Source organism: Schistocerca cancellata, chromosome 6 (genome assembly GCF_023864275.1).
Source record: "Schistocerca cancellata isolate TAMUIC-IGC-003103 chromosome 6, iqSchCanc2.1, whole genome shotgun sequence".
NCBI classification, from domain to species: Eukaryota; Metazoa; Arthropoda; class Insecta; order Orthoptera; family Acrididae; genus Schistocerca; species Schistocerca cancellata.
The window spans coordinates 348,840,995-348,913,083 of NC_064631.1; the positions used below are offsets into that span (position 1 = coordinate 348,840,995).

The following is a 72,089-nucleotide window of genomic DNA, read 5'->3' on the forward strand; positions in this document are numbered from 1 at the left end:
GATGTCTAAGTTGGCATATCTTTTCAATATTTTTGTGCAGTTACATAAATTATGCATAAAAATGAAAGACACAAATTAAAATATTCTGACTAGTGTGACAACATTCAAGAAATTAATCAAAAGTCAAATTTGTGGATACAGACACCTGAAAGTTGATCATGCAATATGCTCCAAACTGTATTGGCCCTTACTGATGATAGTCAGGTGCTGATGGACTTAATTACAGAACTTTTAACAATCTTGCACAAGGATTTCAAAAAATATTTCAGAGAAAGAATTGAAGATTCTGTCTGGATTCATAATCCACTCATGAACATTCAGAATAATTTAATTTTAGGCTTGCAAGAGGGACTGGCAGATTTAAAACCAGACAGAAAATTGAAATCTAAATTTTTCAAATTGCCTTAGGTTCAATTGTGTCTGTCAATAATTAGTGAATTCAATAATTAGCGAATTCCAGGCTGTCTCAGAGATGACAGTTAATGTGTTGTTGGAGACTAGTGTTTAACGTACCGTCGACAACAAGGTCATTAGAGACAGAGCACAAGCTCAGATAAGGGAACAATGGGGAAGGAAATCGGCCATGCCCTTGCAAAGGAACCATCCCAGCATTTGCCTGAAGTGATCTAGGAAAATCACGGAAAACCTAAATCAGGATGGCCGGACGCGGGATTGAATAGACGTCCTCCCGAATGCGAGTCCAGTGGGCTAACCACTGCGCCACCTCGTTTGGTTTTAATATGTTGTTAGTGAATGTGAACTGGGCTTCTCAACATTGACTGAAATTAAAACAAAGAGAGAGAGAGACTCAGATCCATCAGTGAAGGAATGAAGTTTGCTTTATGAATGATTCTGAATCAGCCATCTGTGTGCAGCTGAACAGGCTCAAATACATTCTGAATGTATGAGTAGAGTTATTTACTTTAAAATTAATATTAAAAATGTCTATTACCTATTGTGAATTAAAGTTAATAAGTTGTTAATAAATTCACAAGACCATTCCTGTTTTATAATAATAATTGCTTACATAATGATGTAACAATTCATAATTATATTAAGATTCACACGGTTTTGAGGGAGTATACATTTTGGTGTACAGGTTGAGTCTAAGCTCATCTGGATGTACTGTGAGTAACAAAAAGTTGCGTAATACTGGGTTAAATAGTACTTCTTGACCTTACCCTTGGGTACGGACAGAGCCTGAAAAATCACAGAAGGCCAAGTGCCTTGGAAGATGCAACTGCATTAAATATCCTAGATGACACTAACAGCACAAGAGGTGCCATAGCTGCTATGCCACAGTCCAGCCTAGGACAGAAATCATGTGAGACTTTAAGAAGTTAAAATACAAACTTCAAAGAAGGACACCATTCTGTACCCCATAATACCACAAGAATTATAGGATTTATTGGCTGCGGATTTCTGTGTTCCACTGCATCAATGGTGGTGGGTGGGAGAACAGTGTACATCTTTACCATTTTGGAATACTGGTCTAAATCAGTAAAATTATACCCATTGAAGAGAGCTATGACCAGTAGTGTTATTTGTAAGCTGAGGGATAATTATTTCAAACATATGAAAACACCTAAGAACTTATTTCCTGATGATGGAACCCAGTTTACAGCTAAACAGGTTAAAGAGTTTCTAGCTTGGGAAAAAGCAAATCACATCTTGATTTATAAATACCGTCTACAGGTGGAAGGACTATGCGTGAATTGAATAGGCAATGCCAGACATATTGTCAGTGGTAGAGTAAGCCCGTCATAGGCCCAGGGCAGCAAAACTACATGAGGCCCCAAGTCTGGTTAGATATTAATGTATTTTTACATGAAACAGTTTGTAAAAAGTGAGTAATATACATGTAAAGACTGACAAAAAAATATCAAGCATATTTAATTTGTGTCCTTTGCACACTCTTAATTTTATTACAAATTATCATTTAATACAGCAGCCACCATACAGAGCACAAAGAAATAATAAAGAATAGAATAAGAAAATTATCTTTTATCTTACATGTCCAGAAACAATATCAGTTAGTTTCACAACCTTAGTACAAGATAGTACTTATTAATTGTAATATGTTTGTGAGCCTTCACTTTACTAAAATTCTCAATAACATCACTGACATCAGTTTCATTTGAAACTTCTCTTTCAGTTGATAAAATGGGCAGATTGGTTAGTAGTTCGTGATTCATCACAGAGTGAAGACAATTTTTTATTAGTTTGAATTTAAAAAAAACTTCTCTCACATGATGTGACTGAGACACAAATGGTCTAGAAGTATTGGATTATGAGTGATGCACAGGGTAATGATTTGCTGAAGTCAATTTAGTTATAAATTGAAGGATTTCCTGGTCTGTCCATCTACTAGCGACATCCACACTCGTATTTGCTGCACGTAGATGCCTATGATATCTTTTATTTCTTGCAGTACCTGTTCCTTACCAAATCCATTATAAATTTCTACCAGATTCTCCAGCACTACAGCCAGAGCAGTGTCAGAAAATTCAAGCATACATTTTGTTTGAACAATCGGGAAAACTTTGGTGATTCTCCTAATGGCCTTGTATCGTTGCAACAATTTTTGTATAAATCAGTCTATCCATCAAACACCTATTGACAAACTTTTTCTTAAATAGATAATCCAGTGATGTAAGCTAGTTCACCTGGCATTGTTTATTTACCCTCCTCCTTCCTTGTTAATATCCATATCATCACATTTGTAGTGCCAAAAGTAATAGCAAAGCCTATAATTGTAGTTCATTTTGTCACTAAAAACTCATTCAGTGATTTTAATTTGGTGAATCCTTTATCCAAAGTCATTTTTGAAGACTAGATATTCTTGGACTAATTTACCTCCTCATGTGCCAAAAGGTGATGTACCTCAGAAAGGTGAAATCACATATAGCTGGAAGAAGCAGTTTGCTGCAAATATAGTGTCAAGGTTCACCTTGTGTGTGCCTTCCACAGTGCTCACAATTGTTTCCACATTTTCTTTTATGAATTTAACTGGATCATCATGAGCACCCCAGTGAGTATCAAACATTTAACAATATTTTGAAGAGGATTGTTTCTACTCACCATATAGCAGAGATGCGGAGTCGCAAATCGGAACCATCATTTAAATTTCCTTTTGTTTTTCTCTAAGTACTTTCCATCTATATGTAGACAGCACGAATAATGACTATAACTCCTGTACAGGTCCAAAATAGGTGATGCTAGAGGGAATACATCAAAATGCATTAACTTCACAAACATTTAAGGAATGATTAGCACATGGACTGAACAGAGCTTTTGGATTGATTGCTCGAATTTTTGTTGTATTCTTCCATATACACCTGACATGTGGTAGTGTCATAAACTTGAACACTACACAACACAATACATAGCCCATCTTTTTCCAGCTTCTGTTCAATGTCTTTTGACACATCCTCTGCAGTCTTTCCCAACATAAAAAAACCTAAAGATACTCCAACTTCCACAATGCTGTCTTCTGTATGGACATATCTAATTATTTGACTCATTTTGTTAATTCTGCTTTCATCAGGAATGCTGTAAAAAATTATTCCTTAAATTTAGCCATTTTCTTATCAAACAGCTTGACAATGGAATGTGAGATTTTGTTGGGCTAAAAATGGTGTAATATCTAAAAGGTAATGTAAAATGTTTCTCCAATTTTCACCACTGGCAGAAGCCAGAAATAAATTTATTTTTGTTAGTGTCACCCTTAGAGGCAAATAACCAGCAGCAAAATGGTACAGTTTCTTTGTTGATGTTGAGTGTAGTGACAATTATCTTAAACATTCAGTCTCATTCAAATATGAGTAAAACCACAACAAAATTAAACAATGATGTGTTCCTTTACAATGTTCACTTGGTCTTTCTATAAGTTGAAAACGTCCCTTCTTGTTTTTATATACTTCACTATCATTTTCAGTAATCTTGATTCTGATATGTTCTGTAACAGTTATTGGCCAACTTGCAGTATTATTGGATGAAGAGAAATTGAAGTTCAGTGCATCAGAAATATGTTCATTCTCAGTAACTTTCTCATCATTAACACACACACACACACACACACACACACACACACACACACACACACACACACACACACACATATATATATATATATATATATATATATATATATATATATATATATATATATATATATATATATATATATATATATAAACAAAGATGATGTGACTTACCAAATGAAAGTGCTGGCAGGTCGACAGACACACAAACGAACACAAACATACACACAAAATTCAGGCTTTCGCAACAAACTGTTGCCTCATCAGGAAAGAGGGAAGGAGAGGGAAAGACGAAAGGATGTGGGTTTTAAGGGAGAGGGTAAGGAGTCATTCCAGTCCCGGGAGCGGAAAGACTTACCTTATGGGGAAAAAAGGACGGGTATACACTCGCACACACACACACATATCCATCCACACATATACAGACACAAGCAGACATCATGTCTGCTTGTGTCTGTATATGTGTGGATGGATATGTGTGTGTGTGTGTGCGAGTGTGTACCCGTCCTTTTTTCCCCATAAGGTAAGTCTTTCCGCTCCCGGGACTGGAATGACTCCTTACCCTCTCCCTTAAAACCCACATCCTTTCATCTTTCCCTCTCCTTCCCTCTTTCCTGATGAGGCAACAGTTTGTTGCGAAAGCCTGAATTTTGTGTGTATGTTTGTGTTCGTTTGTGTGTCTGTCGACCTGCCAGCACTTTCACTTGGTAAGTCACATCATCTTTGTTTTTAGGTATATTTTTCCTTCATGGATTGCATACTGGTGTCACTTATGTCAAAATCTTCATTAAAGTTACATGTACTAGGCTTTTCGTTTGTGCTTGTCATCTCAACATCTATAATTATCTGTGTAGATGTGAGATTCAACAGTTGATTACACTTTCCTTCACCATCTTTATTTTCTCCAAGAGCTGAAAAGTATTTGGATAAAAATCCAGCAAGCAATTTTGCCCCTTCAGTCTTTGCTTTTCTTTTCTGAGAGCCAGATGGGTGTAGCTCATGTTAGCGAGTAGATAGGTACCATCATGACCATAAATTCACGATCATTTTCAACTCAGTGTTGTATATAGTGTTTATATTGCAGCTGACAATAAAGCCAATTTTTCAGTGGATAAAAAAAAATATTTCATTTTATTATTTGATAAACAATTACTTGTCCATTAAACATCAAGATTCCATTATTTGTGACATCTTTCAATATTACAACAAAGTGTTATTTGCTGTAAAACAGTGTAAAGAAAGAATATAATGTGTGCAAAAGATTTAAGTGTACATGTGTTTTTGATCCTGATAGTATGCACTAGAAAATTTTGAGATAATAATAATCTAATTAGAAATGTAGGTACTTGCTTTTTGGTCTCTTTTTTGAAACACAATAATACAATCACTCTTTAAATTCACTTAACATGCCACAACAAAAATCAAAGAAGAAATTACTTTAATTTTTTAGTATTTCTAATTGAGTTTTATGAAGAATGAATTGAAATGATCACAAGCTCAAGATAATTTAGATTTTAGAGTGCATACACAAGCAGACTGAGTGTTCCCTGTTACAGTGAGTATTCCCCAAGAGTTTGAAATGGAAGACAAACGGAAGCGCACAGTGGCTACCATCTTCAGTGGTCTCCTAACAAGTTATACATTATAACATAATTTCATAACAGGCACATTGTTCCTCTTATGAAAGAAATCATCAGATAATTTCTCTGGTGTTCAGATCTATTATGTATTTTATGTTCCACACAGAAGCCACCACAGAGCAAGCAGGATGCGCTGTTTCAGTGTGCTACTATAACTAGATAAAGATTTATGTGATGTTGGGTGTGTTCAGCAGAAAAAAGTTACAAAACATTTTTCTATGGTTAGTTCTGATGTGTAAAGTCTATATGGCTCTAGAATTGTATTGATGTCTACATTGCTTAAATCAGATTACTAGTTCATCTAACTGGATTTTCATATTCATAAAATAAACTATAAAATTAATATAATATTTCACACACACACACACACACACACACACACACACACACACACACACACACACACACACACGGCATTTGCATACGTCTGCATGTGTCTGTATATGTGCAGAGTTACCCATGTGCACGAGTTGCTTCCTGTTGACCTGCCAGCAAGAGAGACCTTTGCTTTAGAATTTCTTGCTAACATGGAAGTGGACAATTCTTGGCTGTGGAAGATTTTGTGGACAAACTAAGCCCTCTTCCATCTGACAGAATATGTCAGTACACAGAATTGTCGAATATGGACAATGGAAAATCAACACGCAAATCAGTCGATACCACTTCATCCTGAACATGTCATTGTATGGTGTGGGTTTACAGCATCATTTATCACAGGGCCATATTTCTTCAGAGACAGGTGCTTCCAGTCCTGTTATCTGTACCGTCACTGGTAAGCGCTATGAGTGTCTTTTACACTACCACGTCATTCCAGCTCTCCAAAAGTGTGGATGAGATCATTTTTATGCAAGATGGCGCACCTCCACACATTGCAAATCCAGTACCACTTCATCCTGAACGTGTTATTGTATGGTGCGGGTTTACAGTATCATTTATCATAGGGCCATATTTCTTCAAAGAGACGAGTGCTTCCACTCCTTTCATCTATACCATCACTGGTAAGCACTATGAGTGTCTTTTACACAACCACGTCATTCCAGCTCTCCAACAGTGTGGATGGGATCAATTTTATGCAAGATGGCGCAGCTCCACTCATTGTGAATCCAGTTAAGCAGCTGCTGAAGAGCCATTTCGGAAATGCTAGAATTGTCAGCCGCCATTTCCCTATAGCCTGGCCGTCCCGGTCACCTGATCTTAATCCGCGTAACTTCTGGCTGTGGGGCTATCTGAAAGATATTGTGTTCAGTGTTTTGATTGCAAACTTAGCTGCATTGAAGGCACACATTGTGCAACACATTCTGAATGTGACCACTGAAACACGTCGACCAATTGTGGAACATGCTGTTTCTCTATTGCAATATGTTGCAGAAAATGGTGGACAGCATATAGAACATGTTTTGTGCCAGTCACACAGAAATTAATAATCTGAATGGATTTTGATTGATGCTTTTTATGCAGTTTTTGGCCTCACGACAATTAAAAACTGATTTTTGTCATCTGATGTGATGTGACCTTGCTGTGGCGGATAGGCTTACGTAACTAACTGCATCACGCATGTACACCCATGCACACTGAATACTACAGTTTGTTTAACATCAGATGTACACTTTAAGCATTGTTGTATTATTCATTTGTAGTTGACCACTGTTAAATTATGATGCTTACAGCACCATCTATTGCTATATTTTGTAATTATTTATTTTTCTTCTGACATATGTTTTCCCCCTTCTCTGATAATATTCCGTTGCAATTTGATGTCACTCTGAACAGTGGTGTTAGTTCTACAGCAGTTTGAAAGTCTAACTTTAATTATATAGTCCTGGAAGAATTACTTAAATGCGTCTATTAGTAGACTACAAATGACCCACCAGAAGCATCATATTTTGTTTAATATCTATTCTGATATCATCCTGTTGAGTACTTTATGTAACACATGCTGACTGATAAGTTCAAAATCCATAGTCTTTACCAATAACTTGAAAGGTAACGATATCTGAATTTTAAATTGTAACTGTATCCACGCCCAAATTGGGCACAACCTGCACAACTATTTTGAAAAGGGAGTCCACGTGATGTAAAGATACAAAGTTGGAATTTTGGATACTAATTATGGATATGTAACACAGGGAAAGAGAAAAAGTTTTTACTGAGTACATAAAGCACAACATTCAGATATTCTTATAATACATTAGTTATAGAAGTGTGTAGTTTAAGAATCATTTACTGAATTATAGGGGGCACTGGATGTAAAAGTACAAGGGCATTTTACGAAACAAACGAGAGTTTGTGTGACATTAGTCAATGGACTTTTTGATTGAGCAAACGTGATCAGTTCAGATTACAATTCACCAAAAATGAAGGTGTTTATTAGTTGACATGGTAGTATGATTCTGTATTTGGTTGGGTGTGTTTTTTATGTTTGAGGTACTCCTGGAACATTGTTCCACAATGCAAAGTATCTATTTGATGTGCTTACATCATCACCAATGTTTCCTCAGAGTCTGCAATGCAATGCAACAACGAGCAATGTTTCCTCAGAGTCTGCAATGCAATGCAACAACGAGCAACACATCCTTGATGTACATCCCAATTAATGAGCCAGTCTGAATAGAGTGTCTGTACAAAGTCCAATGAAATACTGTAAATGAGTTATTCTGTAGGTAATAAATCCGGTCACCAACCACTAAGCCAGCCTTCCAACCACTTCTGTTCAAATTATATGAAGTTTTATGTCCGATATATATCAAGGTAATATACAGATTGGGTACAGCTCTGCTGGAGGAAAAACAAGATTAGAAACTGCTGTGGCATTTTGAATTTTTGTAGGGAAGCAGCAGAGTAGTGTTAATGTGCTGCTGACTATAGAAAAGCACCAAGAAAGGCAAATCACTAGTACTACACCAGGTTTCAAATGTGTGCATGAATCCAGTATTTATCTAAGGTAACTGTCTGTATGAATCACAGTATTCTCCTAGATAAACTGAAGTATTATGGAACTGATTGTATAGCCAACCAGTGGGATAATGTCATATATAACAAGAAGAATGCAGAAAACTGTACTTAGTAATTCACCCAATGTAGTTCAGGAACATTATTCTGACTCGGGAGAAATTATGGGGTCCACCAATTCTCAATTTTAGTCCACTGTTTCTTCTCATACATGTAAATAATCTTGTCTAATATACAACAAGCAGAATTATTTCTTCTTGCAGATGATACTAGTATTGAAATCAAACCAAGCATAAATACAGAAACAGAAAAACAGTGAACACTGTACTCAAGAGCGTCATTAACTGGTTTTCTGCAAATGATCTCACACTCAATTTTAAAGAGAGAGATATTCAATTCTGCACATCTAGGCACACTACTCTAATGATAAGCACAACAAATGTTGAGGAAATAATAAATTGGGTGGAAATTTCAAAATTTTTGGGTGTCCAAACTGATTAGAATTTGAGCTGAAAAAAGCACATTTTGGAACTGTTAAAACAGTTCAGCCGCATTTGCTCTGAGAATCATCATGAATCTTGGGGAGACAGAAATCAGGAAGTTGATATATATAGCATATTTTCTTTCCGTAATGTCATATGAAATAGTGGTCTTGGGTAACTTATATTTAAGAACAAAAACATACTGTAAGAACAATATGTGCTCAGCCACAATCATCTTGTAGATATCTGTTTAAGGATGGTGCTGGGTGCCCCATGATAGGGAGAAGCTAGATGATTTTATGGAACATCTGAATTCATGCTACCCAAACATAAAATTCATGATGGAACTGGAGAAGGAGGGACAATTTCCATTCCTGGACATACTAGTCAAGAGAAAGGCATATGGCACATTTGGGCTCAGTGTGTACCGCATACCAACTCCCACTGACCTATACCTGCAAGCCAATAGCTGCCACTGCCGGCACAGCAGAATGGAGTGCACAAAACTCTAGTCCACAGGACATATGATCTGTCAATCCTGACAGTTTTGGCGACAGAAATAGAACACTTACAATTGGTGTTCAGCAAAAATGGGATTTCCTCTAGAGAGATCCAGAAGGCACTTTGACCTGTCAGTCAGCCACAGGATCCAGAAGTTGAACCAGAAAAGGCAAAGAAGACAGCCTATCTGCCATACGCTGGACTGATTTCTGTCAAGATCAGCAGAATTCTCATGAAAGATTACATCAAGTTGGTATTTTGCCCATCCACTAAATTTGGGACAATGCTGGGGAATGTAAAGGATGACCTGGGGCTACGCAAGCCCGGCATTTACAACATCCCATGCCAATGTGGAATGTCATACATCAGCCAGACCACCAGGACTGTGGACATCAGGTGTAAAGAACACAAGAGGCACACCACACTCAGACAGGCAACAAAATCAGCCATAGCCGAACACTGTCTAGAACTTGGTCACTCAATAAATTACAATGACACCACCATTATCACACAGAACCCAAGATACTGGGGCAGTGTCATGAAAGAATCCATTGAGATAACGGTCATTGAGAATCTCATCAACTGTAACTGGATACCAGCTCAGCATTGCTTGGGACCTCACTCTTAGGCTTCTGAAAACTCAACATAGGACACTTCAAGATTTTGCAAGAAACAGAAGTGCAGACCAAGAAACCAGCCATGAGACAGAGCACCAGACATTAAAAATTGGATTTGACACACCTCAGATGAAGACCACAACCCCAAAAGACGGTCAAGCTGGGCGTAGCTGGCATTTGGAACAGCAGTGCGAGAGAGGACCATTGGAGCCACTCCTGATGGGCGTGGACCACAGATGGAACATCCCATGTGATGCAAACTGGTTACAGAATGCCCAGCAAGAAACAGAAGTAGAGACCAAGGAAACAGCCATGTGACAGAGCAACAGAAAATTACACATCGGCTTTGACACACCTCAGATAACGACCATGATCCTAGGGATACTGAACACTATCCACCTACGAATCACTCTCAGGTGGCTCCTGAAAGAAGACAGCGAGTTAAGCCGTCAAAATATCAGGTGTGAAGGACACAAACATCAAGCAGAGATTCCAATTATTCAACATGTCACCAGATCACTGGGAAAGCCTGAAGAAATACATCTGTTTAAGGAGTTAGGCACTCTGACAACTGCTTCACAGTATATTCTTTCCCTTTGCAAATAATTTACTCCAGTGTAAAAGGAATAATGACAAACAAAATTACAATACCAGAAGGAAAAATGACATTCAACACACCACATTAAGATTGCCTTAAGTACATAAAGGGGTGCACAATGCTGCAACCAACATTTTTGATAACTTACCTGGTGATGTAAAATGTCCAACGGACAGCAAAGTAAAATTTGAAAAAAAAAAAAAAAAAAAAAAACTTAAGTTTCTCCTTGACAACACCTTCTATTCCATAGAATAATTTCAATTGCTGTTGCTATGAGAGAATTGAAGTTCCCATGACCTCATGCAACCCCAGACAATTTCTACTACTGTAATGTGTAAAAGGTGGTAGGTAAGAATTCCTACCTCACATTTGTATAATTAAAGAAACTCTTATAAATGTTCAGAATGTCACCACATTTACAGAATAAATTGTGCTCTTGCAGTTTGACATACCTTTATATGTTCTTTGCACACCAGAATCACTGGCAGCAGTAATGTGATATGTAATAACAACATTAAGAAAAACGTTAAGATATGAAATTAGAGTTTTCTTGCACACATTTACATTCTTAAATGGGAAATACGGAAGCGTCCGATCCCGCCCGTCTGCTTTGACCCATGGCGTCACAAATATGGTGGAAACAAAAACAAACACACACACTTTCCACAAGAAGCCTAATGACACTAACAGGACAAGTGTGGGATATGGGGTGTTTTGGGTGGGGGGGGGGGGCAAACTAAATATAAACAAATTTAGACGCCTTGCGTAGCTACAACGTGTAAGTGAAGACAGCCATGCATGAATACCCACCCACCTCCCCAGGGGTCGTAACCCCTGCAACCCATAGAAGATAAAGATGCTTCAGTAGCTGATAAGTGTTTTTTGTCTTTTTAAAAAAAAAAAAATCTCACGGGGTAGAACGAACAGATCAGAAAGATAAATATAATAAACTAAAACATAAATTGGAGGAAACAGATAATTAAAATAAGTAATAAGCATTTTTAAATTAAAAAAAAAAAAAAATCTCACGAGATAGAACGAACAGATCAGAAAAGTAAACAAAATAAGATAAAACAGAACTGGAGACAGCCACACTCAAACCAAACTCCGCGCCGTCATGACATCACACACGACAACACCCTTACGTCACGGGTCAAAGCCGACGTGTGGGATCGGATGCTTCTGTCGACCCCTTAAATGCGAAAGATGCCTAGTCACTACAAAAATTAATAATCTAATCAACAAAATCTGCTTGGGACTGATATCAACTCAATTGTGAGTGAGGAATTTATGCAACATCACATAAGAAAATTACAATTGAACTGAAAAGTAAAGGGAGAAGAATCCAAAAATATTTCTCAGTGGTTTTGATATTGGTACATAGAATTTTACCTGCAAAGAGAAATTTGGAATAGATTTAGTGGCTGACCTTGCTCCTGTAAATCTTTGATGTGAACCTATGCCTGAAATCCAGATATAGTCACATGCCTGTTGGTTGGTTTGTGCGATTAAAGGGACCAGACCACATGCCTGTGCAACAGATGTGGGAGAGTGAAGATAAGGGTAAGCTGTTGTTAGTTTCTGTAACTGACCACAGTCAAAAAAGTGTAGAACCACTGATACAGGTCAGCCATAGTACCACAACCACATTACGTATACTAGGCCTATAACTATTATTTTGTTTCCCTGGTACATCTTCAGCATTAGTTCCTAGTTATGTTGCATGGATAAAGGCAATAAATTTGTCTTGTCCAAGCTTCAGTTATATACTCTGGAGGTAACATATTCAATAAGCTCCATCTAATATAAAGCAAAAAATTGGTAATTCCTACCAACTCAAAATAAACTTAAAAACATACATCATTAGCTACTCTTTTTATAAATTATCAGAATAGCTAGATATGGGCACTGGAAGGTTCTGTTAGCCACATGACGATTAGCACTGTTTGTTACAAGTAGTACTGTATTATGCATAATCTCAGTATCCCTAGATGTAAAAACTAGCTTCTTTGAAAACCGCTGTTGCAATCCAGTAAATACTAAATTGCCTACGGCAGCTATACAATAAATTGAAGGAGCAGCAGCTTCCTTACTACTTAATTAAATTTACATGGCATTAAGCACTATGGTGACAGTTTATTGTTACTTTGATATAAAAATCAAGACTGTCTTACGTTAATGTCACCCTTGACTCATTTCACACCACTGATGTTTCTCTTTCTTGATTGAATTCATGAAACACAATGAATAAATAGGTGAATTAAAATTTTCAGGATGTTACTGTTTAGTGTAATAGAAAAGTTTCATGATACCTTCACCATCATGTTAACGTGTAATATGCTGCAAACAACAAATTTGAACAATGACGAAAACATTATCAAAAGACAGTCAAACGAAAGTACTTAATATGTAAGATATCAGTTATCATATGGACACATCAATAAAACAAGAATTCATTGTGAAGAAAGCATGAATTTCATTTAAGTAATTTGCATTTTCATTGCAGCTCTGTACAACTTATAATACAGACTTTCCTTGACAGCACAGTTTCAAACGTATTGACATTGGTGCACATTTATACAATATTGCACTTTCCAACTGTCTTTCATGGGTCCTTATAAAACAATCAGGAACTGGGAGGGAAGGGGTGCCAAAATTAATTTCAATTGTAACCAGGCTATGCTACATCAAAATATAATTCCAAACTCGTTTCCCAAAGATTACCAGAGAAAGCTTTGTAAAAGGTCTACTTCATTGCCATACATTACATTTTCTTATTTGATGCAGGTCCTGTATGTATAAATAAAAAGCATAAGTAAAAGCATACAACAGTCATTAGATAACTGAATTTTGCTTTATTCACATTAAATAAGCTACACAGACTCTTGACAGGTAATGTCACTGATCACATTCATCTAAAGCTGCTAATATACACATTAATCTAGTTGTATACAGTTACTCTGAAACCTTCCAGTTCCCTGGACGGTGATCAGTTATAGTCCAGTCCTGTCGTACCCCTCGAAGAGATCCATGGATATGACCTGGAGGTTTACCGATGAACTCCCAACCTTCTTCAATTGACAGCTTCTTGGCGACAGCGAAGCCACCCAGTGCCACACAACCAAGAAATCCAGCAAAAATACTTCTCCTCCACGCCCCGAACACTCCACCAGCAGCACAGCCACCCAGGAAATAGTTAAGTTTTCCGTCCTTACCGCGAGCATTCGTAGCGATACATGTTGTGGCAGAAAATGAGGCTGCCATTCCCATAATGGGAAGGGTAATATATCCGTATCTCATTAATGTAGGAAAATAACCTTTTGGCCGAGAATACATAATAACGTCAAATGACGACAGTCCAAGGCCGATAAGGGCTCCAATTTTTGTGGTATACCACATTTTTTTCAAACAGTCTTGCCCCTCTGGGGAATCATAATATTTGTAGCCCATGCTTCGTCTACGAGTTCGTTTTTGATCCCTTCGACTACCGCTCAAGTTTAGTACGTTGCACGCACTACACTCTCTAGTCTCTGATCTCGCCTTCTGCGCCCCCCACTTCACTGCAGTGAGCAGACTTTTATTGTAAATACTATGCCTCGATCAAAGTTAATGCGACTATTTATACTGAAAGAATATATTTTAATACTTTTGTTTTAAGGAATTACGTTACTTCCCCCTTAAATGTAATATAGGGTCGCTATATGCAATAAATTAATAAAATTTCAGATTTCAATCCGTAGCCGAAAATGTAACACGATATGTTACTCGTTCGTCAGAGATTATAGTGGTGTGTAAACAAATGGCTTATGGCGTGGGTCGGGTATCTTATCGAAAACAAACACTACTAGAACAGTATTTTGTGCAGTGGCTGAATTTGCAGCAGGAAAAAGCATCGATTATGGGATGTCTTTTCCACAAGGGAAGGCGACAGGATACTAAAGATTCAAAAGTAAAGGAATATTCGTGGTATGACACTGTCAATAATTTGACAGTTTTGTTAACTTTTCTCCTTTCATGCCATTTTTCTATATCTATCCATTTTTTTTATCATCCATATTTCATTCTTAGGGACAAACGAGATAAAGTCAACCTGAAAGATTTTACTGTGGAAAATTTGGACAACGAAGAAATTTGGAAGCTGCCGGGAACAATTAATGGCCAACAGTTTGTTATTCAGAAATGCAAAACATCAACTGTATATTTATTAGATCATATAAATACCATAACTATCGACGATTGTGTGAATTGTAAATTTGTAATAGGTGCTGTAAAGGGCAGGTGAGTTAGGTGTCAGGTCTGTAGCCACCATTTGTCAAATGATAAAACGCGATTTACTGCAGAATATACATAAAATAGTGCATATCATTAAAAAAACCAATACATACAATAGTGCATGCCATTAAAAACCGTTTTTTGGGAATTTTACTTTAGATTATGTAAATCATACACAACAGACCCATAGAGAAGAGTCTGATAGTAGCAAGAAATAAAGTGTGTTCCATTTATTTAACTACAATGCAGTAAAATGGCTAAAATATTACATTATATTAAACTGTTAACATGTATTGTGCTACTGTCCGGATGAGTTATAGTTGTCTTCCATGGAGTAGAAGAAATCACTCCACAGAAAATGTGTCAAATGGCAAAAGAAAACAATTTTTATAGCTAGTAAATGGCTTGCTTCTAGTATGTGCATATTTAATAATTAACGAAATACACCTTAGAGTACACACACTGTTCGAGCTAGGAGAACTATTAGTTTTTTCTTTGGAAGGGTGAGAGGAATAACGCGCGAAAGCTTAAAAGGAAATGTATACTACATACATCTTCAAAGCATGCAGATCCTTCCCTTTACTGTGGCCTAAGTGACCAGCTCTTCCCTCCTATTTTTCCCCAACCTGTCCTTATTTCCTGTCTGAGACAGAAATTAATAATTCCTTAGGCTACTTTATGTGCATATTTTTATCTGAGAAATTTCATTTATTCACTGTTACACTGCTGCATATTACTTAGTAGACATTTAACAACTTCCTTATCATCTGACACTGACATCAACTCACAGGGCTTAATGCCATTCAGGACGTATTATATTCACAGGCACTTTGCTTATATTACACCTAATGATGCCAGTCATATCATATTTACCATTTACAGCTATGTACAGTACCATGTGCATCAATGGCCTTGTCTGCAGTGGTAACTCCGGTTCCCGTCAGATTACCAAAGTTAAGCGCAGTCAGGTTGGGCTAGCACTTGGATGGGTGACCATCCAGTCTGCCAAGTGCTGTTTGGCAAGCAGGATGCACTCTGTCCTTGTGAGGCAAACTGAGGAGCTACCTGATGGAGAAGTAGTGGCTCCGGTCTCAGAAACTGACATATAGCCGGGAGAGCGGTGTGCTGACCATGTGCCCCTCCATGTCCACATCCGGTGATGCCTGTGGGCTGAGAATGATACGGTGGCCAGTCAGTACCACTGGGTCCGCTAGGGCTTGTGGGCGGAGTTTATGTTTACAGTAGCATGAAATGGTATTATACCAAACCTGCTGAAGTATCTATCCAGTGAGGCCTGATGCTCATTTTAATTTATAAAACAACAAATCTCAAAACTTGATTCACTATTATAAACCTTTTTATTTTTGATAATGCTTTCAAATTAGTTTCTGCACAAGAATTGGATAGAGAAAACCTTAATGCTATTTTTGCTATTTTCTTGGGGGGGGGGGGGGGGATTGAATGTGCCATCTTTCTAATCACATCATAAATCAACACACATCAAAGAAGCAATTCAGACAATAGTGTTTATCCCAGGATGGTCATTTGGCCTTAAACTGTGGAGTTTTTGTCAATAACATACTGCTTCCTGATTCACAGTTACCATTGCATAAAGCACAATGTTCCATCTTCCTTGGATATGTATAACTTCCAGGTCGTGAGCAGAGATTTCCTGCTGTAATTTTGGCATCTGAATAGTCAGTAGTTACAGCTACTAGCATTATATGAGAATTACTGTAGTTTGTATAATGGGTCATTTTTAACTTAGAATTCCTTCCATTTACTTGAGATATATTGGTAGGTTTTTAGATATTTTAATAGCTGTCCCCTCAGTAAGTGAGAACTAGTGCTTTTTTTTTTCATTAGTATTTGTATCATCTGTAGAGAAGATAAAAATTTCCATGCCATTAATGTATGTTTGAAGTAACAGAGAACCCAAATAGTGTACAGTGTGTGATTGTTTCAATTTCAGGTTACGTTTTACTGTGTGACACTTGAGTTGTACAAGGCTTTGCTGTTCTCCTTGTTCCAGCATTTTTCTGAGAAACTGCAAGGACTGTTCTTGTGTTGTGGCTTGTGGACAGTTTCGATCCCGTGACTGCAGGAAAATAGATGTATTTTTATGTTGCCCAACACAACCCGTTATAGAAGCATCAACTAGTATGCACTTTGGCTGTTATCAGTTGTATTATGATGACCTCGAAGGTAATGTAGTTTTTATAGTTATTCCAATAATTTCCTTATGGAGAATGTAATAATTATCTTTTGTTTATGTTTTCCTTTTTATTGTATCTACCATATTACATCCAGTTTTCTGATGTTAATTCATATCAATGAGTATGGAAATTGCAGATCAGTTTCATCAAGCAGGGTTAAGTGCATTTAATAATGAGTGGAGTGTCATTCACGACTACACACCTGTAGAAGGAGAAAATAATTGGTGCCTTCTTCCTGATACAATAACGATCCATGATTATATCTCCATTCCAAAAGCAGAAGAACTGAAAAAGTAAGCATGAGAGGCTTTTGTTGTGACTATAAAGTATTTGTCAGCAATTATGACTGAATAGTTTTCAAACTAATGCTCATGAACTGTATCAATTTGTCTTGTAGGTTAAATCTGTCTTTGCTTGAAGATAAAAGTGTTGTGCCGTACACTTGGGGACCACACAAGACAATGGATGGTGAATCATGTCTTGTAATATTTTTCACAGATGGGCAACAAGTTCAGCGTGCAAAAGCTTTCATCAACACCCTGAAGAGAGAAAATGTAAGACATAAATGAAAATATGACATCCATATTATGTTGATGATTTAGATTAAACCTTTTCGTTTTGGCAAGTAGAATTTACACAGTAATTTAGACATTTTCTGTTGTTATTAATATGTTTATCACATTTTTATTAGCTTTAAATTAAGTTACATTTTGATGCTAATGTGGTAAGCAACTAATGTGGAAGTGTGGGACAAAATAACTGAAAACTGTTTTAATAAAACAAAGCTAGTGGTTCCAAAGACATTGGACCAACCTTGGGAGAAAACAAGATTCAAATTTCTATCTGGCCATCCTTTTTTAGATGTTCTGCAATTTCATTGTCTCTACGAAGATGAATAGCAGCATGGCTGTATTGAAAAGAGCACAGCCATTTCCCTTCCCCACCATTTTCTTGTCTGTGATTATGCTCTGCCTCATGAAGTTGTTGGACATTAGATCCTAATCTTCCTTTACATTTATCTTCTGTTGACGCCTTTCTTGATTTTGTGCTGTATCTTTCATTTGTAGAGTATCAGAAGCAAGTGGCACGAAAATTAAGTTGTATCGGACTTCTGAAGGTGCCTAATATGCTGATGTATCTATAACAAGGATTGTGTATTAATTTGTGTTCAAACTCCAGCACCTTAATTTATGCCTACATGCAAAAATTATAGACATTTTATCAGCTAAGAGAAATTCTAAATAAAAGCCAGTCATAATCCAGAGTTACCACAAGCATCTTGAAAGAACTGTGTTCTTAGAACCTGGTCCCTAATCCATAACAATCAACACAGGTTCATCACAAATTAGACAGAGTTACGGGGGCACTCCGAAACTCATCTTTTTACTTGTTAGTGCATATTGTATTGTCATGAATATAGACATGTCAAGTTCTTCAATTGTTGGATATTGTTCTGTAATTATGGATCAAGTTTTTCAGTTTTATTGGTGATTATGTAGGTCACAAATGAATGATGGAGAATGAGACCTCTGACCAACTATCCACTTGGATAAATGTCCACTACCAAATTGTGACCAGGAGCAGAGTTGACCATCCAATGGGGAACACATCTGCTGTACATACTCAGTTTCACGAATACCTGCTTTACAACCCATACTATCTGGACCCCCCCCCCCCCCCCCCTCCACACTCCAGCACCAGATTTTCTGAACTACATAGGTGTTTATCTTTGCAAGACGTCCTTTGTCCACATGATTCTCCACGGCTCAATCTCCTGTAATCCCCCACCTCTCGGCTCCACCATGCCCCAGAAACCTAACTTTCCCATCCACCATCCACACACACTCTTTGTCTGAGTCTCCCTTTTCTCTGCTGTTCTGTCACCCCTTCACAGTGAACTCCCTCATGCCATTGTTATTGTAAGCTGCACAAAGTCAGTCTCTCTCTCTCTCTCTCTCTCTCTCTCTCTCTCTCTCTCTCTCACACACACACACACACACACACACACACACACACACACACACACACACACAGTGTTAAAGTTGATGTTATACCTATTCTATTTATTAATGAATATTACAAGGTGTGGGTCGACCAAAACGTTCGGCCCAACCCGCCGGCTTTGACCAGTGATGTAAGGCTGTTGTGGTGTGTGACATCATGACGGCGCGGAGTTTGGTTTGTGAGTGTGGCATGTTTGTAGGTGTTGTTGTGTTGCGGTTCACGGTGCCCTCTGGTGATGTGTTTAGGGGTTTCGTGTTGTGTGGTGTAATGGGTTCAGTTTGGTCTTACTGATTATAGTGGCTGGTTCGCGTTTTGGCTGTGTTTCAAGCGAAATTGGTATCAGTGAGTTAATGATTTAGTGGTGTTGTGTGAAAGTTATTGTAGTGCTGTTCGCTGTAGGTTGTATGTTAATGCGAGTAAATGAATTTGTTGTTGGTCTTTTTAGGTACGGATATGACCGATAAAATAAATAGTGTGCGACTCCATGCTATGATGGGTGCGACTCAGTTGGAGCTGATAAAATTTCTACAGCTTTTTGGGTTGATTGCAGAGGTGGTCAAGTGTGCTGTCTGTCGTAAGGAAATGACATTCGTAAAAGTTCCAGCATCTCGGACCAGGGACGGTTATATGTGGTGGTGCTGTAGGGACAACCTATGGCACTCCGTACATCACGGTTCCTGGTTCAAGAAGTCTAGGTTTGAGCATGCACAAGATTGTGTTGTTGATGTATTACTTTTGCTATAGATCCTCTCGAAGTTTTTGCGCACATAATACTGGTGTGAGTGAGAGGAGGGTGCTTGACTGGTTTTCATTTTGTTGTGAAGTATGTTCTGAGTTTATTAAGTACAGGGGTAAGTTGGGTGGGCCTGGGGTTTTGGTGGAGGTGGACAAGTCGCAGTTTGGGAAAATGAAGTATGGCAGGGGTAAGTCTGCAGTTGGTCTCTGGGTGTGGGGGGGGGGGGGGGGGGCTGTTGTACCGGGGGGTGGGTGGGTGTTCAGAATGTGTTTTCAGGGTTGTGCAGGGGCAGTCTAAGATGGAATTAACCGGGTTCCACTGTAGTTTCAGACGCTTTTTCTTCTTATAGGGGTTTGGGTGAGAGGGGGTACAATCATTTAGTTGTTAACCATTAGAGTTTAAAAATTATGAGACGGGGGCTTCTACGAATACTATAGAGGGGATGTGGGGGGCCGTTAAGTCAGTTCTTGGGAGGGGGAAGAGGTGCTCTTCCAACCTTCAGTCTCATTTAGATGAGTACTGTTGGCAGAAGAGTGTCCCTGAGGGCTATTGTGTTTTTCGGGTTTTGTTAAGGGCTATTAGTAGGATGTACAGGCCGAAGGTGGTTGGTTTGGGTGGGTGGGTGGCTGCGGCTCAGGGTGGGGAAGGAGGGTTTTAGTTGTTGGTACTGTTTGTGAGGGGGGTGGGAGTGGTTGGTTTGTGATTTAGTTATGGAGGATCTATTTTGTTGAGCTGAGTTGTAGTGTGTGATTGAGATTTTTTTTATTTTGCACTTGGTTTTTGTTTATGGATATTTTATTTCAGGGTGGAGGGAGGTTGTGTTGAGTGTGGGTGGGTTGGGTCTTTCTTTTTGTTGTGTTTTTTTCGTTGTGGTTGTGTGTGTGTGTGTGTGTGTGTGTGTGTGTGTGTGTGTGAGAGAGAGAGAGAGAGAGAGAGAGAGGAGAGAGAGAGAGAGATTGTGGTGGTCGACCTAGGTTGCGTTGCCGAAACTTTGTTGTGGTAAGTTTTTATTTTTCTTGTTCTTAGTGCATTTGTTGTGTGTTAGGGTTGAGGGAAGTGTTCCATTACAATGTGTGGTTGTGGCTGTGGGTGTTCTGGTATCGGGAGTTGCTGTTGAGCTATATAGGTCAAGGGAAGTGTTAAATTCTAATTTTTGGTTGTGGCTGCTCAGGTATCGGAAGTTTGTGGGAGTGGGAGCTGCTGTTGAGCTACATAGGTCAAGGGAAGTGTCCGATTCTAGAGGATATTGTGTTTAGTGGAATTTTGGGAGTTTTGTGTTGTCACCCATTATGGGTGTGTGTGTCTAAATGTGTTTATATTTACTTTGTCCCCACCCCAAACCCCCAATTTCCCACACTTGTCTCGTTAGTGTCATTAGTTTTTTTGTGGAACGTTTGTGTATTGGTTTTTCAATGTATTTTCATGTTTGTTATCATGTTTACGTAATGACGTCATAGGCACCATATTGGAGTCGTGGTGGATGGTCGTTTCCACCATATATGTGATGTCATGGGTCAAAGCAGATGGGTGGAATTGGACGCTTCTGTATTTCCCAAGGTGCAATGGTTTACATTAATTTTTATCTTCACTTCCCCTTGCCCCCCCCCCCCCCCCCCATACTATCTAAGCCAGTCAACTGTTGTATAACTTTTTTAATCATCACCACCAGTATGATCTTCATTTGTATGCCCACTAGCTATTCTTCCTTCCTGATACTCCTCCCATAGCATACCATCATCTATGCGATCCATAGCATTGAATATGCAGCACTTTTTGAATTATCGTAGAGAAGACACATTAAGTTGCAGACAGGCGCAATTAAAACACTTATTTAAAGCTTTCAGCCACAGCCTCCATCAGTAAAAGAGAGACATACACACCATTCGTACACACAAGCAAACACATGTCATACACACATGACCACAAACTCCAGCATGTCAGGCTGAAATGCCAAGATGCTGGAGTTGGTGGTCATGTGCGCATGTGCAAACAACTTTCACCCTAGCATCAGGTCATTTCTCATCCGTCTTTTCCTTGGCAGCTAAAGATAAGTCCAGCAGGCATGAACACTTTTAACACCCTTCACATCTGTAGTAACTTTTGATGGCATTCCAAAATAAACAGGGCTCTGATCAGCATGGCCCATGTGGCTAAGCAAATAATTGTCCCATTTCCTTAGATTGATCATGTCGTTGTTGTTGTAGTCTTCAGTCCTGAGACTGGTTTGATGCAGCTCTCCATGCTACTCTATCCTGTGCAAGCTTCTTCATCTCCCAGTACTTACTGCAACCTACATCCTTCTGAATCTGCTTAGTGTATTCATCTCTTGGTCTCCCTCTACGATTTACCCTCCACACTGCTCTTCAGTGCTAAATTTGTGATCCCCTGATGCCTCAGAACATGTCCTACCAACTGATCCCTTCTTCTAGTCAAGTTGTGCCACAAACTCCTCTTCTCCCTAATTCTATTCAATACCTCCTCATTAGTTATGTGATCTACCCATCTAATCTTCAGCATTCTTCTGTAGCACCACATTTCGAAAGCTTCTATTCTCTTCTTGTCCAAACTATTTATTGTCCATGTTTCACTTCCATACACGGCTACACTCCATACAAATTCTTTCAGAAACGACTTCCTGACACTTAAATCAATACTCGATGTTCACAAATTTCTCTTCTTCAGAAACGCTTTCCTTGCCATTGCCAGTCTACATTTTATATCCTCTCTACTTCAACCATCATCAGTTATTTTGCTCCCCAAATAGCAAAACTCCTTTAGTACTTTAAGTGTTTCACTTCCTAATCTAATTCCCTCAGCATCACCCAACTTAATTCGACTACACTCCGTTACCCTTGTTTTGCTTTTGTTGATGTTCATCTTATATGCTCCCTTCAAGACACTATCCATTCCGTTCAACTGCTCTTCCAAGTCCTTTGCTGTCTCCGACAGAATTACAATGTCATCAGCGAACCTCAAAGTTTTTATTTCTTCTCCATGGATTTTAATTCCTACTCCGAATTTCTCTTTTGTTTCCTTCACTGCTTGCTCAATATACAGATTGAATAACATCAGGGAGAGGCTACCACCCTGTCTCACTCCCTTCCCAACCACTGCTTCCCTTTCATTTCCCTCGACTCATAACTGCCATCTGGTTTCTGTACAAATTGTAAATAGCCTTTCGCTCCCTGTATTTTACCCCTGCCACCTTCGGAATTCAAAAGAGAGTATTCCAGTCAACATTGTCAAAAGCTTTCTCCAAGTCTACAAATGCTAGAAACATAGGTTTGCCTTTCCTTAATCTTTCTTCTAAGATAAGTTGTAGGGTCAGTATTGCCTCACATGTTCCAACATTTCTACGGAATCCAAACTGATCTTCCCCGAGGTCGGCTTCTACCAGTTTTTCCATTCGTCTGTAAAGAATTTGCGTTAGTATTTTGCAGCTGTGATTTATTAAACTGATAGTTCAGTAATTTTCGCATCTATCAACACCTGCTTTCTTTGGGATTGGAATTATTATATTCTTCTTGAAGTCTGAAGGTATTTCGCTTGTCTCATACATCTTGCTCACCAGATGGTAGAGTTTTGTCAGGACTGACTCTCCCAAGGCCGTCAGTAGTTCTAATGGAATGTTGTCTACTCCGGGGGCCTTGTTTCGACTCAGGTCTTTCAGTGCTCTGTCAAGCTTTTCACGCAGTATCCTATCTCCCATTTCATCTTCATCTACATCCTCTTCCATTTGCATGATATTGTCCTCAAGTACATCGCCCTTGTATAGACCCTCTATATACTCCTTCCACCTTTCTGCTTTCCCTTCTTTGCTTAAAACTGGGTTTCCATCGAAGCTCTTGATATTCATACAAGTGGCTCTCTTTTCTCCAAAGGTCTCTTTAATTTTCCTGTAAGCAGTATCTATCTTGCCCCTAGTGAGATAAGCCTCTACATCCTTACATTTGTCCTCTAGCCATCCCTGCTTAGCCATTTTGCACTTCCTGTCGATCTCATTTTTGAGAAGTTTGTATTTCTTTTTGCCTGTTTCATTTACTGCATTTTTATATTTTCTCCTTTCATGAATTAAATTCAATATTTCTTCTGTTACCCAAGGATTTCTACTAGCCCTCGTCTTTTTACCTACTTGATCCTCTGCTGCCTTCACTGCTTCATCCCGCAGAGCTGCCCATTCTTCTTCTACTGTATTACTTTCCCCCATTCCTGTCAGTTGTTCCCTTATGCTCTCCCTGAAACTCTGCACAACCTCAGGTTTAGTCAGTTTATTCAGGTCCCATCTCCTTAAATTCCCATCTTTTTGTAGTTTCTTCAGTTTTAATCTACAGTTCATAACCAATAGATTGTGGTCAGAGTCCACATCTGCTCCTGGAAATGTCTTACAATTTAAAACCTGGTTCCTAATTCTCTCTCTTACCATTATATAATCTATCTGATACCTACTAGTATCTCCAGGATTCTTCCATGTATACAACCTTCTTTTATGATTCTTGAACCAAGTGTTAGCTATGATTAAGTTATGCTCTGTGCAAAATTCTACCAGACGGCTTCCTCTTTCATTTCTCTCCCCCAATCCATATTCACCCACTATGTTTCCTTCTCTCCCGTTTCCTACTCTCGAATTCCAGTCACCCATGACTATTAAATTTTCGTCTCTCTTCACTACCTGAATAATTTCTTTTACCTCCTCATACATTTCATCAATTTCTTTGTCATCTGCAGAGCTAGTTGGCATATAAACTTGTACTACTGTAGTAGGCATGGGCTTCATGTCTATCTTAGCCACAGTAATGCATTCACTATGCTGTTTGTAGTAGCTTACCCGCACTCCTATTTTTTTATTCATTATTAAACCTACTCCTGCATTACCTCTATTTGATTTTGTATTTATAATCCTGTATTCACCTGACCAAAAGTCTTGTTCCTCCTGCCACCGAACTTCACTAATTCCCACCATATCTAATTTTAACCTATCCATTTCCCTTTTTAAATTTTCTAACCTACCAGCCCGATTAAGGGATCTGACATTCCACGCTCCGATCCGTAGAACGCCAGTTTTCTTCCTCCTGATAATGACGTCCTCTTGAGTAGTCCCCACCCAGAGTTCCGAATGGGGGACTATTTTACCTCCGGAATATTTTACCCAAGAGGTCGCCATCATCATTTAACGATACAGTAAAGCTGCATGCCCTCAGGAAAAATTACGGCTGTAGTTTCCCCTTGCTTTCAGCTGTTCGCAGTACCAGCACAGCAGGGCCATTTTGGTTAGTGTTACAAGGCCAGATCAGTCAATCATCCAGACTGTTGCCCCCTGCAACTACTGAAAAGGCTGCTGCCCCTCTTCAGGAACCACACGTTTGTCTGGCCTCTCAACAGATACCCCTCCGTTGTGGTTGCACCTACAGTACGGCCATCTGTATCGTTGAGGCACGCAAGCCTCCCCACCAACGGCACGGTCCATGGTTCATGGGGGGGGGGAGATTGGTCACACGACACTGATATATAAATCGTTTTCCGTCAGCCATAGCGGAAAGTTGCAGAGCTAGCACTGTTTTGCATCACAATGTAAGCCCCATCCTCTTCGACGTCCTTGTGCATCAGGCAGAACTTCGTTTGAATTCCATGACACATGCAGTTGGGAAATCCTCTTTACATCCTGTGCCTTCATTTGAAGAATTTGTCAAGTAATCCATGAGCCTTCACTGTGTTTCTGTAGTACATGCTGAACAACCTGCTTCTTCAGTTCAGGAAACCCTGCCCCTCTTCAGTCCCCTGAAAGTTTGGCATGTGGAACTGCTTTCTTCAGTTTATTCTTTATCTGATACCACCTATAGTCATTCATTTTTGTGACACCAAGTTTTCTTCGTGTTTCACAGTTATTTGTGGACTTTGCTTCATGAGTCACTATTCAATCAGTATTGTATGCATTTACGCAATTGTGAACTGTGATCTTGTAAATTTCTATTTCACAGCAGAATCGTGGCTGCTATTTTCACCCATTATTGAGTCCTGCAGTTTACAGTTCTGACAATCTAAGCAAACTGAGTGATAATGGTATGTTCTTCTCTCAGCTCCCTACAGCTGTATTGGTGGTAATCTTACCTGTTCGGGCTAACACTGCCACCAGCGTAGAAAAACAATGGTGCTGTAGAGCAGTAGTAGCTTTAATGTTTTGTTTCAAGTGTTCTTTGTGAACAAATTTTTGTTAGCATTAATTTATCTCCTAAAGAAATGTATATTATCATAGAATATCTGTCCAATTTTAAAGGCAATTAATGCCTGGTGTTGCTGTTCCTCCTCCAGCCCTTCTAAAATCTTCTAATTAAATGTGTAAGTTACCTCTTTTGCCAGTTTAATCTGTAAAAGTAAGACAATCCATATATTAATCTAGTACAAAGCATAAAAGCATTGACTGCAGTAAAAGTTCAGTCTGTGAATGTAAGACAAACCTTCATTTTTTAGTGACAGATTTGGGAAAAAAACTCATCTTATAGCCATGTAAATACAGTATGCACCATAACTCAAAAAAGAATTTATCCAGAAGCTAACAGAGTTTTCAGTCTTGTTTATGTGCGTGTTGACAGTCTTAACACATCTACTATTCAGTGAATTGTTACCTTTCCTCCAAAATTGTTTGTGTTCTGCTAGAACTTCCATACCTCAGTTACCATAGTGGTGATTTGTGTTTTAAGTCAGGAAAGAGTAGTGAAAGGATGCCCAAGTTCAGCGTCATATTCTTCAATCCAACATGGAGCTCATTACAATAATATCAAAATGCTCTTACTTTGAAAGGCTAACAGATTCAGCCATAAAATTCACCCATTAACCATTCAGAGTTTCTCTGGTGAATGACAAGCAACAAAAAATGCAGTTTGATGTCTGATCTGCCATTCTATTATTTTGTACATAGCACAAAATATGAATACACCTACTTAATATGTAAGTTGTGAAATGCAAATTTTTTTGCTAGTGGTACCTTTTATTTGTTGATCACTCAGTTGTGACCATCTCACCAGCTCACAGTAGCAGTCAGTGAGCAACTTTACACAGTTTCATATTTAGTGAGCTTGTCAACCACTCTGGGGAAACTAATGGAGTAACTGATATTTTATGAGTGTCTTACAGCAAATTCATGTAGGGCTGGTGGCCTGTGGTGTGTTCTTAAATGTTGTAATAAAACGAATTTGGGAGTGGCACTTTTGTAAAAATAATGAATCATTAGTACAACTGAGGAGTGCTGTGGAAAGTGAAAGTTGAGATGTTACAGTGACTGGTACTTGCCAGCATATTCTGAACTTTGATATCTGATTATGCAATAGAACAGTAGTTAACCCAGAAGCATATCCTTGATCATCTTATGCAGTAGACAGTGTCAATGTACTTTGACTCTGTCATCTGTAACTGGTGTATATTTCCATTATAAACAATCTAGTTGGGTGATAGACACCCATTAAAAAGTCTTGCCAAATGAAGTGGGACAGTGATAAGTCACCAGACTTGCATTTAGGAGGACAGTGGTTCAAATCTCAATCTGTCCATCGTGAGTTAGGTTTTCTGTGGTTTCCGTAAGTCTTAAGGCAAATGCCAAAATGGTTCCCTTGAAAAAGACTGTGTGCTCCATCTCCAATGACCTTGTAGCTGACATGACATTAAACCCTAATCTTCCATCTTTCCTTATTAAATGTATTTTGGCTTAACAACTTGTCAACTTTCCATCACTCAGTTTGTATTTTTCATCAACACTTTAGTGTTATTTATCCATCACTGAAGGTGTCAAAATAGCAGACGAGTGATGGAAGTTGTTATGGTCTGGGGTATGTTTGAGCAACAGGAACTGGGACTTCTAATACCTGTAGGGAAATTTGTGGAAGATTTAGAATACTGCTAAAATGTAGAGCAGAATGCAGCTGACAATGTTGCAAATTTACCCAAACAGAGGGATATTTTTCATGATAAGTACAAATTGTGCTATGCTACATATTTCATACAGGAATTGTTCAAAAATTCTTTATCAGTTAGAATGGTTTCTGAATTCTTCATGTCTTAATCCTACTAAATGCATCTTGTCATAATCCACACATGTGCCATTCTTGGCATGTTGTACTTTGCGCCATGAATACATTCCTCGCAGTTGTTAGTCTAGGATTTTTTCAGTCATTGTACAAGTTTCTACCCTCACCTACCACCTTTGATCAACTCTAGCTGTCACTCATTACGCTTCCACCTAGCTAACAGACCATATTGCTTGCAACTAGCCTGTCATGCCCACTCTGGTTATGGTGATGTGAGATGGTTTACCACATCAGGAGCCATCACTGATGACACAGTTATTGTAGGTTTTTGTTCTGTGGCTGAGAAGGGAGGGCGGGGGGTGCAATTGCCTTTGTTTGATGTTTGTCTTTGAAGTGACAAATTCACTGTTGCGCCTCTTGTTGCAAGTACAAGTGGGACCTCCTCACCTAATTAGTAAGTCATGCAAAAGCAGTCACCTTAACTGCATGAGCTTTACAACCTAAGGATGGGAAGCTGTGTTACATTGAATTACGTCATTGCTTTGGTATAGGGTGAACATTTGATCACTTAATTTCTTCTCTAGAAAGAATGGGCTTGTTTGCTCCACGTTCAATAATTTTTCTGAACAATTAATACAGTTTTCAAGACATGTATGCAGTACCAAGCTAATGAAAATCTGTACAATATTTACCACAAGTTCCTTGACCATACATTTCAAAATTGTGTTGTCAAACCTGTGGCACTTGTAACATCTCTTTGGGTGGAGGAAGTGCAGATGTAATTTCATATGTAAAAACTTGTAACAATAAAGTACAGGAGAAATGAAAGCTGTAGTTTGCGTTTCACCTCCCCCCCCCCCCCCCCCCCCCCCCCGCCACACACACACACACACACATACACCCAACCGCACTTCTGTGACTTCTTTATACTTCCATCCTTATTGGAGCTTGGAATTCTGTACTGCTCATGTGTACTGTAGCTTTGTATGCTACAGAATTTTTGTTATTATTTTTATTATTATTATTGTTGGCTATTGTCCAAGAGTTTTATTTCTGAGAAGATTATTTTCGCTTCCAGGACGATATCAGTGTGTATGGACATGATTGTATGTGGAATGGCACCTGGCAGTTAGTAAATGTGGGCTCCATAGAAAGTTATTGATCTTTGATAGTAAGGCTCTTTCTGGCTCAGTGACTTGATTTAGTGTAAAGCATCTATATTAATTTCGTCTGATCCATTACTCTTATACTCTACAATAAGATAGCTATTAAACAGTTTTGTGATATTTCAATTATTTTCCATTCCATGCACTCTCTATTTCAGTGGTGGCAAAGGTACTGGGGAAGAGTGTGGTAAGTAGCAATCTATCCTCTTCATGACATTGTCAATTTATGTCAAAATATACCTGTGAGTTGACATTCACTCATGTCCTGTTACTGAAAGAATACCAACTTCTGCTCCAGTCCAGTTAAAAGCTGAGCTGAGATTACATGACTGTTGTAATTTTTTCTCTCTTACTCTATCTTCTTTCTACACTTGTGTGACATTCTTTTGCTGGTGATACTAGGTAACTACAGATTCTACAAATTTAATCAAACTCTAAGACCTGATTGTACAGTATGTTGCCTGACAGTATAATCAGTTTCACAAGACATTGTCCACTAATTCCCTTTCACAGCAGTAGCACACTGAGAGAGTGCCCGATTGTTAACAAAGAACTGTTTTGTCAATTTTGTCCTGTTCATAATTTGAGTGATATACAAAATTACATGCTGTAATTGTAAATTATGTCAGTGAATATTTTTTCAACTGCTGTACCATGTATTTGAAAAAACCATGATTTTTTGTCGTGGTCATAGCTTCAGAGAGTGCAAATCAAATCCACTTTCTTACCTTGCTTCACCCCATACCTTGACAAGTTTCAATTAATCATACAGCAGCCACTGCGGACAAAGAACTTCTTATCTCTAATATTGCATTATTGTTCTCTTTGTAAATGTGCTAAAATTCTGTGACTTCCTATTTGCAGAAGTCGTTTAAGCATCAGGTGCCATATTTAGAAAGAATGGATTTCAGATCCACGTCTGGCATCCTAATTTGGGTTTTCTGTGGTTTCCCTAAAAGAGTTCAGACAGATACAGAAGTGGTAGACTCTATTCCTCATTCCTGTTCTGATTCAGAAAGAAACTAGTCACTGAACACCAAATACTGAACCTTCTGTTTCTAGGTTAGATGATGATGATGTGGTATCCATTGACATCAGACTTCCTCAGCATGTTGACCCTCAAGGAAGATCTTAAGAAATGGCTGCCAATCCAGTCCTAAGAGTGCATGGGATGTGCTGGTAGGTGCAGTGGCCATCCTCTTCAGTCTTTCTCTTAAACACAATGAATGACAACTGCTTTGAAAGAAAGAAAATCATCAAGTGCCAAATGTCAGCTCTTGAGTCACTGTTCTGCACTCTAATAAATTTTGAAATAACCAAATATTAAAATATAATTGCATGGAAATGCTCCCGTATCATAACTGATATTGACTGAATAATGTATGAGCCTGACAGTTGAGTCTCTCCAACACTTTCAGTAACTGCACTTTCATCTGTTTACATTGTTTATTGTTATCACTTCTTCTTCCAGCAGTTTCCAGGCGCACAGCTGAGAAATTATTTCTCCATATAATTTCAGCCGAATAATTGAAAAACCTAATTATAGCTCTGCTGCATGCTCAAAGCTGATAGATCATTCAGCTTGCTGGAAAAGCTGAAATACACATACAACTTCTCTTTCTTGGAAGTGAGACACTTGTCCATAATATAGTCAGTCAGTCATACTTGCAGATGATACGTGTTCCTACAACTTGTGAAATTCCTGCCTATACAGAAAAAAATAATGTTGTATATTCTAAAGACTGTACGTAGTGTAGATCAAGGAACTTAATATCTCATAAAATACACAGTTGTGTTTGATAGAGACTAGAGTTACACATTACTTATAGTCCAATCACAACTACTTGATAGTTGACACTTCACATGTTGGAGCCGTTTTTCTCCAGCTAGAGTGCTCAATGTCAGACCCGAACTGTACACCATTGCCAAACTGCCAAGCCAGTTTGTTAGTTCACTTCCAGTTTGTAGTCTGGCATTCTTTCCTGTTGTATTTGGATCCTGAATCATGGGTCTGGCACTTTATTTTGTATTTCATCATTCGTCATACCCCCCCCCCCCCCCCCCCCCACATACACACACAATGATGCTAATGAAATACATGCATTTCATACAGGGCACTAAGCAAACACTACTGGGTGCTTCTGCACAAGTTATGATTCAGTGTCGTCTATGCAGTTGTCATAATCACATAGATCGGCTTACAGTAGATAAGCTTGCACGACATTGCGTGAAGTCAAATTTTTGAAGATGGCAATTCATTGTTGTAACTGGGTCACCACAGTCATAACTAGAACTGCTTCACACAGTGTTGTGCTTTAGTGCAATTATTAGTGTATAAACTTCACTTGTAGAAGGTCGTAGGTTCGGAGACCATCAAGGTAGTGAAGTTATTTTCTTCCTAAATCCAATCAAAAAGGATTTGATTATTATTTTCATTCAATTAATTTGTTTAAAAGTATCATTCTTTTTCATTTGGAATCTGGCTGTATCGGCTACAATCTACAACCAAGTGCCATGAGGATTGCTCAGTGGTTGGTAACGCAGCAGCCTTTGTAGCAAGTGTGAGAATAGTTTTAGGTAACCAATGATAGCTAAAAATTACAGTTTGCTTCTAATGTTGAAACTGAATCTTTTCTGTCTACAGTTTCCTAGTAGAGGTTAGCTTAAATTCTGGTGAACAAAGTGATCATGATTTTAGTTCTGCTGCAGATTATTGACCTCTGTTTTCTCAGATACATTACACATCATACGGTTGTGGTTAGCTTAGGACATGAGTTTAAACTCGAGGCTACAAAACCCGTTGTCTGGCGCTCTTTAGTCACTGGTCTCTTAAAATCAGCTGTCAACAGAACAACTTGCATTTCCAACATACCTCATAATGGTCACTTCGAACATTGCTCCACATTACACATTGTGAAGTGACCCCCCATGTTTGTATGTCGACTATAAATGAGCAAGTGAAGGCTGTGTTTAGAAAGTCAGCCAGTACTCAGCATGATAACCAGTCCACACGAGGGTCATCTGGTACCTGCACAGTAATAGCCCTCTGACTGATGATACCCAACACTTACCTTCCTGCACATGCTGAGAAGTATGTGCTTGTATGTGTGATGGGGGTGCGGGGGGGGGGGGGGGGGGGGGTTGAGGCAACAGGACTCCGGACACTGTCAATCCAGCCAAGTGAGCATTTCTCTGGCTGGGTGCCGTCTTGTGGAAAGGGCAGGGGGGCACTGCATCAGGGGTGGGAAACACAACTTAATAATGTCAGACCATGACTTCTACTTCTTCAAGAAGCAAATCCCCCTCAAAAGTGACGGTGATTGCTCTGGTGTCAACCTGATTGTCTGACAGGGCTTGATGTATACAGTCTTTGAAATGGACCCCTCATTTCTCCAAGTTTTCATGTTATTCTTCGTTAATCTTCAGTGTTACATTGTAGTGAAACGTCGAACCCCTTACCATGTTCAGGTTCATATTGGACCATATAGTAACAAGTACATCACCATGTTTTTTTACAACAGAGTAATGCTTGGCACTGGGTACGATCAGTTTAGTAGATAGAAAGGATCCTCCATCTGCTCAAGTGGAAGTAAGTTTCTGCAATTTGCTTGATTTTGCTTTCGTCCTATGACATGACCAAAAAGTGACTCCCCCCTCCCCCATACCATAAACATTCATACACATTTTATTTCCTGCTATTTTGATGGCTGTTTTACTTGACAAACATTGTTTGATTTGAGAATGGGCGTAGCTCGAAACCAGTCAGCAGCTAAGTAAACTTCCATTTTAGTTGCATCTCTGGCTGTCTCTTTTTGCATCATACACTTTTATCTCTCTTTATATTATTTCTCATGTCTGGCATCAGTATTGCTTTCAGTGCCTCAATTTTACCCCTCCTACATACTAACACAATTTGCTCAAGTTTCTGGCTGATGTCACTAACTCCTTATGGCATACCTGTTGAATGAGGGACTGATGACCTTGCTGTTTGATCCCTTAAACAACCCACCATAACTAACCTGTGTAACCCTCATCCCAAACATGCACTTTGCTTGACCTAGACCTACTACTACTACTACTACTACTACTACCACCACCACTGAAGCTATATTAATTTTCTCTGTGCTTATGTTGAATGAGTCCCGTTGTATTGTAATAAGTATTAATATCATCTTTGTTATAAGTGTTATCACTTATTTTTGTGATATTGTTGCAGCCTGATTGTTTGTTACTTCTGAGCAAGGAGGTTCAATTGAGTACAGCCGAAGCCGAGAAAGTTTTTAGGTCAACTTCTTACAACAGCATCATTCAGAGAGGCCCTGTTGTTGGTCTCCATTATTGTGGACCTGAATGCATTTCTTCATGTCAACAAGTAAGTTTCCCCACACCCACTTCAGTAGTGATTTTATATAATTGTTTTGTATTAACTGTTTACTCACTCTACTGTAATTTCTGCTTGTCATAAACATTACAATGTAATTTGAGTACTGTTTTCTATCATAGACTTTTTTGCGTTCCTTAAACCATCTTGCTGTTATGTGGCAAGGGCTGTTAGGTGTGATAACTCTAAGCTGCTTGGTACTCTAAGCTTCTTGGTAATTACTTGGCTATAATAGGGCCACATTTCAATTACTTGGTTATAACAGAACTTCAGTAAAATTGTACTGTTGTGCATGAATGATAACTTTTATTAACATAATGAATAGAAAAATTATCAAGTTTGAAAAACCTTCTCATTGCATTAATGTTTAATAACCGATCACAACAAGACCATGTTAAGGCTGGATCTGTCACTGAAGCTGGTACACAGGCAACTAGATAACACAGTGTTAATGTGTATACTCAAAAAATGCTGCAGGAAAGTTGCTTGAAGTGTAAACACTACATATTTGTTTCTGCATGGATTCATCAACTGGTCTTATAGTGACCCTGTCGTGATAAGAAGCATCATATGTTAAAAACAGTATAGGAGAATTTATGGTAATAACATGTATACCATAAACCAGAGTGAAAAGAGCCTGTCTGTCATGACACTATTTTTGTCAACTTTCAGTTAACCTATACTGACCTACTAGTAAACACACTGGACTCACATTTGGCTGGATGACAGTTCAAATCTGCATCTGATCATCCAGATGTAGGTTTTCCTTGGTTTGCCTAAATCATTCCAGGCAAGTGCCAAGATGATTCCTTTGAAAAGGGCTTAGCCAACTTCCTTCCCTGTCATTTCATAATCGACTTTTGTTGACAGGGTTTTAAACTCTAATCCTCTTCCTCTTCTACTAATGAAGATGTAGAATGGCAGTGATTTTGAAAAACATCTGTAGTAACAGCTAGAATCTCATTCAGTCCTTCATGAAAGACTACATGCTTTAACAGTGAAGTATTGTGGGAACAACGATAAAGATGAAAGGACTCTGTTTTCATGAAGTTCATATACTACTACTCATATGAACCTGTCAGTGATAGTATGTTCGGTTGGTGCATAATTTCATAGCATTTTTCTGTAAGTTTAATAAACACAACGTCTACACAACACAGACTTTAGGCATCAATTATTATTATTATTATTTCTTTCCTTTCTCAGACGTTACGTCTGGTTAAAAATGGAAAGTGACGTGGACCTTGATCAGGCATGACTTCCTTTTAACTGTTTGGTGTATGTTACATTGCATTTAGGAACTTTTGGGTAATTGAACATGTATCAATAATTACAGATTTCTGTAGTTGTATATATATGTTTGGATGTAGCTGTATTGCATTGATGTACTTGTGGATATTGTGTGGTATGACTCCTGTAGTTGATAGTATAATTGGTACAATGTCAACTTTATCCTGATGCCCCATGTCCTTGACTTCCTCAGCCAGTTGGATGTATTTTTCAATTTTTTCTCCTGTTTTCTTCTGTATATTTGTTGTATGGGTATGGATATTTTGATTAGTTGTGTTAATTTCTTTTTTTATTGGTGAGTATGATGTCAGGTTTGTTATGTGGTGTTGTTTTATCTGTTGTAATGGTTCTGTTCCAGTATAATTTGTATTCATCATTCTCCAGTACATTTTGTGGTGCATACTTATATGTGGGAACATATTGTTTTATTAGTTTGTGTTGTATGGCAAGTTGTTGATGTATTATTTTTGCTACATTGTCGTGTCTTCTGGGGTATTCTGTATTTGCTAGTATTGTACATCCGCTTGTGATGTGATCTACTGTTTCTATTTGTTGTTTGCAAAGTCTGCATTTATCTGTTGTGGTATTGGGATCTTTAATAATATGCTTGCTGTAATATCTGGTGTTTATTGTTTGATCCGGTATTGCAATCATGAATCCTTCCGTCTCACTGTATATATATATTGCCTTTTCTTAGCCATGTGTTGGATGCGTCTTGATCAATGTGTGGCTGTGTTAGATGAGACGGGTGCTTGCCATGTAGCGTTTTCTTTTTCCAATTTACTTTCTTCGTATCTGTTGATGTTATGTGATCTAAATGGTTGTAGAAGTGGTTATGAAATTGCAGTGGTGTAGCCGATGTATTCATATGAGTGATTGCTTTGTGTATTTTGCTAGTTTCTGCTCGTTCTATAAAGAATTTTCTTAAATTATCTATGTGTCCATAATGTAGGTTTTTTATGTTGATAAATCCCCTTCCTCCTTCCTTTCTGCTTAATGTGAATCTTTCTGTTGCTGAATGTATGTGATGTATTCTATATTTGTGGCATTGTGATCGTGTATGTGTATTGAGTGCTTCTAGGTCTGTGTTACTCCATTTCACTACTCCAAATGAGTAGGTCAATATTGGTATAGCATAAGTATTTATAGCTTTTGTCTTGTTTCTTGCTGTCAATTCTGTTTTCAGTATTTTTGTTAGTCTTTGTCTGTATTTTTCTTTTAGTTCTTCTTTAATATTTGTATTATCTATTCCTATTTTTTGTCTATACCCTAGATATTTATAGGCATCTGTTTTTTCCATCGCTTCTATGCAGTCGCAGTGGCTATCCAATATGTAATCTTCTTGTTTAGTGTGTTTTCCCTTGACTATGCTATTTTTCTTACATTTGTCTGTTCCAGAAGCCATATTTATATCATTGCTGAAAACTTCTGTTATCTTTAGTAATTGGTTGAGTTGTTGATTTGTTGCTGCCAGTAGTTTTAGATCATCCATGTATAGCAAATGTGTGATTTTGTGTTGGTATGTTCCAGTAATATTGTATCCATAATTTGTATTATTTAGCATGTTGGATAGTGGGTTCAGAGCAAGGCAGAACCAAAAAGGACTTAATGAGTCTCCTTGGTATATTCCACACTTAATCTGTATTGGCTGTGATGTGACATTATTTGAATTTCCTTGGATATTAAGTGTGGTTTTCCAATTTTTCATTACTATGTTTGGGAACTGTATCAATTTAGGATCTACTTTGTATATTTCCAATATTTGTAGTAACCATGAGTGGGGTACACTATCAAAAGCTTTTTGGTAATCAATGTATGCGTAGTGTACCGACCTTTGTTTAGTTTTAGCTTGATATGTAACCTCTGCATCTATTATCAGTTGCTCTTTACATCCTCGTGCTCCTTTGCAGCAGCCTTTTTGTTCTTCATTTATAATTTTGCTCTGTGTAGTATATGTCATTAATTTCTGTGTAATGACTGAAGCTAACATTTTGTATATTGTTGGTAGGCATGTTATGGGGTGATATTTAGCTGGGTTTGCTGTGTCTGCTTGATCTTTAGGTTTCAGATAAGTTATTCCATGTGTGAGTGTATCAGGGAATGCGTATGGGTCAGCAATGTATCTGTTAAATAATTCAGTTAGATGTGAATGTGTTGAGGTGAACTTCTTTAGCCAGAAATTTGCTATTTTATCTTTTCCAGGGGCTTTCCAACTGTGAGTAGAATTAATTGCTCGGGTGACTTCATGTTGCAAAATTATCACTTCAGGCATTTGTGGTATCATCTTGTATGTGTCTGTTTCTGCTTGTATCCACTGTGCATGCCTGTTATGTTGTACCGGGTTTGACCATATGTTGCTCCAGAAGTGGTTCCATGTCTGTTATGTTTGGTGGATTGTGTATTTTAATGTGTGTGTTATCTAATGTCTGGTAAAATTTCTTTTGGTTTGTGTTGAATGTTTGGTTTTGTTTCCTTGTATTTTTCACTTTTTTTGTACCTTCTAAGTCGTTTGGCCAATGCTTGTAATTTTTTGCTTCATTTCATCTAATTGCTCTATCGCTTCTTGTTGTGAGATTTTACCTAACCTTTGTCGTTTTTTGTCTGACATTTCATTTCTTATAAATTGTGTTAGCTGTCCGATGTCTTTTCTCAGTTTTTCTATTCTGATCTGTAGCCTGTGTTGCCATGCTGGTTGTGTGGGTTTCTTCTGTGTGTTGGTTGGTTCAGATATCTGCCTAGTATGTATATTTAGTGTAGTGAGTGCTCCTATATAAACCAGTAGTTGTAACTCTTCCATAGTTGTATTTTCATTTATTTTGTTGTGTATGATTGTGTTGATAGTTGTTATTGTTGTTTCGACTTGTGGGTTATTTGGTGGTCTATGCAATAATGGTCTAATGTCTGTATTTGTGTCTTTGTAATCTATATATGTCAGCTGAAATTTTTCTTCTATATCTAACATGTGTATCACTTCGTGTTCTATTTGTGCTTGTTCTGGTGGCTGTATTAAGATTTCGTTTTCCTCTGATTGTTTAATTGATGCGTGTTGTTCTTTGTTTGTTTGCTCTGGAATGTTTGAGTCCATTACTGTATATTCTTCTTCTGATTGCACATTATTGTGTTCCAGTATTTGTTGTACTTGTTGTTTGATGTTTTCTAATTCTGACTGGGGTATCCTGTTATTTTTTATTATTACACGGATCTGATTGGCTAGTCGTTGTTCTGTTAAAAATTTTAGTTCTGGGTATCTGGTAATAAATGTTGTGTATACTTGTGATCTGTATCCAGTTGTGTTGGTTCCTAAGTTTGTTGCTTGGTAATAAAAGAACATGAGGTGTCGGTTAACTTCATCTGACCATCTCATCCTCTGTCTTTGTTTTCCTTCTAGAGTGGTTGCAGGAAGCATATCCTGCAAAACACCTTTATTTGGATTTAAATCATTTTCCGTGTGGCTAGCAGTGTCGTTACCATTGTGGACGGGCATAGGGTTAAAGCGTCGTCCCCGACCATGACAGAGCTTGTCCGAGGCTTCATTAGTTCTGTCCTGAACCAACTAATCACACTAAAAGGGGGGTTAAACCTATTAGTGGTTTGTTCTTTTTGTTGCCTTTTACGACTGGCAGAACATACCGGAGGCCTATTGTTTTCCCGGGTCTCCACGGGGTTTATTATTATTCCCATTTAAAGAGAGTGTTTGAACTTGAATTCCTTTATGATGATTGTTTATGTTTTTTCTGAGCCCAAATTTTCTGCATGTGTTCACTGTGTTGCTTCTTTCGCTCCGCTGTCCATTTCTATCCTGGTCTCTTCTGTGTCGTGGTGTCAAATTTATGTTTTTTGATTATGTTCCTGAATTCAGCTCTATTTTCTGCATCATTTACTGTTATGTGTGCTTGTCTGAGGTCCTCTTCAACTTCTTTTATCCATTTCGTTTTTCCTCTGCCTGAGTTGATAACTTTAAGAATTCGCTTTGAAATTCTGTTTTCATTCACCTGTGAATATGTCCGTAGAACTGCATTCTTCTTTTCCTCATTGTGTCCGTAATCTTGTCTGTGTATTTATATAATCCTGATGTTGGTCTCTTCTTCCAGATTCCTTGCTCTTGTGTAGGGCCAAAAAATTTCCTGGAGAATTTTCCTTTCTTGTTTCTCTATTTCTTTGATTTTAGTTTGCTCACCTATTTGTGTTGTTTCAGACGCATAAAGAGCCTCCGGAAGTACGACAGTGTTGTAGTGCCTCAATTTTGTGTTAACGGATATGGACGTTTTGTTATAATAGTTCCACGTGAGTTTATATGCTTTCTTTAGTTTTTTATTCTTTCCTCATTGGCCTTTATGTTGATCCCTGATGGCTGGATGATTTCTCCCAGGTACTTAAAATGTGGTACTTGTATGATTTTCCCATGAGTTGTCACAATAGGCAATTTGGTTTGTGGCACTCTTTCTATGTACTGCGTTTTCTGGTACGAGATTTGCAGGCCAGTTCTTTGGGCAATTTCATGTAACTTCTCTATGGTGTTAGTGGCTTCTTTTCTATTATTTGTGAGGATTGCAAGGTCATCTGCAAAAGCTAAATGCTTCACATTGAATCTATTAACTTTTATAATGCCAATTTGGATTCCTTTTACTTTTTTTCCCATGTCCTGATAATTTTTTCAAGAATGATATTAAAGAGTAATGGTGAAAGTCCATCACCCTGTCGCACTCCAGTTTGGATTTCAAATGGTTCAGAGATATCCCCCATAAATTTAACCTTGGATACTGTGTCAGTAAATGTTTGCCGAATGATTGCTCTTGTGTTTCTGTCAATGCTGAATTCTTCCAGCGTGTTGCAGAGCGCTACTCTGTCTATTGAGTCGTGGGCCTTTTTAAAATCTACAAAAGTGACCACTGTGTGTCGGGTGTTTCTCATCTGGAGAATCATTTTCAGATTCCAGATCTGCTCTATGCATGATCGTCCCTTGCGAAAACCAGCCTGGTATTCTCCTATTTGTGGGTCAGCTTGTTCTTCTAATCTATTCATGAGAACTTTTGACAGGATTTTGTATGTGACTGGCATGAATGAGATACCCCTGTAATTATTTGGTTCAGTTTTGTCCCCTTTTTTGTGGAGTGGATGGATGAGTGCGCATTTCCATTCAGAAGGGATCTGTTCTGTTTCCCAAATGTTTAATATGATTTTGTTGATTTTTCTGTTAATCTTTCATCATTTAGTTTCCATAGTTATGCATTAATTCCATCTTCTCCTGGGGCATCAGTAATATAATCTCCTTTACTATTTACAATGATCTCCCAGTGCTGAACTACCTTTTTGAGTATACAACTGTAGAAATCATGGTTTTGAAGTAAAGAACTCATCAAGCCATGTTTGGAGCACTTGCGCATCCTGGAAGGAAGTTCCTTGAAGGTTGTTTGGTAGAGCGCAAAAGGTGAAAGTCAGAGGTGCTAGATTAGGTGAATAATACGGTTGCGGAATGACTTCCCAATCCAACTCCTGAATAGTGCTTTTTGTCACTCTAACAGAATACAGGCAAGCATTATCGTGGAGTAGCATCACTTCACACAGTCTTCCTGGCCATTGTTCTTTGATACCATCTGCAATCGTCTCAGTTGTTGACAAAATGTCAGCAGTGATAGTTACACCTCAGGGAAGCAATTTGTAGTACACCACACTATCACTGTTGCTTTATTTGCATAACCTTATCTTTTGTGGATGTGTGCAGGTCTTTCGCGGGGAATTGCTGCTTTGTTTGGGTTCAACCATTCCTTTGTTTTCCTTAAGTTAGCATAAAGACACCATTTCTCATCACCAGTAATGATACAGGATAGGAGTGGTTGTTGTTGACCACGAGCCAATTGATGGCGAGCAATCAGAGATGCACCCACCACTTTTCGTGATTTTGGCTTAGAGCATGCAGTATACTTACACTCGATTTTTTAACCTTCCCCATTGCATGCAAATTTCACACCATGGTGGAATGATCACAGTCAGTCACATTTGAAATTCCTTGAGTAAACTGATGTAGATCATTGTGGATTAACTTGTTTAAATGATCTTTATCAAACCCAGAAGGTCTTTCTGAACATGGAGAGTCACTAGTAGCAAAATGATCCTCCTTAAAATAAGAAAACCATTTTCTTGTCATGCTCTGTACAGTGGCGTAATCCTGATACACAGCACAATTGTTTCTGCCTCCACTGTTGTCACCCCACTGTTGAATGCAAACAAAAGAATATGTCAGAAATGATCTGATTTCTCTGCTTGACAGTCCATCTGTAGCATCCACAGCTTCACTCACTATCTTCAAATGACAAAATGGTGATTTGTAAACTCAGATAGCTATAGTGAACCACAAATAAAAAATAACAATTGACAAATAAACCCATAGCAACTGGAACACCAACATGTAAAACAAAAATTCTATGAGCTTATGCACCAAGCTAATATATTACGTTGTGGGGCATGCCCTGTCTGTGGCAGGGGGTGACCTTTTCAGTTTCTATTAGATGAAGTCCTAGGCAGTTACTTTTTTTTTTCATTATGCAGTTCTGTTCTCAAAGATACTGCAAAGTGGGAATTGTCTGATAAGTCAAAAATCAGCAACTGTCTCACAATTTAGTTTCATACGTAACACGGTGATACCTTTGAGTGAAATCCACTGGAACACATTATTTAGCAAATGCTTCACAGCTGTTATTTGAATGGAGGACATGATGAATTACACCATGAAGCATGTGTACCCACTCCTCAAATTTTTAAACAGTTCAGGAGACAGCATGTTCTTAGGTGAAGTGAAGAACCTTTCTTTACTGTGCCAAGCACACACAGCTGCAAATGTTGGATTGAAATCTTGCTGCAGGACTTCATAGCGTTTCAGGTCATGAGGAGAAGATGTCTGCAGCATCTTGAAGTGAGTAGTAGTGTGGCAAGTTTCAGTTTTCTGTAAACTATGCCACTGGATATGGTTTTACATGAAATAGCCAAAGAGGATTTGAAGGTGAAATGGAGTTTGGTCTCTCATTTCCCCTAAATTCGTATTTGAACTGAGAGTGGAACGTTCACAAATTTCGCAGCATTTTTGATACGTCATTTTCAATTATAGGTGAATCACTGTTGATCTTTTTTTCTACTTTCACATAGAAGCAGTTGAATGGGTTAAAGCTGCTATGTTAGCAAGGGAGCACACCTGTCCTCATAGTAACTGAAATAGCTTAGCCATGATATGTAAATGGTATTTCATCGGACCTTCAACTGTCCATTGTGCAAAACTCTAGCATATTATCAGTGCATCTGATCTTGGGTGCTTGAGCATGGAATATTCCATCTCTGAGATCATGCAGGCTCATATCATGTACAATATGATAAAGGTGTACCGTGAATGTCTCAAGAGAAAACCATTTCCTATCCAAATTTTCTATGATGTGCAACAGTGTGTTCTTGACAGCAGCCATCATCAACTAATCTGTATTAAAAGAGCTGATAGAGTGGCCACAGTGTAGAAAATCACTCACCAATTCACAGAACCAGTGAGCAGCCATACTGTCCAGAACTGTCACCTTATTTTGATGTACAGGAACGATTGTACAACATTTTTTTCCTGGATCATTGCATGGAACTGAGTGCAGAGATTAGCAACAGTGCCTGAACACTACCTCTGGACTCTCAAAGCATGGCAGAAGTTGGGCAGGGCTGTTGAATCTTGGTTCATTTCGGGGGAACACTGACTGGAGTATGTGTACATTGAAAACTACACGCAGTGATGCATCCCACTTGCCAACAGGAGACTGTTCAGGCAGGTGATGGAGGTTGTCTCATGTAGTGGATATTTATATGTGGTGAAACAGGGCCCCTTATACATCTGACATTGTATCTAGCCAGCTACTGATACAGGAACCTACTATCTGATCATATTTGTGTATTTCTTCAGCACAGCATCTCACAAATAACTTGTAATCTCAGTAAAACAATTTACCACCCTGTCATTCCTGAATTGTGGTTTAAGGAACCCCCAGAGGAAATGATGGTCATCTTACCTCATTTCTGCTGAACTCATTTTGGATATTATTGAGTGAGATGTGGGCTCCTTGGATCTAGCTGTGCCCAATATCAAAGAATTGTTGGTGGTGATGTTCGTAGATTAGGGTGGCTTCCCAACACCCACAGTGTCTCAGGAAGCCCGTGCCACAACACATCATCAGTCACCAGGGCGGGGGGTGCTACATGCTACTAAATAACTGTCTGTAGTTCAGGTCCACAAGAGTTTACTTTATGTGTATTTATCCTGGGGAAATACCATCTGAGGAGCTGCATTGAGAAAATAAGTTTCCCTGGTCCCTCAAAAAAAATATTACTGGAAAACTTTTAACGCAATGGCCACAACAGTTGTAGATCTACTTCTCAACATACACACCTTCGGATATTTCGTCATTTTGTGGGATCAACTTTCGTATCTTTGTGTCATGAGAGTCTGTCACCTGGAGTTTGTTCCATTGTGTGGAAGCTGCCTGTATTACTTCATCATTACAGAAATGTTGATGAAACAAGAATTTATAGGGAGGTAAGAAAAGTTGAAAAATTTTGCCATAGTATGGATGAACAAACAAAATGTGCTGAATCCTTGTGGGAGAGCTATGTTCTGAATCAACTCATCAACTGCGTTGTGTACCTATCCATGCTGTTCTAAACAGACTGTCACGGTGTTCCATAGTGTTTTATTATAAAGGGCCCCGTACATGATCAGACAATTTGCAGAACTTTACTACATGTACCAAATATTTGATGGTGTGTGGTGCTCTTTTGATATGTTCGTCAAACATAGAAGATGTTTAACAGAAATTTTGATTGACAGGAAATTTGACAAGTTTGGTGGTCATTGCTTATGTTGAAGTTTCGCCACATATGTGTAGTGAAAAAGAGTTTTACTATAGTTTATTCCACTGTATTATGAGTTTTTACAACTGTGGAAACAATGATCAAGGATAAAAAAATAGCACTAGCAGTTACCAAAATGATAGAGATGGTCTGTCTTTCCCAGCCATACAAGGGTATTATAAATCATTGAGATGATTTCACAGATTTACTGTAGTTATGTTATTTGACATATTGTCACAGGGCTTTGTACACAAGTAGAACAAAATCAAAAAGCTTTTATTATTATTATTATTATTATTATTATTATTATTATTATTGATAAGAGTGCTTCATATGTGACCCCTACTGATTCTGCAGATATCAAGCTCTTCGCATTTCAGTGTAGCATGTTCCTATCAATCAGTTCAAAAATACTGTTGATGCGAGCTCACAGTTTGGTAGGTTTGTTGGTAGAGGAGGCGTTAACACAGAATTTTTCATGTAACTTCACACAAAAAAATCTGCTGAGGTTAGGGGGGAGAGTGTGGAGGCCTAACATGAATTGCTGATCATCAGCCCCATCATGACAGATCCATCGGTGTCCCAATTTTCTGTTTAAGAATTTGTTAACATCATGGTGGGAGTGGGGTAAAGCACCTCCTGTTGGTAGGCGAGAAGCACACTGTCGGCCTCCAGTTGTTGCATGAACCAATATTCCGTCATGTCCAAATACATGTGTCATGTAACAGTCTTTTTGCAGAAGAAAAAGGTACCATAAGTTTTAAACCATGAGACAGTGTTGCACGATAGCATAGGGATTCCTTGTCCCTCAGATTCACACATTGTGTCTGTTCACTGTGTCATTTATGAGAAATGTTGCTTCATCATTAAAGAGGGGTTTCTCACAAAACTATCTACTTCCATAATTGTTGCAACTGTAACAAAAATTCAGAGTCTGACTTTGACATTGGGAGTTAGGGGTTGTAGTAATTGGAAGCAGTAAAGCTTCAGCTTCAGTCGCTTCCTTAAGATCTGCTAAACAGTCGGTTGTGAGATGTTCAGCTCTCTGCTTGCTCTGTTCGTCGATTTCTATGGGCTACGTGCAAAACTAATGTGCGCATGATGAACCGTTTCTTCACTTTCTGCAGGCTGACCTATTGATTTCCCCTTGCAGAGCATCCTGGTGCTTTAAATGGCACATACCATTGCCGAATGGAATTGGCAGTTGGTGTATCTTCGTCGAACTACATTATGAAGTGTTATTGCACTGTCATGACAGACAGATGTGAATGCCTTTCAAGCCCAACACACACTTTCTTGGTACCTGTTGTCAAAATTTTTGAGTTTTTCTATGTGTTTTGAGTTTTTTGCCAATATGTCAATTAATCTAGCTACAGTGAATTTATGAAATTGCTTCAATCATTTATAATAACCTTGTATATTATGCAGAAAGAGATTGAGAAAAAATTCTGCGCACAGCATACAATTAGAAATAGGATTAAATTAAAAAAAAAATACAGATAAAATAAAGTAAAAATCAAAGTTCTCTGGTTCTTCCACAGGATATGTAGGCTATATGCTCCCACATTATAATATCTTAACAAAATATCATTGGAGGACCAAGTAAATGAGAACAGATTTTCACATGCTTGTGTTTTCTGTTTCAGTGTGAGGGTGAAGTAACTCTAAACAAGATGTTAAATGTTTTGCATTCTATTCGTAGAAAGTTGATGTAGTCATCAGGTTCTGAGTACAATGTAGATTTACTTGTGTATATTTCTCTTTCATTTTATACCATTCCCTGGATGAGTATCTTGTTTTCTTCTTCTTCCTCTTCTTCTTCTTCATCTTCATCTTCATCTTTCCCTTCTTTCAAGAGACTGCCATAGTCAATGTTAGAAATGTTATATTTGCATTTGTAGTGATTCCCAATTGTTTCAGAATACAACATGAATGAACAGCACCTGCTTCAGAAGTGAAATTAAGTTGGCAAACTTGTGAGATTGTGTACGGGCTTGGTTGACACATCCATGGTTCTATGAGAGCAAATTTGACAAATAAGTTTGATTGTTTATGGGAACTCTGACATTAAATGTTCTGTGTTTCACTTCTGTGCAAGTCATTGGTGAATGAAATGTATTTTCTGTCTCCGATAACTAACATCAGTTTTAATGCTAACACAGTCAGCATGAAGGACCACCAACCAACACTTCAGTGCATCAACTTCACCTAAATTCCTAAGATAAATCAAATAGTTGTCCATTCATCATTTGTGCAAATACTATGCAATAATTTGTTGTCGTCATTTTGATACAACTGCACAAATGATAGTGCTATTTCTACACAATGGGCTTTGTGTTTACACATTAAGGTCTTTGCCTCCCATTTAGCTCACAATTTCCTGAACAACAGATGCTTCATTACTACTGACCCAAGGATGTGTTCAGTATAAAAGTGATAATTGCTCTGTAGAAAAGTGGAATGTAATTCAGGTGTGTAAGTTGTCATAGAAATACTGTATAATTAAAAATAATGAGTTGTGCCTGTTGGCTGGTGCAGCGTATGGATCTGGAGTGAGGCAGATGGTGAAAGGTAGTGGTAACTGTGAGTTTACTGCAAATATCTACTTTGGAAACAGTTCTTGCCAACTTCCACCAAAGGAAAATGTACCAAGGAGTCAATAGGAACAACAAAAATTGCAATATGCAGCAAAAAAATTTCTAAACCAGAATTACATGTTAATTTTTCCGTGCTTCTTTGTCATGCAGTGAAAATAATATGAGGATGTTTTGTATTCTTTTAGGAAGTGAACCACAAAATGTGATATGTATAATGAGATGATTAACAAAAATGAGAAAAGGCAACCACTCAATTAGTCAGTTGATGGACAGTGCATAGAAAATAGCACAGAGATGTGCAAATAACACTAGCATACTAGAGAAGGAAAAACTCTACACAACTACAGAATGAAGTAAGAAAAAAAAGAAAAGCTGTTTGTAACATATGAGGGGTAGTTGCAAAATTTTAAGTACCACCTCGCAAAACCAAAGTTACTTAATGAATTTTTTGCCACTGGTCTTGCTGCAGTGGTTTGTACCATTTCCTGTCAGATCACCGAAGTTAAGCGTTGTCAGGCTTGGCTAGCACTTGGATTACATAACTGTGGGAAGCACAAATAGAAAGACATCTTTATTAGTGCAACTAGCTATACCTATGACTTGATGACACCAGAAAAGCAAGACAAAGCGGTAAATTACAAAGCCAGACGCAGTCAGATAGAATGACAAATTTCATGGCTATTTGGGGAAACAAATTAAAGACCTGCAAATGAAAATTACTGTACAGGATGACGAGTTCACCCTTACGAACAGCCAGCCTCGGCAGCAGCCAGTGGAACAGTGGCACATAATGTGATCACTAGCTCCTGAATGAAGAGACAAGTGTTGAAGTTTCTATCAGAAAAGCCTGAGGTTTGGTTTGCCATGTTGGATCTAGCATTCATGCTGAACAACATGACAGAAGATTACACTAAGTGCATGGTGATTGTCAATAGCCTGCATGCACGAACGGTAGAGACAGTGTTAGATGTTATATTTAAATGCCCACATGAGACTGGTACTTTAAACTTGAGAGACACAGTAATAAAATGAAACTTCCTGGCAGATTAAAGCTGTGTGGCAGACCTATACTCAAACTCAGGAGCTCGAGTCTCGGCCCGCCACACCGTTTTAATCTGCCGGGAAGTTTCATATCAGTGCACACTCCGCTGCAGAGTGAAAATCTCACTCTGGAAACATCCCCCAGGCTGTGGCTAAGCCATGTCTCCGCAATATCCTCTTTCAGGAGTGCTAGTTCTGCAAGGTTCGCAGGAGAGCTTCTGTAAGTTTGGAAAGTAGGAGATGAGATACTGGCAAAAGTAAAGCTGTGAGGGTGGGGTGTGAGTCATGCTTGGGTAGCTTAGATTGTAGAGCACTTCCCCACAAAAGACAAAGGTCCTGAGTTTGAGTCTCGGTCCACCACACAGTTTTAATCTGCCAGGAAGTTTCATATCAGCACACACTCCGCTGCAGAGTGAAAATCTCATACAGTAATAGTGTCTATGCAAATCCATAGACCAGCAAATGCAGCAGGTCATGCACCCAGAACATATTGGCAGTAGGACACCTTCTGAGTTTTGGCGGCATCTCTTGAAATATTGTAGAGGAGACACACTAAGACATGTTTGACTCACACAGCTGCCACTGTTGGTAAAAGCGGTGATTGTCACATGTACCTCTGATAACATCAAATATGTGTTGTCAATGCAGACAAAAGAGATGCAGTAGTGGGACAAGTAAGCAGAGCAACAGTAACACAAGATGTGGACGGCGACAGCGCTGTGGAAGCTGCAGCCTATAAGGCAAGTGCCGAGAGTTAATGTTAACGCGCAACTCCGTGATCTGAAGCTACAGACTGACATAATGCATAAGTAGCTGTCTATACTAGTGGCATATCTGTCCTGGATGACAGAGGCAGGCACAGGTGGGATGAGATGAACTTATATGTTGGTACCACAAACAGTTAGGTTCGAGAGCTACTAGCTTCACTTCACGTTGCTCATTCCCGAATGAGCTCAGTGCAGTGCAGTAAACGTAGCAGGCTGTATGTTTTCTGAAAGTCACCAAGATACAGATGAGGTGATAATCACTACAACCATAGTAACTGAGTGTGAAATTGTAGGAAACAAACAAGGTTCTGCACCCATGGTTGGACCAATTACGTGAGAGAGTTTAGCCAGGACAACAGAGAGGAAACTGTCCATCTTTTGATTTGCAGCTCCTTGTATTGGCCATGTTTGCAGTTAAAATTGTTGGATGTGAGGTCCGCCAGTTATGCAAAACACCATTTTTCTCAGTACCCAGTGCCAAAACATGTTTGGGTACTGAGAAAAATGGTTTTTTGCACGACTGGCAGACCACACATCCAGCAAGAGAGAAAACTGTTTGCCTACTCACATTATCTGGGCACCTTTACGTAAAAGACCAATAAACAAACCGACATTACCTAGTCTATATGGCTTAGATGTCGGTGTGTTGCCACATAAATGGACTTAAGAGGAAATAATGGGTGCAGCACTTCGTCTAATGACCACCAGCAATTCACTGATTAAGACGTATGGTGAACAATAAGTAACAATACATATCGGGTTCAGTGAGAGATTCAAATGAAAGTTCGTACTAGCAGAAGTGCCAAAGTCAATACTGGGAGCAGACTTTATCCACCACCATGGGCTACAGCTACAGCTGAGCACAGCACAAATTAGACAGTAGAGTTAGGTAACTATGGGTGCTGTAGCAGAGTTTCGAGCAATGTTGTTGCTTACTTAATAATGCAGTTTCACCAGAATTGGGCCTTAAGGTGCTTCACAACACAGTGCATAACATTAAAACCACAGCACGTAAACTGGTTTTTCAAAGGCTGAGAAGACTGGCCCCAACTGGCTTGCAGAAGCAAAAGCAGAGTTTGACAGCATGTTAGAAGTGGGCATCATATGGAGATCAGATAGCCTGTAGGTGTTGCCCTTGCACCTGGTCCAAATGGTCCAAAAGGATTCAGGCACTTGGAGACCCTACAGGGATTATCATGCACTAAATGCAATGACATTCCCTGACTACTACCCTGTTCCCATTCTACAGTATTTTACAAACGTGTTGGACAGAACCCCAGTTTTCAGTGTGGTAGACCAGCCTACAGCCAGCTCCTAGTGGCTGAAGCAGACATTTGCAAGACTGCCTTCATAACCTGATTCAGCCTCTGAGTTTCTCCTCATGCCATTTGAGCTTAAAAGTGCAGTGCAACCTTGCCAGAGGTTCATTGGTGTTCTGAGGAGACTAGAGTTCTGCTTCAGATACCTGGAATGCTGTATTGATATTTTCACAAATGGCTGAAGTACATGAAGACCAACTGAAGATGGCGTTCGAGGTAATCAGGAAGTATGGGCTAATAATAAACAACACTAAGTATGCCCTCCAGCAGAAACAAGTCACAATCTTAGGGTGTGAAGTATCGGTGTTGGGTATCTGTCCTCAAAGAAAATGTATAAGCCATTAAAAACATCCCACTACTGGCAAACAGTCCCTGCCATCGATGCCTGTCATGCAACAGACCTTTGAGAAGGCAAGACACAATTTACAAGAAGCAATCCTTTTGGCACACACTGCTCGTAATGTGACATTGACAGTTGTAGTGGATGCCAGGCAGTTTGTAACTGGTATGGCCCTGCATCAAAAAGTTGAGCATAGTTGAAAACCTTTAGGACTTTTCCTCAAAAAAGCACAAGCTAAGTAGAGTGTGTATGACAGGGGGCTGCTGGCCATTTATGGGGCATTCCAATACTTTCATCCTTATGTCAAAGGTTGGCCTTTTACAGTTTGTACCGATCATAAGTCATTTACCTACACATTATGGGGGAGGAAAGAAGCTTGTTCTCCACAGCAATTCCACCAGCTGGAATTCAGTGGGCAATTTACCACCTATATCAAGCTCATAAAATGGATGCACAGTATCACGGCAGATTTGTTCTCAAGGGTCGGTGCATTTTAGACACCAGTAGATTACGATCAGCTAAGAACAGAGCAAGCCATGGTTGGACAGCTAGAGCAATTATTGCAGGACAACTCGATGTCCCTTAAACTCCAGCAAGTGTGGATATTATGCAAGGAGGGACTCATTCGGTGTGACTCACAGCCTTACTCATACCAACTCTAACACAACCATCAAATTGTTGATGGCATGTAACAATACTATGAAAAGGAATGTTGCTACTCACTATATAGTGGAGATGCTGAGTCACAGATAGGCACTACCAAAAGACACTCACAATTAAAGCTTTAGGCTGTTAAGGCCTTCATCAACAAGTCATGCACACGTGACTGCAGTCTCAGGCAACTGTACCCACTGGTCATCTATTTTTGACAAAGGGCCTTATGGGCCAAAAGTGTTATTTGTAACAGTCTTTTTGTTGTGCCTGTCTGTGGCTCAGCATCTCCGCTATATAATGAGTAGCAACTTTCCTTTTCATAATATTGTTACATTCCATCCTGGATTTTCCATTGTTTGAATTCTTGGTGGAGTAATTTTTGTGACCTGGTATAAAGAAAAATTTGTGGAAAGTGGTGAGCAAGTGCCGACCCCTTCAAAAGTGTAATCTTATAGTGCATTTAAAATTAGTTGCAACTTTTGACGTTTAGCTGACCGGAGGGGGATGTGACACCATTGTCCAGGTGACACCAATGGCAAGCTGGCTTTCCCCACCAGGACACCAGCACTTTGGCTGGTAAAGTGCCCCTTTTGCGACACCATGAGTAAACAGTACCATGTGGTGTCAAGCATTAGATGCATCAATGTTTGTCAGCTCTTGTAGTAAAGTCATATTTTCTGGTGTCGAAGTGTTCTGTAGTCATCAGGTATTGTGAATAAGTGTTTTGTGTTGGTGTTGCATTAATGACAACAGTGCAGTACTTTTGAATACAAGATTTGCAATAAAAGTGTCATCCAAGAACACATTCACCAGGTGGGAAGATAATGTTCTGCTGCAAAACATACCTCAGAATTCGATAATAGTAATGGACAAAACGCCATAGCACTCTGTTGTGATGCATAAAGCTCCAACAACGCAGTGGCCAAAAGAGGATATTTTTCTCTGAGTACAAAGAAATGTTCCATGAGATAAAGTTTAACCTAGCATGTACAAGGTGATATTAATGAAACTTTAAGTGTTGTATAAGCCAAAACTTCATGATACCATGTCGACGAACTGGCTAATGGTAAAGTGCATAGTTTAATCAGGCTTCATCCATATCATGCTCATTTAAATCTGACAGAATATATTGGCCTAGGTGAAAAGTATCATGGCAAAAAACAGGGAGAAGTTTATACTCACTGAGACTGAAATGCTGATAAAAGAAGCCACTGCAAATGTTGCATGACGGGACTGGGCTTGAGTTGTCAGCCATAATATGAAAAAGGTAGTTGAGGAGACATTGATTCATGAAGGACTGTGATGAGTTTTGAGTAATACGTAACTTCACCTGTTGCCATGTTAAAATCGGCTTCTGTTGTTAAAACATAGTATAGTTTAGAAATATTCATCTCACTAACATTGTAATGCAGTCGAAAATTGTGACAGAATCCTGAAATAGTGTATTATTAAACTAACAACTTAGTGCAAGTCAGGTCAGTAGTTTATGAAACAGCAAATTCTCAGTACACAAATAAACATGTAACTTCTTAGCTTATATTGTTACAAAGCCCACAGCAGTTCTTGTTTCACCGTGGTCCTCAATAATTACGTTATTTCATTGAAAAAATCTGTAGTCACTTGAATATTGCTGTAAGGAAATTCCACTTATTAATCATATGGCAGAACAGTCTCATAATCATTTTCATTTGCCAAAATCTTGTTTCGATATCTCAAAACATTTACGATACAAGAAATTTATGAATATTTCATTCTAGTTTTTAGTGACCCACGAGTTCATATCAGATTGCTTTATGTACATTCCATTTTCTCAAGATTGGAAACAGACAGTGTTATCCTGACAAGTTTAAAGAGTAATTCAATATATTATGTACATTTAATACACAGCAACAGGTAACCTAACGCACATCATACACAAATTCATAGGGAACCTATTTTTCACTGCAAACTAAGAATTTCTTGCAGTAATTTACCTGCTACTGAAATATCACAATAACTATGACTATTAACAAAATGATAGGTGGTTTTGTCATGAAGCTGACAACTTCAACTATAGGATGTGAGAGAATGAGAGTTTATTACCAAATAGTTTCTATAAAATCATTTCAGAAAGATTGCAGATCGGCCAGTTTGTTGTTCACGCAGTCAAGTGACCCTGCCATGTTACGCAGCGACTAGGACTGGCATTGTACTGTGGACGTCTGCTCACGCATGCTACACACACTGACAACTATGCTTCCCTCCACTTGCTCTGCAACTTATTGTAAACACACTATAGCAGAAATATTCACAAGACTGTAGGAGACTTCCCAGAAGCAACAAATCAACTTTTCCATGTGCACAGACCTCAAAGGCCCACTGTCACCATCTGAGGAGTACTGTTATTCATTTGCAGCAATAGACAGGTATACTTGTTGATCGGAGGCATTACCTGTCAGAGTCATTTCAGCAGAGACTAAACGGAGGGCCTTCGTAAGCGTGACCACTATGGTCGCAGATTCGAATCCTGCCTCGGGCATGGATGTGAGTGATGTCCTTAGGTTAGTTGGGTTTAAGTAGTTCTAAGTTCTAGGGGACTGATGACCTGAGATGTTAAGTCCCATAGTGCTCAGAGCCATTTTTGAGGGCCTTCGTAAACACATAGGTGTCTTGATTTGGATGTCCATATCACATCACCACCGATCGAGGGCAACAGTTTGAATCGACCCTATTCGTAGAGCTGTTTACATTATGTGGATTCCAACATCACTACAGGATCAGCCACCATCTAGCAAAAAATGGGATGGTGGAGAAATGGCACAGGATGTTAAAAACTGCATTTATGTACCACAATAACTCAAAGATGATAGCCTTGCCACTAGTTTTTTTGGGGCTGCAGAAAGCCTTTAAGCCTGACATGGGGGCCTTCACCACTCGAATGGTTGGTGGGGAAACTTTGTGCCTACTGATGGATTTTTATGTAGCACAACTGACCGATACGTCATCAGAGCCACTGTATGTGCTGCAGTAGATTAAGAGGCTAATAACTACACTGCTCCCTTCCAAAGCCTCATGACATGGTAAATGAAAAGTGTTCATACACAAGGAAATCACAATGTGCTCGCATGTCATGTTAAGAATGGATATGGTACGCATGCTGTTGCAGCACCTTATTTAGGGTCTTTCCAGATGCTGAAGCATATCAAACATACATTATAGACAGCATACAATGATAAGCTGCTGACAGTGTTGTGGAAGAGCAACAAACACCAGCGACTTTCACAAAGACAGATCAGCGTGTTCTTCACAAATATCAACACATACCAGGAACTCCAATCTGCCAGGAGGGGGAGGTCTGTGAGAAAAGCACCTGCTATAGATGACGAATACAGACATATTTATATTATTCTTTGATCAAGCAGCTGAGTTGTAATGACGCTATTCTTTGGTAGAGTTAGTGTTGACAATTTTTGTTGTTGATCAGTTTTCAAGTTGTTGAATGGAATTTTGGAGAGAAATAAATAGGTACAGTGCTTACTGTAGTCTTTTCGTGCAGTGCAGATTGTGCAACAGGCAAAATATCTATACAACTATTTTCTGAAAGTGATAATTAAAACTTTATGAATACACCTCCTACTTATTCCACTTTGTTAGTGGTCTGTGCCATCTTGTTTTTCTCCTCTACTGGTGTGTTACAATACTGTGGCAAAAGGTTTCTGTGTGCCAGTGCTGCAGACATCTGCTTGCAAGTGAACAGAAAATTAATTGTGTAACTTTATTTCTCTTCCTGTCTGAACTATTTATTTTCCATGATTCATTTCCATACAAGGCTACACTCGTGACAATTGACTTTAGAAAAGATTTCGTAAAACAAATATATATTACATGCTAACAAATTTCTCTTTTTCAGCGGTATTTTTCTTGCTATTGCTTTTAGTGCCACATTTTCTAATCTCATTCCTCCATGATTGCCTGATATAATTTGATAACATCTCATTACCCTTATTTACTGTTGTTGATGTTCACCTTATAACTTATTGCCAGAACACTATGCATTCCACTCAGCTGATCTTCCAAACCCTTTGCTGTCTGTTATGGAATTACAGTGACCTCGACAAACCACAAAATTGTTATTTCTTCCTTTTCCAAATTTCTCCTTGATTTCCTTAACTGCTTGTTCAGTGTACAGATTGAAAAACATGGGAGATAGGCCACTACTATGTCTCCCTCCTAGCTCAACTAATGCTTACCTTTCATGTCCAGTGCCTGTTATAACTGCAGTCTTGCTTCTGTACTAGTTGTAGATAACCTTCCATTCCCTGTATATTTTCATGTTACCTTCAAGATTTCAAAGAATGTATTCTAGTTAGCATTCTGAAAATTTTCTCTGAATTTACAAATGGTATAAATGTAGTTTAACTTCGCATGATCCTACCTTTCTCCAGAACTCAAACTGATCTTCCATAATGTCAACTTGTACCAGTTTCTTCAGTTCTTCTGTAAATAATTTGTCAGTATTTTGCAGCCATGACCTATTAACTGATGATTTAATAATAGTTACTTCTGTTTTAATTAGGAATAATTACATTCTTTTTGAAATCAGAGTGAGGGTGTTTCGCCTGCCTCATATATTTTGCACACTAGTTGGGATAGTTTTGACATGGCTGGCTCTCTCACAGATCTAATTAATGATAAGGGAATTTCACCTGATCCAAAGGCTTTCTTTGAATTAAGGTTATTCAGTACTATGTCAAATTCTTTTCACAGTATCATATCTCCCAGCTCGTCCTCATCTACTTTCCCTTCCCTTTCTGTAATATTGTCCTCAAGTCCGTTTCTATTGTATAGACCCTCTATATATGTCTTCCACATTGCAGCCTTCTTGGCCTGCCATCTGAGCTCTTAATATTCATACAGGTGACTATCTTTTCTCCAAAGTTCTATTTAATTTTCCTGTAGGCAACATATCTCTTTTACATAGTCAAGGTTGCTTCTACAGATTAAAACATATTTGAAATAAATTTTACTATATTATGGATGTACATTTACTGACATAGTCTGTGTAGACTGACAGAATTAATGTTAAAAAGGTTAACTTGAAAAATTGAAGTGTGAAGTATATTCAAGATCTTCATCTAGGATATTTTGACTGACTAATATGCATTACTTGCGTACTAATGACACCTGGTCTGTAGGCAGAGCAGAGATGACAATGAAATTTCATTGCTGTTATGTTCAGTCACAAATCTAACTGGCAGTCGTTAAAAGAATTACAGTTGACAATACCACCCGTTACGAAGACAGTTTAGTGAGTGACGGGAAGTATCATCTATAAGGTATCATATACATGTTGAAAATCTCTGACCCATGAGCGTTTGCCTTTTATAGGGGAGGCGCTGTCTCTTTTGGCAGTGTGAGAAAGTTACTTTCTGATAACTCTGGTATGTTTCAAGGGTAGTTGGAATTTAAAAAGTGACACACGGTATATGAGGAATTAATTATTGAAAATAGTGTGCTTCTGGGCGCTTTGCCAAGTTTGTGCTGAAAATTGAATCAACAACTTGGCAAAACATCCAGAAGCATCCTGTTAATTAGTCGGCAGGTAGTGCTGTACTAACTGAAGAAGTCTTGCAACTTCAACCTGGGGAACTTGTTCTGTCTAACAGCTAAAAAAACATGAAACAGTCACATCTACAGTGTCTCAAAACTGCCGTGTCTGGACTAAGGACTCATTAACTAAAAGATGTTGCTACTTTTCGAACTCTTAGTAAAGTTATTTTCTGTTTGCTTGTCTACAGTCCAGGAGGAAAATGTTATTTCTTAGCAAAGTGTTCACATGTTGTTCTACAATAGAAAGATGGGGCAAATTGAAGTTAATATGAAATTTTGCAAGTCATGCTTGTGGTAACAGCACTTCCAGTAAAAGTTAGAGAGCCTGGTACAAGAATCTGGCACAGTTTCTGTCTCCTACAGAGGTTAAGTCAGTTAACTCTGCATGAGAGGTACACCGTGTTTTGAAAAAGCAAGTAAGTGCCTCGGTCCAGAAATTTACTATTAGGAAATATCTGATTTTGTAATTTTCTCTGATGACATTAAGTAATACGGTTTGATCCCTTAACATTTCATGTGACTGTACAGTTCATTTTCCAGTGCATGCATTGCTGAATTTGCAGCAATTTAAAAAAAGACAGATCTGGGTACAACTATGTAAATATTCCTCAGTCACTTCTTGCAGTAATCAATGTCCTTTTCATATTTCAGGTGGCAGTGAATATAGCAAAAGACACTGGCTCAACAGGTCTTGTTTATGTTAGTACCAATCCCAAGTTTTCACTTAAGCAAGTGGAAAGTTTCTTCAACTTCACCATCCCATGTGGAGTATGATAATGAGGAAGACTGCTATAATCTGGTGTAAGATTTTGTTTTACGTATCTACATGGGATTTTAACAACTGCACAATCTCTCATTTTGTTACACATGAGCTGTCACAGAGAAATTTTGATGACTTTGTATTGTTCGAACTGATGTTCATGATATATTTATACATTTTTTATGACTGTACTTATTTAACAATGCCAAAATATTTACATTGTAGTCATTTGATGCTAGTCATTAATGTAAGAAAAAAGAAGCACATTTACACTTTTTTAAGTTTTTGTTATTTAAATTTTGCTGGTAACCAATCACAAAGGCTGTCTGTGTTGTAAATATTTATACAAGTAATAACAAACAATTTTTGAAATTATCTATTTTTACACTGCTGCTCTTCAGTACAATGTTATAGTCACTGATCTCTCTTAATGTATTATATAATTAAACAGTTTATTTTATATCGAAAGTTTTATTTAATTTTTGCTATGTTGTATTGGGCATTGTCTTTCCTTTGATGACTTCCATATCATAAATACTCTCTTCGAATGTCATGTGGTGCCATAATTGTAAAGATAACATATTCTTGGGACTATTTAAAATTAGAGCAGTTGGAGCAAACTTACTCGGATCTCCGTTTTCCATTCCTTTGTTTAGCCCATTGCTTGTTGTAGTGAAGCAATCTTTTCAATAGGGTTTCTGTGATTTTCAAAAAGCCAGTTTGTTTGTGTCAATTTCTTCGAATTGAGAAGACTTGCTTCTGATTCATCCTGAAGTATGACATTTGAGTATCATATACACAATGCAAAAGAGAAGTTCAAACAGTGGATGTTGAAATAGAATGATATGCTAGTTTTTATGGTATAGTTGAAGGTGTACCAAGTGAGAACATGGGTACAAATTCTCTTGTTATATTGCTGCTAAATGAGATTGACTTGGTATCTGCTGTAAGTGTTTTCAATTCTTCCAAATTTTTGTCACATTGTGTGGCTTGGTAGGTAAGTGCCAGACAGCAAATCAAAAAGTCTGGGGTTCAATGCCTCTCTTCCAAGTATTATTTTTGTCACTTATCACCAACTTTGGTTTTGGAAATATATTATTAATGTGACAAACGCCATGTCACATCATCATCCGGCACCCACATAAAACTGTTCTTTCCCTTGTAATTGCCTGGGTAAGTTAGTTCAAAGACTGGAGTAAGATAGTGCCACAACTTAAGTATAACCAAGGTTAATAAAGTGTGGCATTAAAACCAACCTTTGGATGGATGACAGCTTTATCTTTGTATTACACTTGCAAGCTTCCCCTATTGGTCTGATTAAATTACAAGAAAATCATTGAGACTTCCTCTACCAGCCTCCACAATGAGTTTGGTAAACGTGTGACTCTGAATAAACCTGGCTTGTATTCTGTACTTAAGGGACAGATCTCACACTCGTAAAACCCTGGTACCCTATTTACCTGATTATAAGATAAGGTTTTTTCCCAAATTTGTCATTCGAGAAATACTATTATTGGGGTCATCTTACATTTACAGATGAAGCTTTGGTTATTGAGATTTCGTACAAATTTATTTTGAGCAATTCTGAAGGGTATAGCTTAGAAAACAGTACTTTCATTCGAATAGGCTTGAGATTTCCCAATACGCTGAAGTGCTCAATACAGTATTGATCTCACTCGAACAATCATGACATCTGACCTGTGGCACTAGTGCAACAGATACATCAGAACTATGAACTAGCTACTACAACAATCTAATGCTCTGCTCAAAAAATTGACAGTTTTGTGAAACACAGGAGCATTAAATTCTATCAGCCTACAAACTTTTGTTGTGTTTGAGCAGGTTTCCAATAAAAGTTCTCATACATGTATGGATAACATATTTTACATTGATTTTTGAGTAAAGGTATCATTCAAAGAAAATCTTGTCCTTCAAAAATCATTATTTGATTCTGAACCCAAGTCAATATTTTATTTGGTTGTGAGAAACTAATGATTTACAAAGGGGTTCACAAATAAGAAATTATGTTGCTGATCATGTATTCGAACACCGGGGGAAAATGTTACCAGGTTTTTCTCAGCTTTAGAACAAGATGGTGACATTCAGATGAAATGAGAAAGAAAATTAATCCAGAAATAAATGTCTAACAAATAAAACAAATCACATCAAATTTGACTGCACTTGCTATTGCAAGAATAAATTACAGTGAAAAGACTGGTTGTGGAGGCAGTATCAACAGACATCATTAGGTCATGGGATAAGTTAAAATAGAGAAATGGATTGAATCGTGATTGCAATGTTTTATTTATGAATTATTTGCTGTTACATATGAAGTGCACCCTTGAAGGTATTGCCATTCATGTTTCCCTGTTGCACAAGCACAGCAATGCAGAAGGCTTGGAAGGTGAACAGTGATACCAGCTTGGCTGAGAACTATAATGGGTGTGAGGAAGAGAGAGGTGAGTGGGCAGCATATTTCATCATGCTGCCAACCATGAGAATCTATGCTGCTTGCTTTGGCTTTTTACGAACATTTACCATGTTTAAATCGCAGTTTTGCCTGAATCCATCTGTACTCTGAATCAAATAGACTTTAAAATTAGACAAATACTCAACAACAGTACAAATTTCTGCAGGAGATCCTAAAAGTCTAGATTGGGCCCAGTGGCATACTTCTGTTACAAGCAGCAATGTTGTCGACCCTCATTGTGAGGTATGATGGGAACAATAAGGGGCATATCACCTGCTGGTTCTACACAGCCAATGAGTTTAGCAGCGGCAGACTGTGTTTGGAAGCAAAACACGTTGTAACATTCTCACGTCAGTATAGAAGTGAAATGTGTTGTGTGTTCAGAAAAAATGAAATTGGAACATATTTGTAAGAAGCAGCCAAATATTTGTAACAAGAAAGATGTAAGTTTCACAGCTGCCCTGTTAGGATGAAAATGGTCAACAGCAGTGATACCACAGACAACAGCCTAAGTAAACATAAAAAGACAGTGAAGATAAAAATTTAAATTTATTGCATTTCTCCTTGTATTACCAAAATGTAGAGAGCCAATAAATGGCTAAGTTTAGAATAGAAAATCCAGGATCGAATGTAACAATATTAGAGAAGAGTTGAAGGTGTTGGTCTATGAGAGCAGAGATTCTCTCAGTGGGGGCACAGTAACCGGCCACAATGGGGCATCCTGGATGGTTGGGTTTACATATTTCAGGGGTTTATGGACTCGTCGTGCCCTGAAATGAGAAATGTCCTGTCCACTATCCTTCCCACCCCACCTACAGTGGTATTCCGCCGTCCACCGAACCTACACAATACACTCGTCCATCCTTACACAATCCCTGCTCCCAATCCCTTACCTCTTGGCTCATACCCCTGTAATAGACCAAGATGCAAGACCTGTCCCATACATCCTCCTACCACCACCTACTCCAGTCCGGTCACTAATGTCACCTATCCCATCAAAGGCAGGGCTACCTGTGAAACCAGTCATGTGATTTACAAGCTAAGCCGCAACTACTGTGCTGCATTCTATGTAGGCATGACAACCAACAAGCCGCCTGTCCATATGAATTGCCACCGACAAACTGTGGCCAAAAAATAGGTGGATCACCTTGTTGCTTATCATGCTGCCAAACATGATATCCCTCATCTCAATGACTGCTTCAAAGCCTGTGCCTTATAAATCCTTCCCACCAACACCAGCTTTTCTGAATTGCGCAGGTGAGAACTCTCCTTGCAGTACATCCTACACTCCCCCAATCCTCCTGGCCTCAACCTTTGTTAGTCACTAGACTCACCCATCCAGCCCCGTCCCTGTTTCCACTCCAGCAGTACACAGCCGCTATTCCACCATCACACTGTCTTTTTACTTCACTCCTTTTCCGCTACTTCCCCCTCCCCTGCCCTCCACTTAACCTGCAGCACTTCACTGTCCACCACCCGCACCATACTATCCCTCCCCCTCCTCACCCCAGCCTCCTCCTTACCCCCACCCAGTCACCACTCCCATCATTCACTGGTGCTGCTGCTCGCAGTGTGGTTGTCTGAGACTGCAGACGTGTGTGCAAGTTGCGTTTGCGTGACTTTGTGTGTGTGTGTGTGTGTGCGTGTGTGTGTGTGTGTGTGTGTGTGTGTGTTTATTGCTGACAAAGGCGTTAATGACTGAAAGCTATAATTGTGTGAATCTTTTTGTTGTGCCTAGCGACTCATCATCTCCACTATATGGTGAGTAGCAACTTTCCTTCTCTAATATTGTAAGTTTAGAATAGGTGTGATTTTAACTTTTTAGGCAGATACCTTTACATCAAGAAAAGTTTGTAATTTCAATTAGTCAAAATATGTTAAAAAATAATTTTTGTCTCAAGTAGCCTCTTAAAAAAATGGGGGTCATCTTATATTCAGGTTCGTCTTACGCTTGGGTAAATATGGTATATTTATTTAATATGATTTTAATAAATATATGAAAAGTTTCACTGAGTGAAATTAATTTTAAATGGGATTAACATGTAGTGTTTATTCAGTGAGCATCAGAACTGAAATTAATGGGGCCCATTACAAATTTACAGTTACGTAAGAGATATGTGCTACTAACTCACATAAGTGAATTGGCGTGCAATAAAGTTTAATATTTCAGAACATGTGCAGAGCAGCTATCATCATTTCACACAATAAGTATGTAAATTTAAAGTGCCATTGTTTCTTAACTCACCAAAAATAAAACTTAGCAAAATACTGCAAAACAGTAAAACTTCTGCAAATGTACACTCAAATGAAATATAATCTCAAGTTTCAAAATATCGATAATATTCCAGAACCAAATAAAGCGCCAAGTAGCCATCCAAAGTTAAGAGTCCAAAACTCACGTGAGATTTTGTATCATTGAATCCAGCAGTAAATTCAGCAAACTCCCAAATATATGAAAATACAGGGCTATTCAAAAAGAAGGAACAGTTTTCAAACATTTATTGCTTCCAAAGTACGGAAGATAGAAACACAGTTCATACGTTCCTGGAAAGTGAAAAGTTCAAACGTTTATGTATTCAACGTGAGCACCATGTGTTATCTAACAAATATCATAACAGTGGCTCATTTCCAGCCACACGCAAAGCAAAGTCTCTTGTTATCAAATTCACAGCTGCAACAATGTGATGTTCCAAACTTCCAAGAATGTCAGGCAGAGGGGAAATAAAAACGCAGTATTTTAAATAATCCCACAGATAAAAGTCGGTGTGAGGTCTGGAGACCTAGGAGGCCACTGACAATTAAGTTCATCTTCTGCTCCTCCTCTTCCAATCCAGCATCCTGGAATGATGTCATTTGGGTAACATCGGACGTGCTTATAGAATTGAGCAGTGAGTGGAGCATGTTTGAAGCCTATCACCGATGATGTTCAATAGGTGCATTCAGCAGGCTGTGAAGGAACTCAAGAAGAAATGGAAAGGGAATTGAAGACGGCAAAGGATTTATTGAGCAGCAAAGTAAGAATGGATAGTGTCTTGAGTATAAGATGAAAATCAAAAAAAGTAAACCAACGATGAAATGTAATAGAGTTAAATCAGGTGGTCCTAAGGGAATGAGATTAGGAAATGAAACAGTAAAAGTAATAGATGAGGTTTGCTGTTTGGGAAATAATTAAATGATCATGGTGAATTAGGGAGGACATGAAATACTGATGGGCACTATAGTGGCCGGCACGAAAATACGGCTTCAGGGTCATCTCACTGTCTTACAGCATTGCCAGTTTTTTTATAGTGATAATTTCATATGTTCATAAAAATTTAAAAACAGATTGGGCAACTCTGTTTTTAGTCTAGAATATGATGGAGTACTTTCCCAAATAAAATTCTCACTAACTGCTTGGGAAAAAAAAAAAATGAAAACTGAAATTACAAGAAATTTTGGAGGAAAATAATTTTTTACTTCAACCTGTGGTAGCAACAGAATCACTAATGTAACTGGACTGAAAAAATATATATGAACATCCTTAAAGTTTACAGATGCATGTTCTGCGTCTTTTATTTTGGAAACATAAAAGTATTCTGAGATAAAAAATAAAATATTATGAGATGTGAAACTGCTTAGCAAAAAACGTAATACCTGATGAATTTTCATTCTGTAGGACTGCAAAGAAACTTCCTGCAAGAAAGTTGTTAAGAAAACTACAAAATTATTTTTGGTAATATTTCAGACATCATTATTGTATTGTATCATATACAAAGGCAAATTACTTACGGGATATTCCCCACGTCCCGACAATATTTTACTGGCTGCTAATACATATCCTTTGTCATTGCAACCATCACTCAAAATGCCAATATGTGCTACACAGAAGTAATTGTAGTTCTTTTGAAGTCCATATTTTCACTGAAGTCGAGCAAAATATTTGTTCGAAAGGTTTTGTGAAACCCAAGTTTTACCTAATTTGCTGTAAGCCTATTATTCTGAATACTCAATACGTCCTTGGTACACAAAAACCTCATTCTTACTACTGCAATGTCCCTGTCTCGTGTTACAAATTTCATCCATCATTACAGTTTCTGAATTAAAAACCAAGTGGGCAGAGAAGACAGTGCATTGACTGTATTTCTCTAGCCATCTGATACTATCCTCTGTCGTACTAAAGTAATACAATTCTACATTCTAGCTTTTTGTAAAAGTCATCAGATATCATAGATTTCTATGCTTTTCTTGGAGAATCAGAATAGGTGATGGGTCTGTTCTGATGTTACTTTACTGTTTATAGATACAGTCGATACAGAAATACCACACTGTTTTGTCATTTTATGAACTGCATTACCCTTACTTGCATTACCCTTACTACGAAACAGCCAGTAAATCCTATGAAAAAAATTTTGACTGTACAAGTAAACCGAGTGCAGTAAGATTATATCCGAATGTAAAGACATTTTTAGGAAAAACTGTTGTTAATTAATGCAGGATTGACAGTCTTACTTTAATTGACAGTTACTGTCGAGTAAACTAATCACCACCAATTGTGACAAATTTATCAGACATCTAGTGTAAGGGAAAAACATTCACAGTATGTCCTCTATAACTAAAATGAGTAGACAAACATTTACATCAAGTCAGCTTTTTACATAGACGGCACTTACCTAAACTGAAGTTTCTTCTGGCTCTGTGTCTTCAGATTCACTGTCACTTGTCTCAGCCAGGTGTATCATCACAGATTCCATTATGGTGTCTCTTAAACAGTGGTTCAAGAAATCAGTTTCTTGCAATGCTTCTGCTTGTTTTACTCACCTCTCCCAGTCCTACTGAGTAACATTGTCAAGAGCTTCATGTGTTAGCTTCTCGATGTCAGCAAGTATGAAAGTAGTACTTCTTTTCACTACTTCTCTCTTTACTTGGGCCCACATCAACTCAATGGGATTATACTGGCAGTGATACAGTGGTAAATGTAGCACTTGGTGTCCCATTTCGTTTGCCAGTTGATCTAATTCGTAAGTCTTTTTGGCACCTACGATTTCTTCCTTAGACAGGAGTTCAGCCTTCGTTTCATCGACTGAAAATGAAACATTGTTTCTCTTTAACCACTCCATAATATCTGCCTTGCACCAATTTGAATTTGGCATCTTTTTCTATCTCAATGGAGTGGTAGCTGGCGTTATCCATAATGGTAATTGACAACAGTCGAATAAACTAATTCTTAAAAACTTCTCCATTCATTTCTGGATGGTAATCAGATTGGAAAGAACATTTCCCACCACGAAAAACAAATTTGGCCTCTGGTATCAAGCCTGTGGTTAATGAACCAGTGTGGGCAATGATTAATCAGCCACCTCTACCAGTAGGCACTTTCAAACTGCCCTTTCCTTTGAAGTCGTGCCATATATACTTATTGGAGTGGTTCTGTGAAGCCCGAGTTTCATCCAAGTACACTACAGGCCCGGTGTGTTCAGCACGCAAAAACTTCGCTCTTGCTGCTGCAATGTCTCTGCGTTCCATTAAGAATTTCCATCCCTCATTACACTTCTTGAATCGGAAACCAAGGGAACAGAGAAGAAGAAGAATTGTGAGACCAAATAATTAATTTTTTCACAGAGGTCAGCCTGTAATCTTTAGCCTTTGGATACTCTCCTCTGTTGTAATATCCAAGTACAGTTCTACGCACGAGCTCTTTGTTAAAATTGTCAAAATCGGTTGATTTCCGTTCATGTTCATATCCCTTTCTTGGAGAATCAAAACGCTCATTCATGTCTGGAGATTCTGCCAATGATAAAGATTTGCTAATACATCCTACAGTTGACTTGGAGATACCACATGCTTTAGCAGTAAGTTTATGAATTTGTGCAAAATTTAAGTTATTCCTCACTTCTTCATTGTCAACCATATCAGTAAAAAAAACTTGAGTATATTTAATATGATGATAATTTTCGATTATTTATGAATGTCATTCGACCTTTTATGCACACTGACCTTAAGAGTACTACAAGTAGACTGTTGCTCCTGCATTGTGGTTCACCACCAAACACACATCAAAGCACCTTTCTAAAAACAGTAAGACACTGAGATCAGACATGAACAGTCGATATAGCATGGTAACATTGAGCTTTCAGCTGCTCTGACCTACCGCACTGCTACCTGCACGGCAACAAAGCTGAGAGGCAGGCAAATCACAGCCAGCAGACCCTGCTGGCTGCAGGCAGCAGCCATGAGCTTGAGGACTCTACTTTCGTGCCGACCACTGCCTGAAAACGAATGGGTTAACATCTAATATTCATTTAAAAGTTAGGAAGTCCTGTCTGAAGGTATGTGTTGTGAGTGCAACTTTATATGGAAGTGAAATACACCCAGTAAGCTGTTCAAACAAGAAGAGGATAAAAGCTTTTGAAATGTGCTATAGAAGAATGTGGAAGACTATGTGGACAACCAGATAACTAATGAGGAGGTACTGAATCAATCTGGAAAAAAGAAGGAATTTTTTGATAGGTAACATCCTGATTACCAAGGAATTGTCAATTTGGTAATGGATGAAAAAGGGGGGGATCATAGAGAGAGACCAAGGCTTGAGCACAGTAAGGAGGTTTAAATGGATGCTAGTTGTGGTGGTTAAGGAAAGATGAAGAGGCTTCTACAGAATAGACTATCATGGAGAGCTGCATCAAACCATTCTTCGGGTAGAAGACAACAACAAATAGTCCAAATTCACAACATTGTGAACGAGACAAATATTTTAAAAAATCAAATAAAATATCAGTTACTCTTAGTCTTACCAAACTTTGGTAAGAGCCAAATCTTTTACATGTTAATTAATCAATCATTAATAATGTTATCTGAAAGCTCCTATTTGGACACATCAGGATGAAGATTAGGCATAGCTTATTATAAATTTATGTTGGTAATATATGTTGATCACTGTATATGTGTATTCCCACCTTAATTAATTGATTTCTTGTTGATTGAAACTGTTTTTATGCTGAAACTGGACACAATACATACATGTAAATTCTACCAGCACTGCTGAAACTATCAGCACCATTTAGATAATTTGTGACAGCAATAGTTTTATTGTTTTTATATATTTTCAGGGGTTAAAACTGTGCCTTAGATTCATCTTGTCAATATGAAGACTTTATGATACTTTTAATGTAGGTCATCAGATCGTGTAGATGAAACAGTGGAAAGTTTGGTATGGAATAAGTGAAATGACTGCTTTACAATTAAGCTTTCAGCCGAAATGCCATGTTCTGGAAAACACACACACACACACACTGGCCATGGCAGCCAGACTGTGGACTGCAACAGCACCTTATGGGAAAAGCAGTATGGCATGGGGTGTGGGGGTGAGGAGGAGGCTGGGGCAGGGAGGGAGAAGGATAGCAGGGTATGGGTGGGGGAAGATGTAGTGCTGCTTGTGGAAGCATGCAGAGATATGGTGTGGACAGGGTAGGGTTGCTAGCTGCAATCGTGAAGTTTGTAGGGTGCGGGGTGGGGAGTGGGGGGGGGGGGGGGGGGGGCAGAGGTAAAGGGGAATGGGAAGGGAGAGAAATAGAGGAAGGGGGGGGGGGGCTAGTGGGTGTGTTGGTGGAACAGAAGGCTGTGTAGTACTGGAATGCAAGCAGCAAAGGGGATAGGTAGGTGAAGGACAGGGACTAGTGACGGTTAATGCCAGTGGGATTATGGGAACATAGTGTATGTTGCAGGGAGTTCCCACCTCTGGCTGTGAAGCATTCACTGAAAGAGCACATTGTGTTGGGCAGCATGTTCAGCAACTGGGGGATCCAGGTGCCTCTTGGCCAGCCTATCGGTGGTCACTCAGGTGGCCAGACAGCTTGTTAATTAACAAGCTTGCCCATGTAGAAAGTAGGACAGTAGTTGTAGCTCATAATGTAGATCATGTGATGCTTTCACAGGTAGCTCTGTCTTTGATGAGATAGATGCTTTGACCATACTGGAGAAGGTGATGATGGGAGGATGTACAAGACAGGTATTGTAGCTAGGTCTATTGTATGGATGTTAGCCCTGAAGCTAGGGGTTGGGAACAGGAGTAGAGTAGTGAAGAATAAGGATATGGCTTGGATTTGGTGGGCACAGAATACGACTGTGAGAGGGGTAGACAGGATGTTCCTCACTTCAAGGCATGACTGGTAGTAAAAACCTGGTGGAAAATGTGGTTCACTTGCTCCAGCACAGGATGGTACTAAGTCACTAGGGAAGTGCTTCCGTGTGGCTGGATTGCGGGTCTGGGAAGTGGTAAGTGACAGGAAAGATGTGGCATAGGAGATCTGTTTCTGTACAAAGTTGGGAGGTTAATTTTGGTCCTTGAAGTCCTCAGTGATGCTCTTGGTATATTTGGAGAGGGACGCTCATGGACTACAGATGCAACAACCTCGGGTGGATAGGATGTATGAAATGGGTGGCAGCTGCCAAAGTATAGGGATTGCTGGTGGTTGTTATGTCTGTTATGGACTGAGGTACTGATTTAGCCATCCTTGAGGTAGAAGTCAACACCGAGGTTCTTAGGTGATGCCCTCATTCAAAGGAGAAATAATTGTGGGTGAGGATGTAGTTGGTCATGGTGACCAGGAAGGAGGGTGTAGGTTTGGAGTCAGTAAGTCATTGGGAATGGTAGTATTCAATAGCAACAAGGACATAGGAATTGGGGATGTTATGAAGAGGCAAGTGGCATCAATAGTGATAAGCAGGGTGCGGTGTGATAGAGGAACAGAAACTGTGGAGAGTCAGTGGAGGAAATGGTTGATTTCTTGTGAATGGGGTGTAAGGCACAGGTAATAGTCTAAAGGTGTTAGTACATGAGAGCAGAGATCCTCTAGCAAGGGTGCAGTAACATCCCACAGTGTGGTTGTCTGGGGTGGTTGGGTTTATGGACTTAAGCAAGCATATAGAAGCTAGGAGTGCAGGGATTAGCAGAGGCGAGAAGAGAGATAGAAAATGTTGAAACTTGTCAGGATAAAAAATCTATTAAACCTGAGTACAGAAGGGTGATAAATCAGAAATTGAGAAATTCAGGAAATTGCTCAAAGACATGAACTGGATATATGTTTCCAATACTTCTGACTCAAATGGAAAATAGAAAGCATTCATTAATAAAGTTACCTCGACTTTTGAAAATGGTTTTCCCCTAAAGGTAACTCGAATCACACAGAAGTCAAAAAATAAACCCTGGATTACACAAAGAATAAAGGTATCATGTGGGACAAAAAGGGGACTGTATCTACCATCTAGGAACAGCTCTGATGTTAGAATTGTAATACATTACAAAGAATACAGCAAAATATTGAAGCAAGTAGTCCAGAAATCGAAGCAGCTTTATTATGAGAAAAGATGATTACATCAGGCAACAAAATAAAAACTGTATGGGACAGAGTGAAGACAGAGACAGGTGGGGCCCAAAAGGAAGAGGAACAGATAGCTCTAAAAATAAATGAGACTTTGGTAGTACATGTAGTGTTGCAAACCTCTTAAACAAATACTTCATTTCTGTTACTGACAGCTTGGGTTATCAGGTTCGGTGAACAGTGCAATGAAGTGTATGAGACCAGTCTTTTAAAAATAACTTAAGTATAATGGAAATGACACTCACATCTTTCAAAGAAGTAGCATCCATCATAAAATCCTTAAAATCTAAGTATTCCAGTGGGTATGAGAACATATCAACAATGTAAATCAAAGAGTGCTCATGCAAGATGAGTTCTGTCTTAAGTTATTTGTGTAATCAGTCTCTTATCAGCAGAACATTTCCAGACTGGCTAAAATATGCTAAAGTTAAGCCTCTTTACAAGAAGTGGGATAAAGAGATACCATCAAACTATTGACCAATTTCACTTTTGCTGGCTTTCTCAAATATATTTGAAAATGTTGTGTTCAAGTGTCTCCTTAAGCATCTTACTTCAAATAATATATTGTCCAAGTCACAGTATGGATTTCTTAAGGTTTCTGATATAGAGAAGCTATTTACACTGACAGTGAAAATGTACTTAATTCATTAGATAATAAATTAGAGACTACTGGCATTTTGTGTGACCTGTCAAAAGCTTTTGACTGTGTGAACCATAGCATTCTCATAAAATTAGAATATTATGGCATCACTGGCAATGCTGCGAAATGACTTGAGCCTTATCCATCTAACAGGAAACAAAGGATGTCATTGCTAAATACCCGTGCAGTAAGCAGTCAGTCTTCATCTGACTGGGAATTAATTACATGTGGTGTTCCTCAAGGTTCTATCTTGTGTCCCTTGCTTTCTCTTGTGTACATTAATGACCTCTCATCTGTTACATTGCCAGACGATAAGTTTGTTTTGTTTGCAGATGATACAAAAATTGCAATAAGTAGCAAGTCAAGTACAGATTTAGAAATACCTGCTAATCAAGTTTTCACTGACATTAGTAAGTGGTTTAAAGCTAATTCACTGTCATTAAACTTAGAGAAGACTCACTATATGCAGTTCAGAAACTGTAAGACATTTCCTTCCAGCATGTGAATAACGTATGAAGACATGCAGATTGAAGAGGTTGCCAGTGTTAAATTTCTGGGATTACAACTTGATAACAAATTCAGTTGGGAAGCACATACCACAGAATAGCTTAAGCACCTAAACAAGTACCTATTTGCAGTGAGAATGATGTCAGATGTAGGAGATATAAATATATAAAAAAAATTGCATACTTTCATTCTATTATGTCATATGGGATGATATTCTGGGGCAACTCATCAAACCAAGCAAAACTTTTTAGGGTGCAAAAGCATGTGATAAGAATCATTTGTGGTGTAAGTTCAAGAACATCATGTAGAAACCTGTTCAAGAAACATTGTATTCTTACCATTGCTTCTCAGTATATTTATTCCTTAATGAAATTTGTTGCAAGTAATACATCTCTATTTTCAACCAATAGCTCAATACATAGTATCAATACTAGGAATAAGAACATTCTACATAAAGACATAAAATCACTTACCTTGGTCCAAATAGCGTTTCAATATTCAAGAACACACATTTTCAATAAATTGCCAGCAAACATTAAAAACTTGGTTTCAGATAAAGCATGGTTCCAACAGAGTTTGAAAGACTTTTTGATAGGCAGCTCCTTCAACTCCATAGATGAATACCTTAGCAGAGACTGTTAAGCCAGCTTAAGTAAAAATATCTGTTGTAGTTCAGTTTTTACAGCATTTGGTCACAACAGTCAAAATTAAGTATTCTGTGTGTGATAAATTTATTTATAGTGCGTAACAATGTTTCACTCTGGTAGTGTGTTTGGCCATGCGGTTCTACGTGCTACAGTCTGGAGCTGAGCGGCCGCTACGGTCGCAGGTTCGAATCCTGCCTCAGGCATGGATATGTGTGATGTCCTCAGGTTACAAAATTGTTAAGGCTTTCGTGGCCACTTGTTGACAAACTGCCTATTGGCTTCTGTCTCGGGTTCTTCGGCCGACATTCATCTAATGATTTTTCTGACGTTTTCCAGCACAAGTGGCAGGCATTGTCAAAGCTTCACCCTCCATTGCCGGTGGTGAACTGGAGCCGAGCTCGCGGCCGCAGACTATATGTACCAGGCCCGCCAACGTCCAAGGGCTTCTCCGCGGTCATTTCCGGTGCGGTTCTCCTCTTGCTGTTCAAGTGTCTTACTTCCACAGGCTCCATGCCAACATAACATTTACCATGGAAGTAGAAAAGGACAAGAAACTGCCATTTCTAGATGTACTGGTCACAAGGGACGGCGAAAACCTGGGACACAGCGTGTATCGAAAACCGACACACACGGACCGATACCTGCACAAACTGTCAAACCACCACCCGAGCCAGAAAAGAGGCATGATCAGTACGCTCGTAATGAGAGCAGGATGAATATGTGAGCCGCAACACCTCAAACGAGAAATGCAACACCTGGAAACTGTCCTGAGGAGCAATGGGTACTCCACAAATTATATTAGAAGTGTAACAGAGCCAAACACTGAGCGAAGTAAGGAACCAGAAAAAGAAATGTCGGGTATGGCCTTTCTGCCATACATTCCCAGAGTGACGGACAGAATCGGCCTTATATCGCGCAAACATGGCGTAAAGACAATTTTCAAACTGACAAGGAAGATCAAAGAGTGTCTTAGATCGGCGAAGGAGAAAAGAGACCCACTTGCAATGTCGGGAATATACCGTATACCATGCACATGCGGAAAAGTTTATGTCAGAATGACTGGATAATCCATTAATACCAGAATCAAAGAGCATAAGCGACATTGCAGGTTGGGGCAGGTGGAGAAATCGGCAGTGGCAGAGCACTCACTGAATGAGACCAACCACGTAATAAAATTCGCTGATACGGAAGTTCTGGCTGTAGAGAAGCACTATCACACACGCATGTTCAGAGAAGCTGTAGAAATACAAAAACACGCGAACGGTTTGAACAAGAAAGAGGAAAGCCTTAAGGTAAACAGATCCTGGCTTCCCGTACTGCAGCAAATGACCGTCGCAGGTAGCAAGAGGAGAACCACACCAGAAATGACCGCTGAGAAGCCCTCAGACGTTGGCGTGCCAGGTACATATAGTCTGCGGCCGTGAGCTCGGCTCCAGTTTCACCACCGGCAATGGAGGGTGAAGCTTTGACAATGCCAGCCACTTGTGCTGGCGAAACATCAGAAAAATCATTAGATGAACGTCGGCCGAAGAACCCGATACAGAAGCCAATAGGCAGTTTGTCCTTAGGTTAGTTAGGTTTAATTAGTTCTAAGTTCTAGGCAACTGATAACCTCAGAAGT

At 38.8% G+C, this 72,089-nt stretch overlaps 2 protein-coding genes across 2 annotated transcripts; one reads left to right on the forward strand and one right to left on the reverse strand.

The window, feature by feature from the left end:
- Window positions 1-13,665: 13,665 nt before the first annotated feature.
- On the reverse strand, window positions 13,666-14,394 carry LOC126190718 (NADH dehydrogenase [ubiquinone] 1 alpha subcomplex subunit 11). The gene has a single exon (XM_049931192.1). It carries the CDS (start codon window positions 14,278-14,280, stop codon window positions 13,786-13,788), a length of 495 nt encoding a protein of 164 aa, XP_049787149.1. The 5' UTR covers window positions 14,281-14,394; the 3' UTR covers window positions 13,666-13,785.
- A 214-nt stretch (window positions 14,395-14,608) lies between these two features.
- On the forward strand, window positions 14,609-57,268 carry LOC126190716 (protein XRP2-like). The gene is made up of 7 exons (XM_049931189.1): window positions 14,609-14,796; window positions 14,899-15,108; window positions 17,135-17,307; window positions 17,455-17,611; window positions 17,716-17,872; window positions 33,456-33,611; window positions 56,740-57,268. Exons 1-7 carry the CDS (start codon window positions 14,630-14,632, stop codon window positions 56,860-56,862), a joined length of 1,143 nt encoding a protein of 380 aa, XP_049787146.1. The 5' UTR covers window positions 14,609-14,629; the 3' UTR covers window positions 56,863-57,268.
- Window positions 57,269-72,089: the final 14,821 nt, after the last annotated feature.

Coding starts and splice junctions, on each gene's coding strand:
- LOC126190718 (XM_049931192.1), bottom strand. CDS start 14,280: ATGGGCTACAAATATTATGATTCCCCAGAGGGGCAAGACTGTTTGAAA.
- LOC126190716 (XM_049931189.1), top strand. CDS start 14,630: ATGGCTTATGGCGTGGGTCGGGTATCTTATCGAAAACAAACACTACTA. Junction 15,109..17,134: donor ATAGGTGCTGTAAAGGGCAG/GTGAGTTAGGTG, acceptor TCCTTGTTCCAG/CATTTTTCTGAGAAACTGCA. Junction 17,612..17,715: donor AAAGCAGAAGAACTGAAAAA/GTAAGCATGAGA, acceptor TTTGTCTTGTAG/GTTAAATCTGTCTTTGCTTG.